Raw genomic sequence first — 72089 nt, forward strand, 5'->3', positions numbered from 1 at the left:
GATATGTTCAATATGGATGAGAACATATGTATACTCATCTAATAAATACCGTGCATGAACTACCATTGCCTGGCAAAATTTTCGACAATGCAGAATTGATTCTTTTGTTGGGCATAGCATCAAGATCCTTCTAACTCATAAATCACTTTGAATGTCCTTGAAATATCTTCCAGATTAATCTAGGAGAGACGCAATAAACGAGTCAAAAGGATCTTGATGCTACGCCAGCCAAAGAATTAATTGGATCAGTGATGACTATGAAGTCATAAAAGGACTATTTAGGTGGAAACACCACGAAGAACCTATCAGTTGCTCATCACTCAAATGAGGATACCAACTCTTCGGGTAACAGTGACTGAGACTATCATACTTACTAGAAAAGTTCAAGCTTTTTCTCCAAAACTTTAGAGGCAAAAAAGTTGTCACGGAACAACATCGGAAGCGATGGACACAAAAAGGACGTAACTTGCTTTGATTGTAAGAAAGTCGGACATATCTAGTTCAACCATCCTGCTAACAAGAGGAGGAGGACGAGGTCAAAAAAATATAAGGCAAAGAAATCGCGTTGGAGCAATCTCCATGATGGGTTTTTCTATGTGTAGATAGGCCTAAGTAGGCTTGTCCGCCCATGATGGGCCTAAGAACCTGGCCCGCAGGTTAAGGTCCCATGTATGAAAGGTTGAGATATGAAATGATACGTTGAGAGGTTGCGTCTTTTGGAAAAAACATTTTACATTGAGGCGTTACGTCTTTTCAGGGAAAAGTTTTAAAAGATAGAAAGAAAAAGAGAATGTACCTTTATGTAGGAACGTTTTCACTTTCTCCTCCTCTCAAAAAGAATGTACGTATTTTCAGAATTTTTCTCCCCCTAATAACAACAATACGCTCATCGGTAGAACGGGATTATGATTCTTCCTTAAACTTCAACATTTGTGTTTTAATCTGTGAAAAATAAGGTACGTTTATTTTCGTGACGTGCTTTTCGATCGGTGATACATGTATTTCTTGGGCACGTCTTCCGCGTTCGCTTTAAGGGAGAAAACACTTTCATTGTCTTGCTCAAATCACTAGTGGAGGTTGGTGCTCAGCGTCAACATAGCACAGGAGGGGCCCCACATAGTGAAGGAGAACGTATTGACAGCAAGGATAACTCAGCAAAAAATGAGTCCCTTTATTTTGCGAAACGTGTCCCACACGCCTCACAAGTCGGTCTCCTCCAAGACCCTATTGCTTGTCAACTTTCTTGAGCTGTCTAATTTGGACTTTTGCTAGATAAGTTGCACTTACCCTTGTTGTTTGACACATGTCAGTCATTCACATGGTCTTTTCCTCTCGTGATAAAACCGTCCAAAACTACATCGCCCCAATAGGCAGCCCCCAATAATTGACACATTAGTTGGCATCAGGAAATGATTACATGAATTTTTTTTTCTTTTTCAAAAACTTATGACTTGCGATAAATTACTAATTTCGTAATAGTCCAAAGATCATTATGCCAACAAAGCTAATTCATACATGGGGCTATGTTGACAATTGCTAGTCTTGGTGTAGCGTTTGCGAAAAGCCATCGAATTATTGGTGTCGCGCTCCTTCGACCACCCACCTGCACACGAGGATCGTGATTTGTATATTAGACTCTGGCCGCTATCAATGAAGCAGAGTGGCCAGGCCAAATCCGGACTTGTCCTCGATGCGCTCAGTGCCAAGCACCTAATCTGACTTTATTGTGCTTGATACAATATAAGAAATCGACAAACGACATAAGTTCATTATAAGTAAGTGCCATGCATAAGTACATACGTAAGTATCCTCGGATGAGACAAAATTGGCGATTCGAGTGAGCTGAGTGCACCTTCAAATGTAACCATTTTCTCTGCAGCTCCAAACAGCTCCGTCGAACATGTCCTCGAGGCCATGCTTGAACTCGAAGCCGATGTCCAAGAGCCTTTTCGACGAAAGGCACGGCATCAAATAACCTTTAATTTCCTTTAGAGCGCTGAAAAAGTAAGAAGCCCTTTTGGTTAGTGCCAAAGCAATGGTATCGTACAACCTCTTAAGTACTTAGAATTTTCGAAATATATAAACATCCTCAATTCATAGATCTGCATAAAAATTTCGACTCCGCGCACAAACAGATCAATTCGAAATAAAGAAAATGTATATTCGACAATTCTCGAAGAGGACGGTGACGACAGTGAAAGTTCCGGGAACCTCTGGGAGAGAAGCTCGGCCATCTCTTCGAGGGTGATCACGTCGGAAGAGCAGATGAACCTGCCTTTGGCCGAAGGGTGTTTGAAGAGGTAGATATGCGCCCTTGCCACGTCGTGCAGATGCACCACCGATGTCTTGGATAAACACACATTCTTATATGGGTTTGCGTCTCCTGCAATATATAAAGGTACATCAAAACCTTAATTTCTCGTCTTAACTCGTATGAATAATGGAAATTGGGTCGCGCTCGACACCAGGCCAAGGCTCCTTCACCGTCCGATTAATTTTTGCTTTGGTTGTAAGAAATTAGGACATGTCAAGTTCAAGTATCCTGTTTGCAAGAGAAGGAGGGAGGAAATCAAAGAAATACAATTACAGTATCTCTCGTGAAGAGGAGAGAAAGCAAAGGCGAACTTCTGTTTAATGGCCAGTGCCAATGCTATGGAATAGGTAAAATAGTTTTCTTGATTGGTGATTTTCGATGATGATTTTGATTTTGCATCGGAAGAAATGTATGTCAAGTGGAAAAGGGTTTCAACAAAGAACTTTGTGCTGAATAACTCTATAGGAAGAAAATACAGAAACAGAAACAAGAAAGGTTTGAAGAATGAAAGTGCGTTTTATGCAGTATTCCCAATAAGAAAGGCAGAGTTGCTTGATATAGCATGGATTGAAAAAGACAGTGGAGATGTTATGGATTTCTTACAGTACATGGCAACATATGTGGCGTATTAAGCTTCACAAACAGAAAATTTCAACAATATCCATTATCATGCCATAAGTGCTTCTGCTCGCAGTACTGCAATATCAAATACACAAGAACAGAAATATACAGTGCCAAAATATTGTATGCGGTTTGATATCTCGTACATGGCCCTTGGAGAAATCAGTTTTCACAAGCTGTGCTAGATGTACAGTACGCATTTTCTCGACATATTTCACTATTCTTTCTGCATTTTGTTTAGAGGACTATATTCAGCTCAGGTCAGAAAAGAAATAGGTCACACCATTATACGGTGTCATGCCAGCTTTTTAGTACTCCAAACATCACTACGTTTGGCCTGATTTACCGTATTCTGTTATATGCATGGAACGGCTTTGGCAGATCTAGAGATACCCCTTTTCTTTGCAGCATTGGATGGCTCCGTCAAACATGTCCTCAATCCCATACTTATACTCGAAACCTGCGTCCAGCAGCTTCCTTGACGATAGGCGGGTGAACCTGGGGCCTTTCACTTCCTTCAAGGATCTACAAAGATTTGAAAAGCTTTGCTCTCAGTTCAAGAACAGCAATATTCGATCTGTTAGATCTTGAAATGGCATATAACCGGACTTACTCTGGTGAGGGTATCTGAAATTCCGGGTATCTTTCGGAGAGAAACTTGGACATCTCCTCGATGGTCATTGTGGCCGAGGAACATATGTACCGCCCCTTGGCATCAGAGTGCTCGAAGAGGAAGATGTGTGCTCTCGCCAGGTCATCTACATGCACGAAAGATACTTCGAGAAGAATAGGGTATTCATTCTCGTCCCCTGTTCATTTCGAACCCCAGTCAATCTAAGATTTGAGATTCTTTGTATCATCGAAATGAAGATAAACATATGAATGGACAGATTTTAGTCTTGTCTTCCTTCGTCATATACTTGACATTAAATAGAGACCTTGTAAAATTTTGGAATTTATGTATCATTTTGGGGACCAAAACAATCAAATTGGTCATGAATTTGACTATAATACAGAATATGTAATCATGAAAAGTTATTGTAAAATCTATAGTCATGTAGATCAATATTATTTGAACCACAGCTTATATGAGATTTCTGGGGATATCACGTGATCAATGGTACAGGTAGACTTGACTTACATGATTTATGTTGATCATGTGATATATTTTCGTTTATCACATTACCTAATATCAAAGCCAGCGAAGTTCGGACGGATCCGGCAAACTTGGGGCATATGAAGGGCCCGTGGACAAATGTGGGAACCACGGTCACCACTTCCAGTCCATGCTGCTCGCCAAACTCGAGAACCGCCTTCTCAGTCAACGTCTTCGAGATCCCATACGAAGCTCCAAACTTCGTCATTTGTCGGATGGACTCGACATCGCTCCAGGTGTCCTCATCCAATATATCGGCCCCGGAGTTGTTGAGTTGAGCTGCAGCCGCACTCGACGTGTACACAACCCGCTTCACTGTCTTGGAGTTCAGGCAGGTCCTCAGGATGCCTAACGCTCCATCGATGGATCTTTTGGTGACCACTGGCTCTGGCTCTCTGTTCTCGAAGTCCACTGGGGTGGCGACGTGGAAGACTCCAACACAGCCATCAATGGCTGGGCTGAAACTCTCGGGGTCGCTGAGATCGGCAGTGAGGATTTGAAGCCTTTCTGATGCTCCTGGGAGATTTTTCAAGAAGCTGATGTCTCTTCTGCCATCTGATTGGACCGAATAGGTCATTCGCGTCGCAAATAAAAGCTCAAACATTTAATGGGAAATTGATGTGCAAGGTTAACCGGAGAAAGCAGTCCAGAATAAATTAACTACCGTGACTCATTCAGAAAACACTCTGAATTACAGCATTAAACTTAGCAACAAGAACTGCAAGAAAAGCTAATTCAAGAGAGAACAAGAGCAAGAGATTTTATATTAGCCACCTCGGCATATGGTACATGTGCATCTCAATCATATAAGAGAAACCAGATCATCATTAACCAATTCAGCTATCGCTAATCCAACCCATCTTTAGTTCATCTTATGCCTCCTTATGCTTGAAGAGGCAGCAATAAGGGGTGGCTTTCTTATAATTCTATGTCTAATGACAATTCCGATCAGAATGGATCCTCAAACGCCCAAATCGGACAAAATACATAGAAATTTCTCCATTTGTCGATACCTCAACTTTCTGCATAAACATTTCACATACACTTAATCTAACAATCAATCTTTGATCAAGAAAGCTAACCTTAGTATTGCCAATAAATTTGCAGGCATAGACAGATCAGATCATGTTGGACCGTCATGTCAACATGTATAGTACAAAACATCAATCTCAGACTATACACTTGATCAGAACTCATGGCAAGAATGAATTTCCATGTTCAAGCAGGAAGAAAGAAGAAGAGAGACTTACCCGGGTCAGGTCTGATGGTGGTCCGGACGGAGTAACCATGTTCAAGGAGCCTCATGATGAGCCATGAAGCTATGAAGCCAGTACCGCCTGTCACGCACACCGTGCCTTTGTTGTCCTCCATAGCTTGGAGAAGTGTGAAGCTTCAAGTTTCAGGAAGCATCTAACTTTTTTGGGTGACCCTGATGGTTTGGCCAGCAGAGCACGTGCGCTTCTCCACTTAAAGTGGATGCAACTAGGGTTGAGCACCTGGAATATGAGACCCAAGAATCGGATTGGTTAGAAATTATAGATTTCAACTTTCAAGGTATACAAGGTAGGTTATAGGTTCCAAAAAATGAGAAATTTGTCTTGATGGGTAGATTACAAGTTCTTAGTTGGAGGAACGGAATCGGGAACTTAGAACCTGTAATCTAAAACCTAGAATAAGTTTTATGTTTTTCTTTATTCATTTCTTCGTGTGATCTTGCGATATTCCACGCCATTCAATAATAAATGTATAACTTGAAAGTACTAATTTGAACTTTCATTTTATGAACAAAATTTTACTTTATCAATGTTCATATTTTTCATATGTTTTTATGACTAGTGAATTGTAAAAGTAAATGGCGGTCATAATTTTTCTTAATTCATTACAATTAATTAATTAATAATATAGATGAAATCTAGGTAAATCTCTAAACTAATCATGAAACTTATGACAAAAAGATTGGTACGATTTTATTATTATTCTAACCCCGTAAGAGGACGACCCTCGTCGTGCCTTTCGATGTGAGTGGAGGTTTCCACAATTCTCTGTCAAGGTCCTGCTCGAATGCTGGTGGTGAGCTTGGCGCTCGGTCTCAATCCACCGAAAGGGACCATTCATGGCGAAAAACCTTGCTTTTCGATTCCTTCCAACTTTTTATCCGGAGTAGCGCCTGACCGGTGTCAATCGTTTACACGATCTTTATCCTCACCCCAGCTGTGGTTGGACGAAACGGAAACTGTACTTGCCTCAGTGGGAAGCACGCCTAGTTAGGTTAATCACTGCATGTTGACTTTCTTTCCAGTGATGAAGCAAAGCTACTTTTCTTTTTGTGTCTCTCGTGCGTCCGTCCTCTCGTTTCCCCCACTTTTGCCATTTGATCCGCACGCTGGTCCGATTTCTCTGAAGATGTGGGTGATTCTACACTGACCCAGCAGCCGCATTAGGTCCGTATATGGTACTCATGTTGATGACAAAATTTTCTTTTAGATCACTTCAATGTCACTTTTTAAAAAAATAATCATTAAGTATCAATTCCGATTTAGATGGCGGGAAATTTGACTTGGCCTTATTTTATTAACATTTCCTACTAACGCGACTTGCCATAATGCTTCATTGGCATTTTATTCTTTAAACTGTGTCCTTTTCAACTTTTACCCCAAATTTGAAACCCTAATTTAATTTTTCCCCCAAAATCACTCTTCCTCTCCACAAAGCCACTGCAAATCGAGGTCAAACTTTTTTCTTTGCTTATGGTGGAATGCTCGTGAGACTGTGTTAGTGAGTGAAGAAGGCCAAATTTCATTGGTTAACTGATGATTACTTGATTGTGAGATGGCAATTTGTAGAGAGCGACTAAGCTACCTGAAATGGTGGGCACGTGAGCAAGAGGATGGGGCACAATAGAGAAACAATATTGAGGGGAATAAATATCCGTGCCCTACTTCAACTTTCCCCTAAGAGATAGCCTTAATATCATATCGGATGCAACCAAGATAGAATGCCAGAATTTCTAGGTATCCTTGGACCGATTGAAAGCGAAAACAGAAATAAAATTTGGATTGGAGAGTAGGCAAAAATCGTCGGTGTTCAAGGAGATACAGTTGAACCAGTGAAGGTGTTGAAAGGACGAAGACCCCTCATGAGTAAGATGTAGACGAAAGCTCAACAACTATACTCCTTTGCTCTTGGGATAAAATGTCTCGGCTTTGTACCCTATTGGAAGAGGGATCTTGGAGTTTGAGAACAAGGATGAAAATTATAGTCTAATCCATGCTTGGAGAATTCAAAAGGGGCCATGGAAGACCCCAGCAATAGTAGTGGGTACACCCACAGCAATAGAGGCGAAACCTAATCCCCGATAGAGAGTCGCTAGGGCAAGACGACCCATAGCAATGTGTTTGCCTTGTGAGAGTTAAAAAGCCAAACCCCTCAACTCTCGACCTACTTGAAGAGAAGAATGGCAAAAATCAAACTTGGACAGCCAGTAAAGCAGGAAAGCTACATGCTCTTCATTTTCGACATCACCCGTCCGGTGAGCATAGGTGGTTTAAAAATGGGTACAAGAAAGATCGGCATCTTGAAGAAAAAAGGAGCGAGCCACAAGATCAACGGCACTGGTGTCATCGCCATATGGACTCAAGCCAGTGATAGCATACAAATCCAGAGGGTTACCAACATGGGGCCAAATCTAAGAAAGAAACAATTGACCGATGGAGACTAGAAACTTGCTAGGCTCCCTAAAAGTTTATGGTTAAGCTTCCAGTCAAAGGTACAAAACTCTAAGGCTTTATCGATTCGAGCTTTACGCCATACCTCGTAGTTAGCATTTTTCAATCTAAAATACCATTCAAATAAGACATGATCGAAAGGATAAAATGTCCTAAGCTTTTGAGAAGAGGGACTCAAGACATGCTCCAAAAGGTGATCCCTTTGGGAGGCTGGGACACATGTAGTGTTAAAACTTGGCATGATGGGACATTTAAATACAAAAAGTTAAGAAAATGACACTTAAACACCAAAATCAGAGCAAAATGGATCGATTAAGTGCCAACGGCAATTGAAGATTTACTAAATATTGCACCTAGAAAGGAAAGGATCCTATTGATGAGAAGAAACTACCTTAAATAACAAAGACAGGGCTTCAACACCGACAGAAGAAGTCAATAGAGTACAACATGCGAAATGGGTGGCAAAGGAGATTTGGTATAAATTGGTGGTAACCCATGTGGAAACCAGCAAAATGAAGAAGAGCAAAATTATCTCTCTCACAACTAGTTAGGATATGTTCAATATGGATGAGAACATATGTATACTCATCTAACAAATACCGTGCATGAACTACCATTGCCTGGCAAAATTTTCGAAAATGCAGAATTGATTCTTTTGTTGGGCATAGCATCAAGATCCTTCTGACTCATAAATCACTTCAAAAGTCCTTGAAATATTTTCCAGATTAATCTAGGAGAGACGCAATATACGAGTCACAAGGATCTTGATGCTATGCCAGCCAAAGAATTAATTGGATCAGTGATGACTATGAAGTCGAAAAATGACTATTTAGGTGGAAACACCAAGAAGAACATATCAGTTGCTCATCACTCAAATGAGGATACCAACTCTTCAGGTAACGGTGATTGAGACTATCATACTTCCTAGAAAAGTTCAAGCGTTTTCTCCAAAACTTTAAAGGCAAAAAAGCTATCACGGAACAACAGCAGAAGCGATTGACACAAAAAGGACGTAACTTGCTTTGATTGTAAGAAAGTCGGACATATCGAGTTCGACAATCCTGCTAACAAGAGGAAGACGACGAGATCAAAGAAATACAAGGCAAAGAAATCGAGTTGAAGCAATCTCCGTATCTCTAGTGAAGAGGTAAACTCTTGATTGTGATGCTTTTTGATGATGATTTTGATTTTGCATTTGAAGAAATGTGTATTGAATGAGGGAAATTGTTCTTTAAAGGAACAAAATACTGTTTTGAAGAAAGAAAGTATGTTTTATGCAATGTTCCCCATAAGATCAGGGAGTTACTTGATATAGAATGGATAAAAAGAGGCTGGAGATATTATTATTATTATTATTATTATTATTATTATTATTATTATTATTATTATTATTTTGGTAAAGGACTGAAGATATTATTGTATGTGGTATTCTACAAAAGTGTAATATGAGAAGTTGAATGTCAAGTATTGAAAATGACCCATTTGTAGTTTAATCTTAGAGCACATGGCAACATCGATAGTGCATTAAGCATTAGAAACAAAGATTGCCGACACTATTGACAAAGAACAAAACATGCATATGCAGTGATCAATGCTATAAGTGCAACATACTCTCAGTACTACAACATCAAATACAAAAGAACGGAAGTATACAGTATCAAGATTATTCATGCGGTTTAATATCTCGTGTGTAGCCAACCGAGAGATCAGTTTTCACAAGCTGTGCTAGATACATGGTACACGTTTTCTCGACGTGTTCCTTTATTTTTTGTCTGCAATTTTTCTTAAGAGGACTACATGAAAATGAACCCAGACATTTGCCCTGGCCTGCATACCGAATTTTGTTGTATACATCGACTGCGATTGATCTAAAGAAATCCCTTTTCTTTGCAGCACCAGATGGCTCCGTCGAACATGTCCCTAATCCTGTACTTATACTCGAAACCGGCGTCCAACAGCTTCCTCGACAAAAGGCTGGCGAATATGAGGCCTTTCACTTCCTTCAAGGACCTGCAAGGATTTGAAATTTTTTACTTTGACTTCAAGAACATCAATAGCGGATCTGTTAAATCATGAAATGAGATATGAGAAGACTTACTCTAGCGAGGGTATATGAAACTCCGAGTATCTTTTCGAGAGAAACTTGACATCTCTTTAAGGAACAGATGTAAGAGTTTTTCTGATGTAAACTACATTAATTAAGATTGTAATTTATCGTTTTACGGGGTTGGTCTAATAAGATAAGGCATAAGGTTTCTTAATAGTCGAATATGGGTCTGACTTATGTGGGCTAAGTTAGGCCCAACCCGTGATGAGAGACCCATCTAAAACTTTATAAATAGGGCTAAGATCCCTCCTCTAACCCTCATTCTTCCACGAACACTCTCTCACCTCACATAAGGAAGTCGTGAGGGGCGGTCTCATCACACTAGGATCCGAGGACCATAGAGGAGAAGAACCTCAAATCGTCATCATTCCGCATAAAGAACGGTGGATTTTAAATTAGGTACACAAATCTTCGTCTACTTCTCCAACATGTTTGAGTTTCTACTTAAGTCAATCCTAGGATGCCGCTTCGACGGCCAACATTTGGTATGAGAGCCTCGTAGCCTAAAACTCCAACTATTGCATTTGGCCCGTATTCGGAAATTTTGTCCATTGAAACTTGATTTTGAAAACATATTTAGACTTATCTCATTGGGATGAGCATTTCGATGGATGGCACACCTCCGATGGAGGTCAAACGCACCGCCCATTAACATTTCGAATTTAACCTACCTTTGGACTGTTTTGATGGTTTTCATGATTTTTGGTCCAGTGAAAGTGGATTTGATCACTTATTTGGCTTTTATTCGTTAATATGAACATTTTGGTGGGTCGTACACCTCCAAACAAGGTTGGACGCACCGCCACATACCTACATGCGTTGCCGCGGCTCCAGTGTGTGATCACCTAAGGCAATGGGTGACGTCATCAATCACGTCACCTTGCTGACTCGCGCCACTGCCATACTGTGATGATGTCATGGCTAACGTCAAAGGGCGATGATGACCGGCGTTGACCAAGTTGACCTGACCTAAGTTGATTAGGTCCTGACCCAGTGGACAATTAACTAGTCTCGATGGACTATTGATTGGTCGGATCAGTCGAACCGTTGATCGGTTGGATCGATCGATACTAAGGTACTAGTCAATTTGGCATGCTCGCGTGTGCAGCTCACATGCCACGCATTCCGGCAGCGCGTGAGGCGTCCTTTGGGACATGGTTTGCATCGGCGTACTCATATAAAAGTACTCTACACTATGATGTGTTTATTTTATATGTTTGATGATTTTATGGATATGAACATGCATGTGAAACCCTAAAGTACATGATTTTTTGGGTATTTTTGAGTATTTTTCATGTATTTCTCTATGATTTTGGAAATACGTTATGAACTTGCATGTGTATCATCACATAAAGATTGTGTAGAGCATTGATTCATTAATAATATGTATAAGATTCAGCATTAATGAATAGAGTAATGTGATTAACATGACATGTGATTTTAGTGACAAATTGCCCCTGTCATCAAGTCTAAAATCACATGTATAAGATGAATGTGAGTCATAAAATTTATATTACTCGTATGAGAGAATTTTAATGATTCAATTGGGTTGTGATCGTCAAAGTGGCATGCTTGGTTGAATTTGAGAAATATCGATATCATATCCTGATGAGATGTCTCATGTTCTAATGCATGGTCATACTCTTAAATGAGGTGATTGTGTATTAATTTATAGAGAGATGCATGCACAACATATAGTTGAGGAGTGACTAACCTTAGCGAACATACACCCATAAGTGGTGAATTCACAAAAGGTTAGAATATATCCTCATAATCATTGTCATGTGGAGGGTATACAATTATATATAATGTATTCTGCCTAAAATTGTTTATAAGATGATGCATGTAGCTCTCGACAAGTGTACTTATAAGGTTTTCAAGTTACATAATACTCACATGATGTCAACTGCATATGCTACTTATTATTAAGTTACATTCTCTATAATGGCAACTCCGTTGTGATTGAGATTCTTAATGAGTCAAATTTTAAGTAGTAAAAAGAGGGTTTTTTATTTGGGACGAAGGTGGTAGACATTTATATTGCTCTTACTAAAAATAAATTAGCAATCTCACTATTAGCGACATGGAACTAGAAAGCACTTTTGGCTGCTTAGGAAAATGGCAATTAAATTTGTTCATTATCCATGAGGCATTCCATTTAGGAACACTTGAAAATGATTTACTAGCTGACTACACTGCTAAAAGGATGATGAAATTGAAATTATGTCTTGTCTAATGCTGAGATTGGGTTAAATGCAATGACTATTCAACATAAAGTGAGATGGTTTTGATGATGTTAAGGATTACGTCCTAAGAATGGTAGATTTGAAATCCAAAATCATACTCATAAAAGAACTCATGAAACCACTAGTCATTCTAACAATTTGATTGTAGGATAGCACCATTTAAGAGAAATTGTGGCATTTGCTACTTTAGTAGGAAAAAATGACACATAAGGAATATTGTAATAAATATAAAGCTTGGTTCTCCAAGCTTAAGTATCACAACCCCAACTCCATCTTGGAGGTCGAGCTGTAGGGTATTTTGCGACATCCCAAGCTTTGTCGCCATCCCAAATTCATTTGCTTCTTATTTATGCACATGCGAAAAGTGTAAACATACAATCCCTGACACAAATAACATGGGAACATGAAATACAAATATCACTAACATACTTCATGTATCATATAAGTAGTGATGATTACAAGCTTATTTTACATACGAAAGTGGCTTGGGGTATCCCTTTCTCTGTTGCAGTGGGTATTAATCAAAATTGGGAACCTTCTTCTTTTACATAGGGCCGGTATGCTTATCTTAGTCCAAATCCTCGAACGGTTCATCCATATCACTAAGATTTGGGTGCGGGTTGTCAAACCCGCGAAGAGGTCCTATCCATATGCCCTTGTATCTCCTATACCAGGCTTTGAAATGCAATGGGACAAGCTCACCCAAGCCATTTTCTATCCATACAACGGATGACACTTTACAATATGTAACATCAGTTTCTACATCTATCACGTCCGTCATAGTAGTATATATCTTTATAGGGCAACAAAAATACACAGTAGCCATGATTCTAAGTACCTATTAAAGAAACATGGATGAGTACTTGGAATACTCAGTAAGTATAGCCTCTAGCCTTCGAATAGAACATTGATTCATCATCAACACTAGTGAATTATTTCACGCAAATCATTGTGAAGGCAAATCAATTGCAAGATGCAACCAAGCTTCAAGCACAAATGAATGACAATTCTTGCAATCTTTCGTGCTTATGATGCATGCCCTAAGCTTATGCACTCTAGCCTTTCTTTCTTGCTCATGCATGGCATGCTTATTAAGCTTTTCTCTTATGCTCGAAACTCGAACCCAAGTCTTCTCGGAGCCGTCTTGGGACTCAAACCCAAATCAATTCGGGCTTTTAAACCAAGCTTCCTAGAGTTGTCTTGATACTCAAACCCAATTCAATTAGGGCTTTTTAACTGGGCTTATAGCTTTTTGCCGACTTCTAGGGCTCAAACCCAGTTAATATGCTCGAGACTCGAACCCAAGTCTTATGCCAACCTCTGGGACTCGAACACAATTCTTGCTAGGAATCCGGGGACTCAAACCTCATTCTTATCTTTTCTTATCTTTGCTCAAGCACAAATCCCTTCTTAAGGGTGTATTCAAGTCTTATGCACATGCCATGAACTATGCATTTCATGCTCAAACATGATGCACGTGCCATGAAATCATGAATTTCTTCATCAACAACATCATGAACGAGCCTAAGCCCAAAGCTCCGCTCGAGTAGCAAGCATAAAGGAACCCCGCACCAATCCAAGACGTGAACTCGGTACGCCTCAATACCGAATCACATATTATGGCTATGGGCGAACCTCGACTTATACCGAACAAAAGCTATGAACCATGACTTCATTCTAGTCATACAAGAAATTCAAGTACATGAACAAGTCATAGAATACATCAAACATCTAAGAATCAATCGACCTACCTTCGACTTGTTTGCAATAGGATTTCCTAGAGTTAAAGACGTCTCGAATGTTACTAAAAGAAAAGAGAAAATATACTTACTTGGATGAATCTCGAACTAAAGCTCAAACTATACAAGATGGGTGGCTTTCCTTGGAGGCTAAAAGAGAGAAAGTGAGCGTGAGAGGAGGGGCAACTAAGGAGGAGGAATGAGGAGGAAATGGGAGAAAGGTGGTGGAAATGAGAAGAGACTCCTCCTATTTATAACTCTTGGTGTCATCATTACTAAGCCAAGCAGTCTATTCCTATGATCCCAAGTGTCTCACCTAATTTCCTTGGGTCGCAAGTCTACTTTGCCTCATGATTACACCTAGAAGATGAGTTGGCCAAGCTAAAAGCCTTGCTTGGCAATCTAAGCTCTTAGGCGTCATTGATGATGGTCCTCTTTTTGCTCTTTCATTGGTCCACCTAGATGTCGCATTCAATGGACATTTAATGAAATTTGACAATAATTGTACTATAGTTGCCAACTTGGCAATTCTAGAATATTCGGTCATTAATGAAGGCTTGTGTATCACTATCTAATTAGTCCACATATGTGCCGCATTTTTCTAGAATCTTCAAAGATATTTTGGCCTCCATCATAACTTTTGACTATTTAAAGAACAACTCACCCCTTCATTTAATGAGGGGGTTCTAGGATTTTCCATATTTTGTCTTTTTCTTCATTAATAAGGTGATCTAGAGAATCCTATCATCCAAGTTGGTTCCGAAGCTGAAGAATGGATCATTAGGTACACCTCAAAAAATCAAATCACGTTTACCCAAGGTTCGGCCATCACGTCCCATATTTGCCCAAACCGTTCCTTTGGACGGTCGGTCGGCACGATCGGTTGTCCTTTAATCAATTTGAGACCAATCCTAAGGCTACTCGTGGCCTAGCACTAAGCTAAAGCACTCATGGACCTTGGAATTAGTGATGGAATAGCCGAGTCTATCCCTGAGCTCATTTCGATCGGTACCTGATCCATCGATAGGGTTCATGATCGGTACATTACCAATCCATGATCGGACATCACCAATTCGAGATTTTGTTCCAATCACTAAGAATTAATAGGAAATGATGTATTTTTGGTTGGAAGATGATCGCATTTGATCAATTCAGATCATCCGTGTATCGGTGCATAACTGGGTAGAATCACCCGCGACCAAAAACTTCGATCGATTAGATTGACCCATGACCATCCACCGATCCAAAATCTTCCCACAGCCAATTCTCATTATCAAAAAGTCATCTTATGAGCTGGTGATCATATCCCATTGGTATGGTCAGTAAAAAATTCGAGGCCAACATCTCAACCGATTCGTTACTGGCCGATCGGTTGGTTGGTCGGTCGGTCGGTCGGTCGATTGGATTATGATCAATCCATGATTCCTTACCGATCAAATTGATCGATCCATGGCCAATGGCCCATGATCAATCCTTTTAGGACCTTATGGCCGATTCTTACAAGGTTGGAATCAAGGATGTTACAGTAAGTCTAGAGTTGATGATTCCTTAGCATTCATTTATGGATCCAACTCCTATCAAAAGCCTCATTTGATTCTTGGTGGCTAGACAATGGTGTAGCAAATTATGTTATTTGCCATTAGGGGATTCATAAATCTAAATAAGCCAAATCAAGATAAATCATAACTCATCATGGGAAACATTATTTAATATTGAATTAGTGGGAGATATTATTTTGATTCTAAATTCTAGTTTTAACTATGTTTTCCATGTCAAATAAAGTTGGGTGCTACAATATGTCAAATGGATTATACTAATTATACTAACCTCCCAACGTTATGTACGTCGTTTATACAGTTTAAAATGTTGTTTACAATAGATATTTACCAAAGGAACAGTCTTATGCATTGTAGCATAGACGTCTTGATCATATATCTAGAGAAAGAGTGAAAAGACTGATAATGTTGATATTTTGTCTACTCTTAAAAGTTACCTAAATACTTGTGTAGACTATTGTTGAAATAAGATGATTAAGATAAAGAAGTAAATTGCAGTTTGAAGTCCTAACATGTTGAAGGTCATTTACACTAATATTGGTGGACTATATATGGTAACATTGTATATAAATTTTTCATTTCAACACAGTCATTAACGACTATTCTTTTTATATTTGATTAAAGAAAAGTTTGAATCTTTGGATAAATTCGAGTTCTTTTGGACCAAAGTCAGTTGTGATAAGATTTAAAGATTGTCATATATGATTGCAGTGGTGAATAATTTGACAAGTATAGCAATCTTTGGATAGCTTAAAAGATTTTTTGTCAAATACTTGGAAAAATTCTAAGATGGTAACTTTGTTTATTATGCCTGAAAAACTTGAACAAATTGGTATGGCCGAAAGGCGTAATTGCATTATAATGGACATGATAGTGAGTATGATTACAATGATAATTTATCAAGTTTTCTATAGGACAAAACAGTCCAATATGCATTGAAGCTTGTTGACACCTAAATTTTGATTAGGTTTTTAAATTAGGCCTTAGTCTCTTTTAATTTTTGTTTTTCCTTCGGATAATAATAAATAATAAAAAAAACAAAAAAATAGTAAAAACAAAAGAAAGCAAAAGCCCAGCCCCTCCCTCTTTTTCTCTCTCTTGCGCGGGCCGGGGCCCACCCTTGTTTTCTTGAGTTTTGGCCCACCCCCCTTCTCTTCTTCTTCCTCCCGTCTTCTTCCTCCTCGGTCACCTGCATCTCACGCACGGTGGCCGGCGATGTGCGCGAAGGATGGCCTACGGCCGAGGGGAGTAGGCCGACGTCAGCCGGAGAGGATAAGATTCAAGCGCCATCAATGCCGAGCACGCTTCGTTGGACAGGTGGCGGATGGGACGCCGGTTCGGCCACAAGGGTCCGGTCGGCAAGCCAAAGACCGGCGGCCGAGCCTCTCCGTCGACCGGACCTCCTCGCCTATAAATAGCGAAGCATTTCTGTCGTCGAGGGAGACACGAGCGAGCTCCGAGATCTTCCCACTGAGAGACTTCGGGGGAGGAATCAAAGAGCAAGCGAGAGAGAACTTGGGTCGCGAGCTCGGCTGACCTCCCACTGAGAGACTTCGGGGTAGGCCGCCGGCGAGCGAGTCCGAGGAGGTTAGATCTGGCCGGTGGAGGCTCGAATCTAGCTAGAGTGAGAGACAACCAAGGCTGAGGGGACTGCTGGAGAGAAGAGGAGTCGGAGAAAGCCGCTGTGAGCCGAGCACCAATTGCGAACCGCGAGATCTCGACGCTAGTTGCTGCTGCTGTCTCCCCCACGAGCCGCTTCTCCTCCGAAGCTCGAAGAACCAATGCGAAATCGAAGTTTCCCTGGTTGTGCTAGTCCGTCGTTGCAGCCGCAACAACCCCCGATGCCATCCAGGTTTAAGGGCCGCCGTCATCGCCACAAGCCGTGCCGCCGTGCCATGCCAAAGCCGAGAGCAGGTGACGATGGAGCCCGCCACGCCGTCCATCCAAAGCTCTAATGGTCGTCGCCTTTGCCATTCACTTTGCCGTCGCCGTAGCCACCGTAGCCGCCCGTAATGCTCTCGTTTCCCCCTTCGGCGCCGTGAATTCGCAAGCCCTAGGGTTTGCAATTTCCGGGTCACAAAGCGGATCCGGGTTTGGAAAACGGGTAGGGATTCCGTGATTTAAGGGGCGGCGGAAGCCGGGTCGGATCCGGGTAGGGTTTTCGCCAGGAAGCCGGGTCATCGGGTCGGGCGGGTGTCCTCGAACGCCCGACCACGACGCCGTTTCAACAAAACAAAAAAAGGAAAAAAACTGAGTCGTTTTGGGTCGTCAACCGGGTTGGGCACAACCCATGGATCGACTGGTCGGTTTTTATTTTAAATAATATTTTAAATAAACAAATAATAAATAAATAATTTATTTTCCAAAAAAACAAAAATATCCAAAATATATTTTATTTTCCAAAAATATTAAAAAATGTTTTGATTTCCAGAAATCGAAAAAAAAAAAAAAATGATAAAAATATTTTATTTTCCGAAAAATCAAAAAAATCAAAAATATTTCATATTTTCAAAAAAATGCCAAAAATCCAAAAAAAGCCAAAAATTCATGAAAAAAAGCCAAAAAAATTCAGAAAAAGCCAAAAAAGACTTGTATTTTTTTTTTTCCAAAATACCAAAAAATCCCCAAAAATCCCTTTTGTGTCCAAAAATTAGAAATAGACTCAAAAATATTTTTCCTCCCAAAAATGCATGGAAAATCCCTCAAAAATCCAAAAAGCCTTAGGGTTTAAACAAGATTAGGTACCGAAAGGGCATTAGTGATTAACTAGTGTAATCAAGTCCTCGATCCTAATTTCTCTGGTTACGCAGAGTGAGTATTTCTCCCGATACTTCACTTGGGTTTCTAATCAACCCACCCCAAATCGATTAGTGGCGACTCCATTTTAAAAATTGATTTACGGGTTAAAAACTCATACTATTAAAGTCGTGAATTGGTGGACTTAGGAGAGTCCGGGCATAACTAATTTCAGCCGAACAATTAGCCTCCTTAGGCGCTCGTACCCGATTGCGAGCGCCGAAAAAAAAGAGGTCGCGACAATTTGGCGACTACTGGGGGAAACTTCGAAGACTTAGGCCATTTTTGTCTTGTTTAAATTCTTTACTAACTTAGGTTTTTTTCTTTATGCGGGTCAAAAGCTTAGAAATTTATTTTAATTTTTGCTTAAAATAGATTATCTTGTGATTATAAACTGTTGTGCATGCTTTACTGTTTTAAACACTACACATGGCACACACAACCCGGCCGCCGGACCTGGGCCGCCATAGGATTTCTAGGATGGTGTTAAGAAAGATACGATCTTGAACGCGAGACTGCGATGTAGAGGTTGCCTTTCTTTTCCCCGAATTTCTTAGCCGAGGTTAAGAGGGTATGCTGCTAACGCGAGACTGCGACGGGCGGATACCTTTTTAATTTCATCAAGCTTTCTGAGTTAGAAATCGAGCCGCACGTCCCATGCGCATGTCCTTGTGCTTGCCATTTTATTTAAAAGCAAAGTGATTTCTTTACTTTTACTTAGTCTTTTTATTGGCCCATGGCAATTTAGGATAATCTTTTCAAAGTCCCAGTCTATATGTGATGGGGAAAGACGATATCCAGTTCATTCCTGCTCCCAAAGCGGAACTCTTCAGATGGTGGGGTCAATTGGATCAGTTTGCCCAAGAGCGCGTGAAAGCCAAAATCGGTCATCTCCTATCGTTGATTCAAATCACTGTTCGTCCCAAAGTCATACAAGCCATGGCACATTTCTGGTGCCCAAAGACGACTACTTTTATGTTTGGTGGGTTTGAGCTAACCCCAACTCTAGAAGAATACATCATCATCACTGGAATGCCTCTTAAGAAAAAGCTTGTTAGGCCATCGACAGGCGCCCTCCCGTGGCGCGGGTTAGCGCGACTTTTAGGAACTGAAATCCATGTCATAAGACAAATTCTTGAAAACAACAATAATACCTGCCCACTAGAATTCATGAATGCCTGTTTTCAAAATCAACCTATGACCCAAAAAAGCAAGATTTTTCTCCTGGCCTTTTTTGGGTTAATCATTTTCCCACATCAAAGAAATGTCATAAGTCCTAAGATGGCATGGATAGTTGATCAGATCTCAAGGGGGCAAAATTATGTCAACATGATTTTAACTGAAACATTTTTGTCCTTTAATCGTTTTAAAGAAAACACGGAAAAAATCATGCGGGTCTCTCCGGAAATTTTACAAGTCTGGTTCTTTTCTCACCTAAGTGAATTCCGAGACTTCATGCGATCGTCTGGAATGAATGATTTCGAAAATCCGTTACAAAAATTTATGGTTTTAGGACCATACATTCCCAATCAAAGCTGTTTAAATTGGATAAACTTCCTAAGAGACCCGGCTCCTAAGGCATTCCAATGGTGTGCTGGTTGGTTCTATGAAAAGAGAGCTCGCTTTGCTTTCAAGCGCCGCTATCCAATTCCGTTACTCGACCTCATCGGTGCCATTTCCTACTTCCCACATAGGGTGGAACGACAGTATTGAGCCCTTCAGGAGATCCCGCCATCTTTCAAGAAGAGGGTCCCTCCACTCCTTTTCACCCATCGAAGTTTTAAATACACGTTTGAGATTGACATTATTGAGGAAGCATGGACCAGGTGCCATCGCAAAAGGATCGTGGTACCTGAAGGGCTTAAGGGAGAAGAAAAACCCACCACGCCTCCATGTCCTACATCTACAACCATCGTATCCTAACAAAATGGAAGCCGTCAGTCCCTCACTCAATCAGCGAGAGCAGCCAACACGAGCAAGCAGAGCTCATGGAGAGGGATTTGGGAATGGACTGGATACACACCTCAGAGCCAGTTCAAGGAAGCAGGCGTCCTCGCAAGAACAAGGCTTCCCGTCGCATATAAATTGGCAATCCTGTGCCCCTTAGTGTAAATAGTGTGAAAGTTTTGTCCAATTGTTTAGGGACTTTTGTTTAATATCTAGTATTTCATTCTGTCATTTCAATTTCAAGTTTTAGATGTTAGAAGTATGCGGTCTATAAAATCCTCTTTTGATAAATAAAAAAAGCAGTTAAACCATTGCCATGGGTAAATCTTTGTTTACTTTTGTGCTCATTCATTGTTTTCGCAACAAGCAGGTAATTATGAATCGCCGGCTACCAATCGCCCGCGAATGGCCTCATGCAATAGGGCCTGATCAGAATGATGTATAAAATCGCCTTATTAACATTGAAGACGGCGTAGGACAGATGTCCATTGTCATTCGACAACTCTCGAGACAAATGAAATCTACTCAAAATGAGCCCAACACCGTCATGACACCCGCAAATTTGCTAGAAAATAGCCAGTACCATAGACAGTTTGAAAGGATCATGAAAAAGTTAAACCAACTGCGGGAGCAGAATCCCATAGACCTGTCCAATTACGCTAGCATTGAGATCCTTGAAAAACTCAAAGCACTTGAATGTGAAAGGTATGCTAATACCTCCCGCCCAGAGACCTACTTGCAGGCCTACCTGGTTCGAAGGATGATTCAATCGTACCAATCAAGCTTGACTGGCCCTGCCTTGCGATGGTACATTGTCAGGAAGATTAGTCCCCTTAAAAACTGGAGGGAACTAATTCATGTTTTCACCAAGAATATGATATTGACATCAGCCCGACATAGCCTTGCCCTACGAAGGCGATGATCGCGGAGCACGAGGAACCGTTAGTCGCTAAGATAGGAGAAGAGCATGTCAATGAAGCCTTGCATGATAAATGGGCAGCTGAACAACACCCATTCTTTGGAAAATTTCCCCTTTGGGAAAGGCAAGGAGCCTTTGTACGAGATCAAAGACACAAAGCCTGTTCAAGATCGGGGCACGACTGGACAACTCCCAAAGCTTACTCCAAGAGCTAGGGTCCAAAGAATACCAACCCCTATCAACCTGGAAAGTGAATCAGACAGTGAAACTTTAATGTCTCTCACTTCCCTTGACGAGAATCGAGTGGCAAAACGAATGGCCCTACTCAAAAGATGCGGACCGGGGGCCAAGAAAAGAAAGCCTAAGCGAGATCAATTCATTGTCTCGCCGACGAGCCACCGCACCAAAGCTTCGAGCATTCCCAAGAATACAACTTTGAAGGCTACCATCATCTAGAGTACAACCCTGAAGACTTCCCAGCCCTAGAATACAATCCCAAGGACTTCCAGCATTATTTCGATAATGAAACTAACGATTCATCGTATAACTGTTTCCTACTCTCACCCGGGGATGGAGGCCCGTCAGAAGAGGAAGCATACATCTTTATCCGCTACGATCCTAATGAAGTGCTAAGCTCGTCCTCTGACCATGAGGATAGCTTCAATACTTCATCTTCATTCGGAAATTTTGACCAAGAAGAAAGCAATGGGATAATCTCGGTAGAGTCCAACTTCCCTGAAACAGAAAAATTCACCACTACAACGAATATGCAGTGGGAAAATCAGTGGCCTAACCAAGACATACTAGGCTCGTCTTGCCCTCATAGGATCATGACCCCCATAGAAATGTGGATACCCAATCTCCGCAAGTATAATGGCACGACTTGCCCCGTGGCCCACTTACAGTACCTCCATGCTGAAATGAGTCGGTACTATGGCCCGAAGTCATTCACAACTCAGGCCTTCCAAGAAAGTCTTATGGGGTCTGCATTACAATGGTTCATCACAGCAGATATCTACCTCATGAGAGATTAGAATGAGCTGTCTTATGCATTCCTGCTTCAGTATCAAAGCCAGATTGGGACTGAAGTGCCTTGTCAGAACTTGGTCCACTTCAAAAGAAGACCAATGGAGGATTTATGAGCGTATGCAAGGAGGTGGGAGGCTTTTATGATGCAAACTTACCCTCAACTGGCCGAAGAAGAAATGATAAAGTTGTTCATAGGGACTTTGCCTCGCAAGCATCGTTGTTGGTTGCATGGGTTGCACTTCCATAGCTTCAATGAAGTGGTCCTCTCAGGTGAATACTTCGAGTTTGCTGGAGGCGAGGAACTCAAAGGCACTTGATTTCAGAACCAACACTATCAAAGCACTCCTTTACACAGGAGTTTTCATGGGCTTTACTTGTTTTTATAATTTCATGTTTCTTATCTTGTCTAGTGTGCTACTGTTGTATTTTCCATTCCAAGTACTCTATTGTACAATTCTAATATTTTGTTTTAAGAGCATGAGGCGGTACTCCAAACCTGCCCGGTGATGCTATCCAACCATGAAAAATTATCATCCAAGAAGAATACTAAGGGCTGGGCTTCCTCATGCTTTCTTCCCCCCAAAGATATATACTTTTGAAAACAAAAAATGTTTTATTGCCAAAAGCTTTTGTCAAAACAAGATTATTAAATCATGTTTGTCTTTCTAACTCACTCACTTTGTATCTCAAAATATCATCCCCATCCCCCTTGACTTAGTGTGACAGAGGGCATTTGAAGCTGGCGCATCATGTGAACTCACTGAATTCAATGACACTTTTCCAAGAAGACAGTGGGGCAAATAAAAGATCATCCCACTTCAAAGAAGGTAAGTTTTATTCTCTGAATATAATTGTGGAAATGATGTCCTCTCTCTTCTATTTATAGGAAACGAAAGATCAGGCGTAATAGGTACATGCATACGGTTAAAATCAAGCCGTCCCTAGGAGCTCTGTGCACTCCATCTCGCTCTTGCCCAGCTCCTTCTCAAGCCGGAGCAGTATCTTCTTCCCTCAACGTGCCCGAGCAACTAAAAGCTACAGTGAGATTTCCGCCTTCGACAAGCCAAGAAGCGCAAAAAATGAATTTCTTCTCTTCCTTTGAATTAACCACTGTCAACGGGGAGGAAATTTAGACAGTTGAGACAGTCTCTAGCCCCTTATTTCAAACGATGACTAAGGGCCTAGAAACCTCACTTCGTGCTCCAGACGCATGCTCTCCCAAGAAGTAATTGCCATCAGAGAATTAGAGGTTTTGATTGTCCACCTCAGATTCCGTAGAAGCTTGAAGTACATGACTTTGCTCAATGCTACTAATGGTAATATGGTCAAAGACAAAATTCCACAGAAGGAAGGCGTTGCAAATCATCAATCGTGTACACAGGGCCATAAATGAGGAGGGCCAATCGAAAGAAATGTTGAACTGTGTCAAAGACGAAGAGGCTGTCATCAGTACATCAGTATACAGAAATCCTTAGGAATCAACAAATACAAACTCTGGGGAAGGGTGACTTTGTATCGTTTCCAATACCCCCACCATCTGAACTCACTTTTGACATATTTTCTCCTATTGACAGGAAGCATAGGATTCAAGAAACAAGCTTAATGGTTAATTTGGGCAAATCAAGTAACCCATATCGATTTACCTAGCTCGGTATGAAAGGACGTGTCGTCCAGGAGCCGGTTCGGTTAAATGAAAAAAGAAGCGTCCTATGGACACCGTCGGCACCTCTAGCCAAGTGGTATCCGGGAAGAAGCAAAATGGTCCGAAGTCGGGGGTTCGAATCCCCGACGCGGCAGTTAGCCACTTGGTAAAAAATTAATAAAAAAAAAGTTTGCTTCTCTTGCGCTTGCAAATTACGAGAAAGCAGGTGACCTAACGAAGCAAGGGACATAGGACTTCGTGTCCCCATCTCACTTCAGGTTCACCCAATCGTCTGCAAACCAGTGAAGGGCAAAGTTGTATCGATTCCAGTTATTCGACTCTTGAAAAAGTTCATGACTAACACATTCCCTCTTGTTTGTTCAGGATCGCCTGACTGTCAAAAGCAAAGATAACAAATCAATGAGAGGCATGACAAACTCTCCCAAGCAAAATGGCGTCTCAAGTATTGCCAAAGCAAATGACAGAGATCCTTTAGGCCTCAACTCACATTCGATTTTGGCCAGACTAATTGATCTACTTGTACATCTTCTCTTCTGCAGGGGCAAAAGCAGAGATGCCCTATTAAATCCCCAACCCCGGCTGATCCTTCATGTGTCATATCCCTAACCAATAGGGACAACTATCGACACCCATTTGCGAATAACCCTTTTTGATGTTCAAAAGTTAACATATTTGGAAACACCATTATGTTAACTCTTAAAGTTGTCAATAGGGTCTTTTTCGAGTCAAAACCATTCACTTGTTTTGAAGAGTTCAAACTCCATCATATTCAAAATGTTGCATGTCATTTCCAGATGAATTATGCATGATGATTTTGTCTATTTAAGTCACTGATTCCACTAAGGATTATCATAATAGACAACTAAGTGAAGAATGCAAGATTAATTGAGCATCTGGATGAGGCATGTCGGAATGATGACGGGCAAGCCATATCCTACACACGAGTCCCCCATCTATACACTTGTGAGTTGAGTGCAGAAGATTCCATGGCTGCGGGGTAAAAGAGTTCTCTCGCGAATGGTACGATAACCAAAATAGTGAGAGGCATTCCATCGCTCACCCCATTGAGCCCCATACATTGGTGAAGCTTCTCTTATACCCCCGTCAAGAACAACCCCTGCACTAGGGCATATCAGAGGCGAAGCAGCATCACAAGGTGAGAAGAGAGATAGAAATTTTCTTGCTCGCACTTGCTTCAATCTTTGGGTGTCTTTATTGCATATGAACACTCGCATTAATTTAAGTGCCCTAGAGTCATGAAGAGCAATTCTTTCTTTACTCACCTGTATCTATTGTATAACTTAATTGAGTTTGTAATTTCACCATCACATGGAGGCAAAACAGAAGTTACTGTAATTTAAGTAGCATAGTCTAGAGTAGGGGTGTCAAAAAGGCCCAACCCGACCCGACCCGAACACGACCTGAACACGAAACATGCATAATACATGTTTCGTGAACACGAAACATGCATAATACATGTTTCGTGTTCGGGTTGTGTTTGGGTAACAAATATAAAACAAGCAAAACAAATGTGTTTCGGGTTGGGTCGAGTTCGAACATTGTTCGACCCGAAACAAGTTTTCTAAAGTCCAAACACGCCAAAACCCAAAAACACAAACGCTTTAGGCTTTAGGCTTTAGCCCCAAACACGAACAGTCGAACACACCTCAAGCATTGAAGGCTGAAAAACATACCTCGTCGGCTCCGCCTTCTTCTCCGACGAGTGCGCCTTCTCGTGGAGTCCGATGCCGCCCTCTAATCGACGCGCCTCCGCCTCGCCGTTGCCGTCGCCACCCCTCGCCTCCGCCTCACCAATGCCGAAACCCTTGCCACCGCGTGCGGCCGACCATCGTCGACAGCTTGGGGACTGGGTTCGCTCGGCGATCATGACGCTCGCGTCTCGCCTCGTTTCCAAGTCCCGGCAGGTGAGGAGCCCCCTCCGGATCCACGCGCCTTCCCCCCTCTCGTCGCTCGTCAAATGCCATCTCAAATTTTTGCTCGATGGCGCTCAACATTGGCCGTGGAGATCGGGAATTTTGCGTTTCGCAAAGTCGCCACTTTCCGCTCGGGCGATTGTTGATGATTGTCTATTGCTCTTCATTGCGTGGCGATTTAATTCGGCGATTGTGTTTCGTGCGCTTGAATTTTTAGATTCTTGTATTAAGGAAATTGCTTGTCGATGCATTTATTTGTCTATGAAATTCTTTGGGTTCGGGTTAAAAGTTAAGCTGAAGCTGACTAGCTGAGCAAAGTATGTGCTTTCGAACAACATCATGAACAGGAGGTAAAGTTCTTTAAAATTGATTCATGGGTCTTTCTTGTTCGAGCAAAACTGTTAAAATGAATGGTTGGTTGGAGTGTGAATGGGCGGTAGAAGAGGAAGAAGGCTGTAGGCAATGTCTTTCGCCTTTTATCAAGCTTCGTGTTTGTTATCTCATATTAGCCTCGATTCGGGGCCGGAGCAGTTTCTTTGTGAGATTCTCAATTATGGATTGACAAGTTCGGAGAATAGAGTAACGTATATTTGTTTTCCTGTGGATCTTTTGGTCTCTTCATATGTGTGGAAGCAGCTTTGCTTGATATGTGCACTCATTGTGGGAGGATGGTGGCTGCTGGAAAAATGTTCAAACGATGGCCTTTTGAGTGGGATAGCTCTATTATTTGTACTTCTATGATATGTGGGTATGCACGTAATGGGCTGCCGGATGAGGCAATATCACTATTTTGCCATTGTAAAGTAGAAGGGAGCATAATTCTTGCTGAAATTGCATCAATTTCAATACTTGGTGTTTGTGGAACTTTAGGGTGCGATAGGATGGGTGAGCAAATTCTTTGCCATGTTCTTAAATTTGGATTATTTTCAGATTTAGAGGTAGCAAATGCATTGATCGGTATGTACTCAAAGTGTTGGAATATGGATGCTGCTAAAAAAGTCTTTAACATTATTGGAAGCTTTGGACATAAAAGGTTATCTTTTCACTTGAAGATCCCATGTGGCCAAGAACGAGTCTTTGGTCTTTAGGGTGGATTTGGCCACTACAGTGAGGTTCAAGATCATGGTTTGGAAGACCAAGAGGTATAAGGTAATAGTGGTGGGTGCTAATGTGACTCTCAATGATCGGCTGCTAAGAACACCGGCAAGAAGGACAAGGATGTCAAACTAAAGTCTGGGGTGGGTAAGAATTTAGGGGGTTGTTGCTTTTGGCAGGTGGGAACTTTTGTTGTTGCTTTAGCTTTGATTTTGCTTGACTAAGGGCTGAGTTGGACTCTTCCTTGTGTGAGGAAGGTTGAGAATGAGATTAATTTTATGGTATTCCTGGATAGTGGGCAGTGCTGATTATTGTTTGCATTAGAAATGAGTCTTTGGTTAGCATTTGGATTAGAAATGATATATTTAATGGAAGAGGAAAAAATCATTGTTTTGGGATGGTTTCGTTGAATGAAGATTTGAATGAATCATGGTGTTTGGTTCTTATGATATGTAGTCCTTATCCTTCATTACATTGAGTTCTTCGGGGTTGTTGATTCTGGTCTTTGCAAACAGAGTGAATTTTGTTTGCCTTCTTAAAACTGGCATAGTCCTACTATGAAGCTCATCTTTTAGAAGAACAAGATGTGATCAAAGATATCATTCTCGTGTGTTCTACTTTTAGCGATAGTGGGAGCTGCTGCTCTGTAATTTGATCGAGAGTAGTAGGCAGTAGGCACCGCCACAAAGAGGAACCTCTATCTGTTGCTATATTAGCCAAAAGGAACATTTGCTACTGTCAATGATACAAAGTCATAAAATCTTCCTAGTTGAATAATAGCTTGTTGCCTATCAGGTTTTTAATCATCCTAGCAAATTCTGAAGAAAGGAGAAGATTGCATATTTTACTCTAGAAAGTAAAACCCTTTTCAGCATATTTACCGAGCTCACCATACCTTATGAATTCGTGGGCATTGGCAAGAAGTGCAGCTTTTCTTATTTCCGATTCTCTAGCATCTTCTTTTCCAATTGTATGAATGTATTTCTTAAACATTTACTTCTATCCAACCCCATTTTAACTTCTTTCTTTTCCCCACATGCATATGCTTGTGCTCATTTGTAGAAGATACATTCATTTGAGGCCCGCCAAAAAAAAAAGAGACAAAAATCAATCCAATGCTAAAAATAAAGAGCCAAGCCGAGGCTTGCAATGTTTCGTAATAACGTATAACAGTTGCGATAAGTCACGAACAACAATGAAGATGAATGCCCCCATTCGACTTTCACCCGAGAAAAAAAAAAAAAAGTGACAACCCGGAAACCCGACCCGACCAGACCCGAATTTCCTATGCCGTTTAATGTGTTTCGGGTCGGGTCGGGGGTCGCGTATGTGACCCGTATGTTTCGGGTCGGGTCGGGTAACATCAAGACCCGACCCAACCCGACCCGTTACACCCCTAGTCTAGAGCGCTAGCTGAAGATGAAGACTCAAGAGTCTAACAACAGTGTCATGATTGAACTTGCCTAGGCTAGTTTCTCTAACGACAAGAATGAAAAAACAGGGGCATAAAAAAGCAGTGTACCTGGTAAAAGCAAGGTCAATGCCCATAAATGAAGAACTAGAATAAAAATAGGGGCATGAAAAAGCAGTGTGCCTAGTAAAAGCAAGGTCAATGCCCCCCAGTCAAAAATACAGCCAAGAAAATGTTGTTGTTGTGGTCCACAGAACCTCCATTTGACAGTGAGAAGAAAGACTGGTGACAAATGCCAAGGCAATCACCAGCTTTCATCCTTTTACACATAAATCAAGCCTACGTTACAATCCCATTGTAAAAGTCTCTTCAGACTAGGGCACTTCAATTAATGTAGGATTTCATGTGTACGTAAGCATCGCTCGAAGAAATACGAGCAAGATTACTCTATCTCTTTTCGCAGGACTCTTGACTTGCAAACCCAGAGATGATCGTGCGGTACTTCGTTCATGAGCCTTGACCTTGACGGTCTCATTTGATGAGCTATTGACCAAGTCTTCATCACAATTTCAACAAAGACCTCTCACATTGGTAAAGTCGTACCACTTGCGAGAATACTCAGACCCCTGCTGACATGATAACAGTGAGAAGTGTGGTCCTTATAAATCCTGCATCAATGGTCAGGATAGCCTTTTCCATGAGAAAGAGTGGAAAGTCCTTTCAGATTGAAAGTCCCTCATCTTGCATGCTCAAGACATCTACATTTGGAATGAAGGTTGTCTTTCAAATTTTCCCCAGTGGAATTCGGATGATGCCAAAACTAACAAAATTGTCATGCATGAATCCCATTTAAACTCATGAATTTACTGCATATACAATCATGTGTGCATATTGTGCAAATAGCAGACATACACTCAGAGATAAGAGATATTGCCAGGTAAGCATATCCATGTCCCCATTTGTCTTAAAGTACCTATCACTGTCCAGGTACTCTCTTCTTGACACTCGACCTATTCGAGTCATCCCTTGAGTTTGGGTTCTTGCAATTGTCTTAGTATCCCATTGTCTTTGAGTACCCACCACTTGCCGGGTACTCCCTCTTAACGACACTCAACCTGTCCGAGTTGTCCTCAGAGTATTGATACTTGCGACTGTCCAGGTATCCCTTTATTTTTAGGTACCTCCCACTATCTAGGTACCCTCCTATCAACACTCGACCTGTTCAAGTCATCTTCGGAATTTAGATGCTTGAGACAAACCAAGTATCCCATCATCCATGAGTGTTCATCACTGTCTAGGTACCCTCTTATCGACACTTGACCTATTCGAGTTGTCCCTCAGAGTATTGATACTTGTGACTAACCAAGTATCCCTTTTATCATTGAATACCTACTGCTATTTAGGTATCCCTATTGTCTTTGAGTATCAGCCACCGTTCGGATACTCCCTTTTCCTGACACTCAACTTGTTCGAGTTGTCCCCAGAGTATTGATACTTGTGACTGACCAAGTATCCATTTATCTTTGAATACCTAATGCTGTCTAGGTATCTCCATATCATCAAGTACCCACCGCCGTTCAGGTACTCCCTTTTCATGACACTCAACTCTCTTGAGTTGTCCCCAAATAATAGTATCTGTTCAAGCATTCCACTGCTTTATGTGCCTGTGCCTGCCCAAGTATGTTTTCTTACACTTGGACCAGCCTGAGTGGTCCCAGATCGTATCATCAAATACTTGTGTTCATCCAAGTATTCCAGTACTTTGTACACCTGCGGCTACCCAGGTGTTCCAACCCTTTTGAGTGCCTACGGCCTGGATGTGTCATCCAGGAGCCAATTCAGAGAATAATTGACTTAACAAAGCAAGGGACATAGGACTTCGTGTCCCCATCTCACTTCAGGTTCACCCAATCATCTGCAAACCAGTGAAGGGTAAAGTTGTATTGCTTCCAGTTAATTGACTCTTGAAAGAGTTCATGACTAACACATTCCCTCTTGTTTGTTGCAGGATCACCTGACTGTCAAAAGCAAGGATAACAAATCAATGAGAGGCATGACAAACTCTCCCAAGAAAAATGGCGTCTCAAGTATTGCCAAAACAAATGACAGAGATCCTTCAGGCCTCAATTCACCTTTAATTTTGGCCCTGTTGATTGATCCATTTTCAACTTCTCCTCTGCAAAAGGCAAGAGTAGAAATTCCTGATCAGATCCCCAATCCCTGGCTGATCATTCATATGTCATGTCCCTAACCAATAGGAGCAATCTATCGACACTCATTTGTGAATAACCCTTTGTAAATAACTCTTTTGATATTCAAATTTCAACACATTTGTGAATACCATTTCACCAAGCAAACACCCTTAAAGCTGTTAATAAGTTTTTCTTGAGTAAAAACCATTCATTTATTTTGAAAGTACAAACTCTTTGGCATCATATGCTGCATGCCTTTTTCCAGGTGATTTTTGCATGATGATTTTGTCTGTCTAGATCATTGATTTTGCTGAGGATTATTAGAATAGACAGTTAAGTAGAGAATACAAGATTAATTGAGTATGCTGGATGAGGCGCGTCAGAATGATGACAGGCAAGCTATATCCTACACACAGTCCCCCCATCTATACACTTGTGAGATGAGTGCAGAAAATTCCATGACTGCAGGGTAAAGGGTTCTCTCGCGAATGGTGCGATAACCAAAATAGTGAGAGGCATTCTATCGCTCACCCCATTGAGCCCCATACACTGGTGAAATTTCTGTCCTACCCCTGTCAAGAACCACCCCACACTTTGGGGCGGATCACGAGACGAAGCAAAGCATCACAAGGTGAGAAGGGAGATAGAAATTTTCTTGCTTGCACTTGCATCAATCTTTAAGTGTCTTTATTGCATATGAACGCTCACGTTAATTTAAGTGCCCTGGAATGACGAAGAGCAATTATTTCTCTATGCACTTGTATTCATTGTACAACCCAAGTGAGTCTATAATTTTACCCTTACATCAAGACAAAGCAAAAGTTATTGCCATAGCCTGAGCGCTAGCTGAAGATGAAGACTCAAGAGTCTAACAACAGTGTCATGATTGAACTTCCCTAGGCTAGTTCCTCTAACGACAAGAATGAAAAACAGGGGTATAAAAAAAAAAAAGCAGTGTACCTGGTAAAAGCAAGGTCAATGCCCATAAATGAAAAACTGGAATAAAAATATTGGCATGAAAAAAAAAGTGTGCTTGGTAAAAGCAAGGCCAATGTCCCCCAGTCAAAAATACTGCTAAGAAAAAGTTGTTGTTGTGGTCCATAGAACCTCCATCTGACAAGAAAGACTAGTGACAAATGCCAAGACAGTCACCAACTCTCACCCTCTTACATGTGAGCCAAGTCTATGTTACATCCCCATTGTAAAAGTCTCTTCAGACTAGGGGCACTTCAATTAACGTAGGATTTCATATGTGTATAAGTATCGCTCGAAGAAGTACGAGCAAGATTACTCTATCTCTTTTCGCAGGGTTCTTGACTTGTAAACTCGGAGATGATCGTGCAACATTTTCGTCCATCGGCTTTGGCCTTGACGGTCCCATTTGATGAACCGATGACCAAGACTTCATCATAGTTTCAACAAAGATCTCTCACATTGGTAAAGTCGTACCGTTTGCGAGAATACTTGGACCCCTGCTGACATGATGACAGTGAGATAGTGTGGTCCTTATAAATCCTGCATCAATGGTTAGGATAGCATTTTCCATGAGAGCGAGTGAAAAGTCCTTTCAGACTGAAAGTCCCTCATCTGGCATGCTCAAGACATCTACATTCTAAATGAAGGTTGTCTTTCAAAATCTTCCCCAGTAGAATTCGGATGATGCAAAACTAACAAAATTATCATGCATGAATCTCATTTGAACTCATGAATTTATAACACATACAATCATGTGTGCATACCGTGCAAATAGCAGACATACTCTCAGAGATCAGAGATATTGCCAAGTAAGCATATCCCTATCCACATTTGTCTTAAGGTACCTACCACTGTCTAGGTACTCTCTTCTTGACACTCGACATATTCGAGTTGTCCCTTGAGGTACGATGCTTGCAACTGTCTTAGCATCCCATTGTCTTTGAGTACCGGCCACCGTCCGGATACTCCTTTTTCCTGACACTCGACCTATTCGAGTTGTCCCCAGAGTATTGATACTTGTGACTTACCAAGTATCCCCTTATCGTTGAATACCTACTGCTGTCTAGGTATCCCTATTGTCTTTGAGTACCGGTCACCGTTCGGATACTCCCTTTCCCTGACACTCGACCTGTTCGAGTTGTCCCCAGAGTATTGATACTTGTGACTGACCAAGTATCCATTTATCTTTGAATACCTAATGCTGTCTAGGTATCTCCATATCATCAAGTACCCACCGCCGTTCAAGTACTCCCTTTTCATGACACTCAACTTGCCCGAGTTGTCCCCAAATTATAGCAAATGTTCAAGCATTCCATTGCTTTGCTTGGCACCGCCGTCCAAGTATGCTTTCTAGCACTTGGACCAGCCTGAGTGGTCCCAGATCATATCATTAAATACTTGTGTACATCCAAGTATTCCAGTACCTTGTACACCTGCGGTTACCCATGTGTTCCAACCCTTTTGAGTGCCTGCGGCCATCTAGGTAAGCCTTGTGCTACACTCAAGTTTATGTTGCCAGGAGATGGGAGACCTTCACGAATATGCGAGGCACGCCCTCGATATTCCCAATTACCAGGAGGTGAGAGACCTTCATGAATATCCAAGGTACGTCCTCGATATTCCAACTACCAGCAGGTGAGAGACCTTCACGTATATGCAAGACCCATCCTCGATATTTCCACACGAATATCTCAAGTACGTCATCGATATTCCATGTACCAAGAGTTTGTACCTGTGATCGTCCAGGTACCCCTTCGATACTTGTGATCATCCAGGTATCCCCCAAGAGTTTGTACTTGTGATCATCCAAGTACCTCTTCGATACTTGTGATCATCCAGGTATCCCCCAAGAGTTTGTACCTGTGATCGTCCAGGTACCCCTTTGATACTTGTGATCGTCCAGGTATCCCCAAAGAGTTTGTACCTGTGATCGTCCAGGTACCCGTTCGATACTTGTGATCATCCAGGTATCCCCAAAGAGTTTGTACCTGTGATCGTCCAGGTACCCCTTCGATACTTGTGATCATCCAGGTATCCCCCAAGAGTTTGTACTTGTGATCATCCAAGTACCCCTTCGATACTTGTGATCATCCAGGTATCCCCCAAGAGTTTGTACCTGTGATCGTCCAGGTACCCCTTCGATACTTGTGATCGTCCAGGTATCCCCCAAGAGTTTGTACCTGTGATCGTCTAGGTACCCCTTCGATACTTGCAAACGTCCAAGTATCCTCTAAGAGTTCGCACTTGTGATCATCCAAGTACCCGTCCATTGCCTATGATTAGCCAAATGCCCCTTTTTGATGCCGGCAAAGGCCCAAATATCCTTCAGGTTAGTACTTGTGAATATCCAGGTACTCATTGATATGCCTGTGAATGTCCAGGTATCTTCCATAATCGATGCCTTGAGAAAGGTCGGCGCATCCTCCCGAGAAAGGTCGGGTTCCAACTGGTGTCTTCAACAGAAGTCAGACACTTAACAAATCGATGCCCTGAGAAAGGTTGGCCTATCCTCCCGAGAAAGGTCGGGTTCCAACTGGTGTCTTCGACAGAAGTCAGACACCCTACAAATCGATGCCCTGAGAAAGGTCGGCACATCTCCCGATAAAGGTCGGGTACCAACTGGTATCTTCGACAGAAGTCAAACACCCCACAAATCGATGCCCTGAGAAAGGTCGGCGCATCCTCCCGAGAAAGGTCGGGTTCCAACTAGTGTCTTCGACAGAAGTTAGACACCCCACAAATCGATGCCCTGAGAAAGGTTGGCGCATCTCCCGAGAAAGGTCGAGTACCAACTGGTGCCTTCGATAGAAGTCAGACCCCCAACAAATAGATGCCCTGAGAAAGGTCGACGCATTTCCCGTCAAGGCGATCGAAGAAAGGTTCGGGTCCTAGACAAACAACTTATTGCTCTAACAAGCGACCGAAGAAAGGTTCGGGTCCTAGACAAACCAACTTATTGCTCTAACAAGCGACCGAAGAAAAGTTCGGGTCTGGAAAAGCAATCTCCTCATGCACGCGAGTAAAATGACGCCTTGATACTTGCCAAAACTCGGGGTTCACACCCTATCTCACTCAGGTAAGTAACTACAGGTATCTTCTTATTTGTCTTAGTATGTGTAATGTTATATTGCTCATTTTCTGCAAAGGACACTAGGTCTTAAATAAGATATAATCTACTGCATATGAACAGACAAAATTTAGGTATAAGTTTGTCTTTGAATGCAACCTCTGCGAACTCACCTTCAAAGAGGGGCGCTATTGATACATAAATTTTGATTAGGTTTTAAATTAGGCCTTAGTCTCTTTTAATTTTTGTTTTTCCTTCGGATAATAATAAATAATAAAAACAACAAAAAAATAGTAAAAATAAAAGAAAGCAAAAGCCCACCCCTCCACTCTTTTTCTCTCTCTTGCGCGGGCCCGGGGCCCGGCCCCTTGTTTTCTTGAGTTTTGGCCCCCCTCTCTTCTTCTTCCTCCTGTCTTCTTCCTCCTCGGTCACCTGCGCATCTCACGCGCGGTGGCCAGCGACGTGCGCGAAGGACGGCCTACGCCGAGGGGAGTAGGCCGACGTCGCCGAGAGGATAAGATCTCAAGCGCCATCAATGCCGAGAACGCTTCGTTGGACAGGTGGCGGATGGGACACCGGTTCGGCCACGGGGGTCCGGTCGACAAGCAAAAAGACCGGCGGCCGAGCCTCTCCGTCGACGGGACCTCCTCGCCTATAAATAGCGGAGCATTTCCGTCGTCGAGGGAGACACGAGCGAGCTCCGAGATCTTCCCACTGAGAGACTTCAGGGGAGGAATCAAAGAGCAAGCGAGAGAGAACTCGGGTCGCAAGCTCGACTGACCTCCCACTGAGAGACTTCGGGGGAGGGCCGGCGAGCGAGTCCGAGGAGGTTAGATCCGGCCGGTGGAGGCTCGGATCCGGCCGGAGTGAGAGAGAACCAAGGCCGAGGGGGGGCTTTGGAGAGAAGAGGAGTCGGAGAAAGCCGTTGTGAGCCGAGCACCAGTTGCGAATCACGAGATCCTGACGCCAGTTGCTGTTGCTGTCTCCCCCACGAGCCGCTTCTCCTCCGAAGCTCGAAGAACCAGTGCAAAATCGAAGTTTCCCCGGTCGTGCTAGTCTGTCGTCGACGCCGCAACACCGCCCCGATGCCGTCCAGGTTTAAGGGCCGCCGCCATCGCCACAAGCCGTGCCGCCGTGCCGTGCCAAAGCCGAGAGCAGGTGACGATGGAGCCCTGCCTACGCCGTCCATCCAAAGCTCTAATGGCCGTCGCATTTGCCATTCACTGTCGTCGCCGTAGCCACCGTAGCCGCCGTCGCCGCCGTCGCCGTCGTAATACTCTCGTTTCCCCCCCTTCGGCGCCGCGGATTCGCAAACCCTAGGGTTTGCGATTTCCAGGTGACGAAGCGGATCCGGGTTTGGAAAACGGGTAGGGATTCCGTGATTTAAGCGGCGACGGAAGCCGGGTCGGGGTTCGGGTCGGATCCGGGTAGGGTTTTCGCCAGAAGCCGGGTCGTAAAGCCGGGTCGTCGGGCCGGGCCGGGTGTCCCGAACGCCGGCCACGACGCCATTTCAAATAAAAAAAAAAAAAAAAAAAAAAACTTAGTCGGGCTGCGTCGCGGGCCCGTCCGCGTTTTGGGTCGCCGACCCCTGGTCGGACACAACCCGTGGATCCGACCCGGTCGGTTTTTATTTTAAATAATATTTTAAATAAACAAATAATAAATAAATAATTTATTTTCCAAAAAACAAAAATATCCAAAAAATATTTTATTTTCCAAAAATATTAAAAATGTTTTAATTTCCAAAAAATTGAAAAATAGTAAAAAAAAAAAAGGATAAAAATATTTAATTTTCGAAAAATAAAAAAATCAAAATATTTCATATTTTCCAAAAAAAAAAAAAAAATGACAAAAATCCAAAAAAACCAAAAATTCATGAAAAAGCCAAAAAGACTTGTATTTTTCCAAAATACCAAAAAAATCCCAAAAAATCCCTTTTGTGTCCAAAAATTAGAAATAGACTCAAAAATGTTTTTCCTCCCAAAATGCATGGAAAATCCCTCAAAAATCCAAAAAGCCTTAGGGTTTAAACAAGATTAGGTACCGAAAGGGCATTAGTGATTAACTAGTGTAATCAAGTCCCCGATCCTAATTTCTCTGGTTACGCAGGAGTGAGTATTTCTCGCGATACTTCACTTGGGTTTCTAATCAACCCACCCCAAATCGATTAGTGGCGACTCCATTTTAAAAATTGATTTACAGGTTAAAAACTCAGACTATTAAAGTCATGAATTGGTGGACTTGGGAGAGTTTGGGCATAACTAATTTCAGCCGAACAATTAGCCTCCTTAGGCGCTCGTACCCGATTGCGGGCGCCGAAAAAAAAGAGGTCGCGACAACTGCATTTCTACCAAAGATTTTATATTGACTCGTTTGAGCTATGGACTGGACATGAACCTAACTTGAACCATCTTAAGGTTTGGAGTGTCATGCAAAAATTATGTTATAGAATCCAACATTGAGTAAGTTGAATTGTAGAAACACTCAAAGTTATTTCGTATCTTACCCAAGTCATTTGAAGGGATATCGGTTTTATAATCCCAATGGAGGTACAAAAATTATGGGATCACAAATAGCGAAGTTTCTAGAATTCAACGTAGCTGCAGATGATAGCTGCTTTTAGACTATTAAAGATAATAGTACGGTGGAGACCACTGTGTATTTGTCTTTACCTATACAAATAATTATGGAGTCTTCTACACAACAGACTAAGCTTGTGAGGTTCAGGATACTATTATTGATACAATTCCTAATGAAGTTTGTCAAGCCTCTCATGTGCAAAATGAAATTATTGCAATAGCTCCACTTAAAAGATCTATTAGTGAAAAGTGTTCAGTTATACCACTGGACTATATAATATTTATGTGAGAACATGACTATAATATACGTTGCATGGTTGATCTAGTGACTTACATATAAATGTTGTTTCTTATCCTCAATCAAATCTGTGATTAGATGCGATGAAAGACGAGATACAATCTATAAAACATGATAGTACTTGGTAGCCTATTGAATTGGTTGAAGGTCACAAGCCCATCTATTGTAAATGGGTTTTATGAGACTAAAAATAAATTTTAAAAGAAATATTGAGAAGCTTAAATTCAAGCTAGTAGAGAAAGGTTTCACTTAGAGAAAATGAGTAGATTATGAACGAATTTTTCTCAGCCTTTTCCAAAAACTATTTCAGAGTGAATATGGTATTAACATAAAGTTACATTAGATGAATGTTAAAACTCTATTTCTCAATAGATACATTGATAAAGAAGTCTATATTGTATAACTCAAAAGTTTTACAAAAGATGATTTAGGTAAGTTTGTGTGTAAACTGAAAAGCCTTATACATGGTATTATGTAAGTTTGTCGATAATGATACTTGAACTTTTATAGCATTGTCACTTCATTCAATTTTGTTGAAAATAAAGTAAATCGATGTATATACTATAAGGTTAGTGGGAGAAAATTTAGTTTTCTCACATTTTATATAAACAATATCTTGCTTGTGAGTAATGACATTGGATTACTACATAAGACCAAGCAGATGTTGTTAAGGAATTTTAACTTGAAAAACCTTAGTGAGCTTTCTTTTGTCCTTAGTATTGAGATTCACAAGAATTTTTCTTTCCGTGTGTTAGATTTATCTCATATTGCATATGTTGATCGTATTTTAGAAAGACTCAATATACAACATTATGAACTAGAAATTACTGGTAATAAAGTGAGTCATTGCAGTATCCTCATTCAGATTTTAGGAAAACCCAAATGAAGCATACATCTTATGCTAGTGCACTTAGAAGTATCATGTATGCTCAAGTTTACACTAGGCTAGATATTGTTTTTGCGACAAAACTTCTAGGCATATATCAATCAAGTCCATGACATTATCATTGAATTACTGCCAATAAGGTTTTGAGATACTGTTGACACCTAATATTTTAGAAAGTAATAAATAAAATAAAACATTTGGTTTTGAAAATCTTTTTGTTGAAAATATATCCTCATTTCAAAATTTAAAAAAAAAATAATTGTTGTGTGATTTTGGAGCCATTTTTTTTGTTAAGAGGTTGAGTGAATATCTTACTTGCAAAAACAACTTTGAGTTTTCCTCTATAAATAAAGGATGCAAGGCTTCAAAACTCGGGGGTGGGGTCGAGGAAGAGAAAATAGAAAAGGAGAAAAGGAGAGCTTCGTTTCTTTAGAGAGGAAAAGAGAAAAAAAAAAGTAAAAAAAAGATGCAGAAAGTGCAGAGAGAGACGAAGGAGGAGACATGAAAATGACGTGAGAGAGAGAGAGAGAGGTCGAGCAGAAAAAAATGATGAACAACTGTTCATCTTCCTCGTGAGTTCCCGTTCGGCATCCCTGCTGCCCACTTCATCCGCGCCGCCGAGCTGCCGCTGCCGCTCCTGCGCCCCACACCGTTGCCGTTCCACCGGTCATCCGAAGTTCTGCCTTGCTAGTGTTGATCCACGAAGACGTTGTTTCCTCTGCCCTGTCCGCGATCTACTAGTCACCACCGGTCCGAGATCTGCCATTCTGCCGTGCCTCTGCCTCGACGTGCCCTTGACGTTGTTGTCCACGCCCCACTGGTTGCCACCCATGCAACTGAGTCGTCGCTCCGCTCGCTCGATTGTCCGCGTGTTCACCGTTGCTATTGCTACCTCCGTCTTCGATGCCAATAGTCGCAACCCAGCCTCTTTCGCTTGCTGCTTTGTGTTCGCAGTGCTCCACCTGCAGCCTATTCGCCGTCGCAGCTCCCCTCTGTCGAACCACCACCATGCTTCCGGGAGCTCTCCCCTGGTGCTCTGCCTCAACCTGAATCAGTCCCAGTAGTCCGATGCCCCTACACCCGACATTGCTGCTCCTCTGCTCACTACCGCACGCCCGAACAGAGCCACTTGTTGCCTCCCCTGTTTTGCTGCAGGTCCGGTTACTGCCCAAACCTCACCGGAGCTCCGACGGACAGCCCCCTGTTCCGAACGACGACCCATCACCGAACCACCATTGCAGCTCGGCCACCATTGCTTCCTCGCCATTCCTCAAGTCAACCGTGAGTTAGACTAGGTAAATTTTTAGATATTCGGTTTCATAGTTTTATTTTATTTTTATTTTATTCTAACTTGATTTGTTTTAATTTATTCTAACTTGATTTGTTTTAATTTATTCTAACTTGATTTGTTTTAATTTATTCTAACTTGATTTGTTTTAATTTATTTTTATCATTATCCGATTAGGAAATTTTTCATATTAAGTCATAATAATAAAAAATATTGAGCCGCGAGACGTCGGGTTAGATTTTTGACTATTTTGACTTTTCATGACAAATTCATGAATTGCTTTGCATCATTGAGATAATGTCATTGATTTACATTGATAAATTTTCAATAGGACATATATTTTGATGTGTTATGTTATTTGCTCTCACATATCATGCATCATATGTCATATCTAGGATTTAGGTATTTAGGTCCATAAACATTTCATGTTTAAATCAACGCATTTTAATTTTTAAAATTCATATAAAATTAGGATAATTTTCCTTTAATAAAACCAAAACAAAAAAGAACAAAAAAAATGTTATTTAGGTTATATAGATTTCATAATGTGCACACCACATTTTGCGCTTTAATTAGTGGGTCATAGGTTAATGTTTTAATGTTCCCGTTGTATAGTTTTTAATATAAAAAAAAAAAAAAGCCAAAGATTAGTATTGCATCATTATGTTGTTTTTCTTAATAAGAATTATTAAGTCATTTAAAAAAAAGAAAACACAAAGGTTATTTATTTGGTTAGTTAATAGGTTAGTTCATAATTAATCCCATTCTATGTCATCATTGTTAGTGTAGGTTGCATATGTGTAATAAAAAATCATTAAAAAAATCATAAAAAGAACATGCATATAGAATTACCACGTCATACATCCCATATCATGTAGCACATGCATATTTAGGATTATGTAAATTAGATTTCACACATATTGTACTGATTCGGATCATGTCATATAAATTGCATCTCACATGTCATTAAAGTAAAACTCATGCATATCAAATTTAAATTAAGATTGCATGTAATTAACATTTTTTTAAAGAAAAATAAAAATAGGTGTCATTTCATTTAGAAATCATGTTTAGGGCATGCATTTTTATTAGCATTGCTGTAAGTTTTTTTTTTAGAGAGTGGACCTTAATGAAGTTGGAGTTTATAATTTCTTACAATATATCACTTCGGTTGATTGAATGTTATTTTATTGATTGTGCACCCGTATGACCACCATTTACATGTTAATAGCTTAGATTAAAATTAATTAAGACTACGTGCAAAATATTTTTGAAATTAAAATGAAAAGGTGCCGAAAGGGCGTTAGATTAATCTAGTGTAACCATGTCCCCAGACTTATTGAATCTCCAGTTCGCAAAAGTAAGGTATTCTCCCATACTTTACTTGGATTTCTAATCAACCCTAATTGGTTAGTGGCAGCTCCAAATTGAGTATAATTGCATGTTTAAGGGGTTAATTTCTTAGTATCAAGTCGCGATTGGTAAGACTTGGGAGAGTTCGTGCTTAGACTTAGTAATCCATTAGCCTTCTTTGAGTAATTCACCCTCGGGAAGGTCGCGACAGATACTGAAAATGACAAGAAAACTATATGCTAATAAACATGTTTAGGATCTAGAGCTAGTAAGATATTGCAATGTAGATTTTATGTAAGGATGACAAGAAGTCGACAACAAAAATATATCTTTATATCAGCAGAAGGTGTAGTATTATGACAAAGTAATAAATATGAATCTATGTTATCCTCTACCATATAAACGAAATATGTAGGATGCTTTGAGTAATTCACCCTCAGAAAGGTCGCGATAGATACTGAAAATGACAAGAAAACTATATGTTGATAAACATGTTTATGATCTAGAGCTAATAAGATATTGAAATGTAGATTTTATGTAAGGATGACAAAAAGTTGACAACAAAAATATATCTTTATATCAGCAAAAGGTGTAGTATTATGACAAAGCAATAAATAGAAATATATGTTATCCTCTACCAGATAAACGAAATTTGTAGGATGCTTTTTAGTTGTTACTCAGGATATTTAACTTCGGAACCTCATTAAGGAGTTGACCATTTTTGATTTTATGAATAGACTCATACGGTTATATCGAGACAATAACTCTTTGGTGTTGTTTATCAATAACAATAAAGGTCTTGAGGGGTCTAGATATGTGGTAATCATATTTTTTTACTATAAAGAAACGATACAGAATGATGACACTACAATTTAGCATATTTTCACATATGATGTGGTTATAGACCCACTAATTAAGGACTTTCGCCCTTGTGTACTTGAATGACACATTATGAACATGGGCTGAGAAGTCTCATTGGATGTTGCTATTTAGTGGGAGTTGTCTTGATTTCGCTCTAATAAAGCTTATATATATTACACATTCAATAAAGTGTTCATGAATGTGTGGTCACCATATTAAGTTGATTATATGTAATGGAAATCTAAAGGTATTATGTAAGCATTGAGTGAAGGCTTGGGGCATCTGGTTATCAGCCTTGAGCATATGTCTTGATTACACATAAATAAAGGTTAATCATAAAGATAAGATATATGTGAGTTCATTAAAACCATAAAGATATTCTTTAGTGGCACATCCGATTTTTTGTGACACTTAAGGTAAGAGAATAGTGACCGACAAAGGAGATGACACATAAGGTATTATTCTTTATGAGATGTTATTCGTTTGCCATACAACCATATTGAATCCATATCAATAAAGTTAAAAGCACTCGTGATCATAGAAAGCTCTGTGTGAATACATGCAATTACCACTATGATTCGGTGTATGAGACATTATGAGATAGGATTGACTATTAAGAATTATCACTAAAACAACATAAAAGTGCGCACATACAATACAATCTCAAGTAATATAGCCCAAGTGAGGGTATGTAAGAGCTTTCTTAATATGGGCTTCATTAGTTGAGATTATAATTTACCGTTTTACAAAGTTGGTCTAATAAGGTAAGGCATAAGGTTTCTTAATAGTCGAATATGGGTCTAGCTTGTGTGAGCCAAATTGAGCCCAGCCCATCATAAGAGGGTTTGTCCAAAACTCTATAAATAGCGGTAAGGTCCGTCTTCTAACTCTCATTTTTCCATGAACACTCTCTCACCTCACATAAGGAAGTCATGAGGGGCAGTCTCATCACACTAGAATTTGAAGGCCATAAAGGAGAAGGACCTAAGCATCGAATCGTCGCCAATCCGCATAAATAACGATGGATTCCAAATCAGGTACGCAAATCTTCATCTACTTCTCAACATGTTCAAGTTTCTACGTACGTCGATCCTAGGATGCTGCTTCGACAGCCAACAACATATGTACTGCCCCTTGGCATCGAGGTGCTCGAAGAGGAAGATGTGTGCTCTCACCACATCATCCACATGAACAGGAGATATTTTGAGGAGAAAAGGGTAGTCATTCTCATTCCCCGATAATTTCAAATGGGATTTATTGCAGCCAAATTAAGATTTTAGAAAGGGTGCGTCATCGAAATGAACATGAACATATGCATCGATGGATAATGATAGTCTTGTCTTCCTTTGGCTTATATTTGATATTTAACAAAGAAACGTTGTTAAATTATGGAATTTCCACATCCATTTGGTGACCAAATCAACCAAACTATAAAATATTAATATTCTAAGGATATTTGGTGTGGAAATCGGTTGATGCACCGATATTTGCAGCCTATAAATAGGGGCTAGTGCTCCATGTGCGTGTGAGTTGAGTGGTAGAGTGTAGTAGAGTGAGAGGAAGAGGGTGACGTGAGAATGTTCTGTGTGGGGTCCGTGTGTGGCGTGAGCAGAGAGACGAGAAGAAAGTAGAGAGGTCCAACAAGTCGAGTGAAGAAGAGATTAGAGAGAAAAGAGAATAGTCCGTCCGTGAGAGTGAGAAAAAATTGTGGGTCTTTGTACTCGAGTATTGTAGGAGCTAATTTGCACTGAGTATGGCACGTGATGTGAAAAAATATTGTAATAATAAAACTCATATTTTGTGAGTTATATTTATGACACGTTTCCGCAAAACTCAACGTGTACATCATGGGTCTTCCTTCTTTTATTGATTAAGCTTCTGGAGCATTGCATCCGTCACTCCTTGTCGGACTCATTGACAATGTGATGGCGTGCACATGCCGAAAAATCGTACATGGGCGGTGTTTTAAAACGTTGGGAAAAGGTTTCATAGTCAATTTGCATCCTCTCTTTTCAACAATGACTTCAAATTGCATCTGTCATCCAGTGCTATTTTTGTCCAATCTGTCTACCAAATTATCATTTCCTTTCCGGAATATAACAAAAGACGGGGAAGCTTGGACACATGTGAAAATCGAGCAGGAGACAAGCCCACAAAATGAACCTGATACATATGATTAATGTGATTCGGCCGGGTATGCCTACTCCACAATGAAAGATGGACAAGATGTTCAACTATGATCAACAATAGTAGATCAATTTCGTGGTCATGATTACATGAGTATAAAAAACTGTGAGGCAGATCAATTTTCACGGGTCGTGCTAGATACATGGTACACGTTTCCTCAACGTGTTTCTCTGTTTTTGTCTGCATCTTTCTTAGAGGATTATATGATACGAACCCAGGACAGATCAGTAACAGAAATAGGTCTCACTGGATGGCATGATGCCAGTTTATTACTTTGAACATTACTATGTTCGGCCTGAGGTACCGAATTCTATCATATGCATGGAACAGAGATTGATCTAGAGATAGCCCTTTTCCTTGCAGCACTGGATCGCTCCATCAAACATGTCCTCGATCCCGTACTTATACTCAAAACCGGCATTCAAAAGCTTCCTTGACGAAAGGCTGGCAAACCTAGGGCCTTTCACTTCCTTCAAGGCCCTGAAAGGATTTGAAAAACTCTGCTCTCAGTTCAAGAACAGCAATAGTAGATCTGTTAACATCATGAAATGGGATACAACAGGACTTACTCCGGTGAGGGTATCTGAAACTCCGGATATCTTTCCGACAGAAATTTGGACATCTCTTCGATGGTCATCGTGGCCGAGGAACAAATGTACCGGCCCTTGGCGTCAGGGTGCTCAAAGAGGAAGATGTGCGCTCTCACAACATCGTCCACATGCACGAGAGAGATTCTGAGGAAAATACTGTACTCGTTCTCGTTCCCTGATAATTTCAGATGGGATTTTCCGCAGTCAAACTAAGACTTAAAAGAAGTGTGTATCATTGAAATAAACATGAAGATATGGGTGGCACGGCTTATAGTCTTGTCTTCCTTTGTCATACATTTGACGTTGAACAGAGAAACGTTGTCAAAATTGTGGAAATTATGCATCTCTTTGGCGACCAAATCAATCAAACTGGTCATGAATTTTACTATAGTATGTAAGGTGTATACCGGCAAGTTATTGCAAAATCTATCTATCATATTGACCAATATTACTTATACCCCCAATTATGTGAGTCTCACATGATCAACGGTCTAGATATATTTCACATACCTAATACCAAAGCCAGCGAATTCCGGACAGATGAGGCGAACTTGGGACAAATGAACGGTCCGTGGACGAATGAGGGAACAACCGTCACCACTTCCAACCCGTGCCTCTCTCCAAACTCGAGAACTGCCTTCTCGGTCAATGTCTTTGAGATTGCATACGAAGATAGAAACGTCGTGATTCCTCTTATGGAGTCAACATCGCTCCAAGAGTCCTCGTCCATTATATCGGCGCCGGAGTTGTTAAGTTGAACAGCTGACGCACTCGAGGTGTACACAACACGCTTCACGGTCTTGGAGTTCAGGCAGGCCCTCAGGATGCCTAACGCTCCGTCAATGCATCTTTTGGTGACGACTGGCTCTGGCTCTCTGTCCTCAAAATCCACCGGGGTGGCGACGTGGAAGACTCCGACACAGCCATCAATGGCTGGGCCGAAACTCTCGGGGTCGCCCAGGTCGGCTGTGAGGATTTGGAGCCTTTCCGATGCTCCTGGCAGATTTTTCAAGAAGCTGATGTCTCTAGTGCCATCTGATCAGTACAAATTCGTCAATCGTGTCCCAATTAAAAGCTCAAATATTTAATAGGATATGGATATGTCCTGTTAATAAGAGAAGCCGATCTAGAGAAAATCAGCTGATACAACATGGCTCATTCAGGAAATAATCTGAATACACCATAAAACTTGTCAATATGGACTGCAAGGAAAGCTGATTCAAGAGAGCGTGAGAGAGTTCATACGTAGAACAAGAGCAAGCGATTTTGTCTTAGCCACCTAGGCATATGGAACATGTTCATATCTGATCATATAAGAGAAATCTAATCATTATAAACCAAGTCTATCGCCATTAATTTAACCAGTATTTAGTCAATCTTATGCTTTCTCATGCATGAAAAGCGGCATATGATCTATGTCCGACTGTAATTCCGATCAAAATTTTTCCTCGATGCCCGAACCGGACAGAGTATAAAAAATTTCTGCAATAACTAACGCCCAAACCCTTTCCTCCTTTATTTCTCCACAAACACAGACCATTTGAAACGCATACGTATTGTGCGTGCACAAACAGATCAGAACATGTATGGACTGCACAGAACATCGGTCAAAAGAACTTTACACTGGACCGGAACTCATGCCAATTTCCATGTTCAGGCAGGAAAAAAGAAGAAAGACTTACCCGGGTCGGGTCTGACAGTGGTCCGGACCGAGTAACCATGTTCGAGGAGCCTCATGACGAGCCATGAAGCTATGAAGCCAGTACCGCCCGTCACGCACACCGTGCCTCTGTTCCCCTCCATAGCTTGGAGAAGTGAAGAGCTTCAAGTTTCAGGAGGCACCAAACTTTTTCGAGTGACCTTGATGTTTTGGCCAGTAGAGTCTGCTTGCGTCTTCCTTACAAAGGACGCCACGTTGAAAAGGAGGGTGTAACCAATTCATTAAGCTTTCCCTTGAAGAGTTAACAAAGATGATAATGTCCGATTTGAATGATAACTGCCCGGTCTACTTTTTTACGATATGTCGCCCCCGTAGCCTAACACCGAAGTGTCGGATGAAAAGAAATCTTTCTACATGAGGTAAAAGAATGCCTAAGACACTAGCTATTCAGATATTCGCTCACGTAACTTGAACTTTTGACCATGTTAAAGACAAGGCGGCTTCTCTACCACTAGGCTACCAGACCTGGTGGTACAACACCACGCCTTATATGCGAATTTATCTATTCTACATTTTTTGGGTGGTCAACCTAATATAAGCCGCATTATATATATCATTTATAACCTAAATTTTCATTTAAATCAAATAAATAACCAAGTCCATCATATTGATTATTTTATCTAAATCTATTGTATAATGTCAATTCAATCCTAAATTTTTCAATTTGGTCAATTTAATTCTAAATCTTTTGACGATTTACCGATATAATTCTTTTAGCTAAATTTGGTTGGAAATAACTAATGTGGAGGCCAATTGTCCTACGTTGCACAGTTAGGATTGTCTTATATTGCATAGCCGACACTAAAGTTGATGATTTTTGCAATCTTTAAAAAATATATATTTTATTGCATTCATTTTAATTCTATTAGTACCTGGAAATATTTATAACATAAGTTGTATGCCCTAGCTCATCCTGAAGGAAGAACTTCTCATTCAAAAAAACTTTTAGCTCCTTTTGGGTCAAATGTTTGATCTTGTTATTTTTTGAACTTCCCGATCATCCTTTCCTTTTCTTTCTTTTCTTCTTTTTTCCTGTTTTTCTCCTACTGTTTAAGGCCTTTGCGATGGCTACGAAGGTCACTGAGGGCTCGTGGGACCTTGCTGACCACAATGAGGGTGTCACAGTCCTCGCCTAAGTCTAGATGAGGTGAGGGCAGGTGTGCCATACTATAGTTCCTTGCGGTCAACCTTTCCCCCGCTTGGATTGGCTTAAACCCTTACCCAACAACCTATGCTGGTCAATTGAGACCCTAGACCGACGAAGGAAAATAGGAAAAAAAGAATAAATGGAAAAAAAAGACAAAAATTCAGAAAAAAAAATTACAAGAAAAATTATAAAAATCATCTACTCACATAAAATATCTAAAATCCAAGTAAGTGATTTCAAGCTAAAATTAATCAGAAAAAAATATATTAATAGATTGTAAAATATTTAGGATAAAATTAATCATATTGAAATATTTAAAATTGAATTCATCATCGTATAATAATTTTAAGATAATTTAGACAATTTTTTTGAAATCGATATACATACTTGGCATTCTAGAAAAGGACGACCATCTTGCTTTTCAACGGGTAGGGAAGGATGTCTTCCATTGTCCTGCTCAAACTATTGGTGGGGGTTGGCGCTCCGTGTCAATCCAACACAAGAGGGGCCCCACATACTGAAGACCCTATTACGTGTCAACATTCTATCAAATTTGGACTTTTTGTTAAAGAAGTTGCACTTACTATTATTGCCCGACATGTGTCAGTCATTCACACGGTCTTTTCCTCTTACGATAAAACTTTTGAAAACTGTGTCGCCCTGACTGGCAGCCCCCAATAATTCACACGTAAAGAAATGATTACTGGCAATCTTTTTTCACAATAAGCTATTATTTTGATAATAATCCAAAGATTATAATCTCAGTAAAGTCCATTTATGCATGCGATCTTTGTCGACATTCGCTGGTGGCGTAGCGTTCACGAAAACCCATTGAAGCATTGGGGTCGCTATCCTCCGACCACCTACCCACGCACGAGGATCATGATTAGCGGATCCGACTCCAGCCACTATCAATAAAGCAGAGTGGCCAGGTCAAGATCCGGATCTATCCTCGACGGGCTCAGTGCCGGGGCCTGGGTAGAGCCGTTTAGCACACGGTTCCGAGAGAGGAGGAACTCTGCGAAGTACATAATCGACTTCATCGTGCTCGACTCATGTAAGACATCGATGATAGACCATGCAAGTTCATTATACAACGTGCATACCGTGCATAAGTACATACATAAGTATCCCTAGATCAGAAAAAAGCCGAGATCTGAACGAGTTGGGAGCACCTTCAAACGTAACCGTTTTCTCTGCAGCTCCGAATAGCTCCATCGAGCATGTCCTCCGGGCGATGCTTGAACTCGAAGCCAATGTCCAAGAGCTTCCTCGACGAAAGGCGCGGCATCGAATAACCTCTTATTTCCTTGAGAGCGCTGAAAATTTAAAATGCCCTCTTCGTTAGTGCCAAACCAATGGTATTGCACAACCTTTTTAAGTACTTAGAATTTTCGAAATATACAAACATTGGCAATTCATAGATTTGCATACAATTTCGACTTCGAAATAAAGAAAACGTATATTCGAGAATTCTTGAAGAGGAACATGAGAACTGAAAAACCTTACCTCGGCGATGGCACCGGAAGTTCCGGGAACCTCTGGGAGAGAAGCTCGGCCGTCTCTTCGAGGGTGATCACGTCGGAAGAGCAGATGAACCTGCCTTTGGCCGGAAGGTGTTCGAAGAGGTAGATATGCGCCCTCGCCACATCGTCTGGATGTACCACCGATGTCTTGGATAAACACACATTCTTATATGGGTTTGCGTCTCCTGCAATATATTAAGGTGCATTAGAACCCGAATTTCGCATTTTAACTCGAATGAATAATCAAAATTCGTGCTCGACACTAGGCCGAGGCTCTTTCACCATCCGACTAATTCCTATCAACGCGACGATTCCTCATCACCCGCACCGAGAAATGATCTAGGAGTGGCCCGAAGAGAATGCGCAAGTGTAATGCAATTCGATTGTCAGGTCCATACCCAAGACCATGGCCAGCGCTATGCCAATTGAGGCCGGAAGCTTGGGGCAAAGGAATGGGCCAATCATGAAGGAAGGAACCACCACCACCACATCCAGCCCCATCCTCGCCCCGGCATCGAGAACCGCCTTCTCCGCCAGCGTCTTGGAGACCATGTATGGCCCCTCAGCCGTCTTCAGTCTCCTGACCATTTCGACGTCAGTCCAGAAGCCCTCGTCCATGGTCTCTGCGCTGGTAGCGTTCCCGTGCACGGCGGCGGAGCTCGACGTGTACACCACCCGCCTCACCGTTCCAGCGCTCGAGCATGCCTTCAGGATGCCGACCGCCCCGCGGACAGCTCTCTCCGTGAGGACGGCCTCTGGCTCCCGGCCGTGGAAGTCGATGGTGGCGGCCATGTGGAAGACGCCGACGCAGCCCTCGATGGCCGGGGCGAAGCTCTCGGGGTCGCTGAGATCGGCGTGGAAGATCTGGAGGCTTTGCGGCCCTTTCGCGAGGTTTGTCAGGAAGCTGATGTCCCTCTTGCGATCTGCATGCCAGGGAAACACAGAATTCACTGAAAGAAGCAAGCAAACAATCTCGAACACATCCGTGTACCCAAGCCGGATCGAGTCACGATCCGCCGTGCTTACCCGGGTCAGGACGGACGGTGGCCCGGACCGAGTAACCCTTCTCGAGGAGCCTCATGATCGTCCATGTAGCCAAGTATCCAGTCCCGCCCGTTACACACACCATGCCTTTATCGCTCTCCATGAACGACTCTCTCTCTCTCTCTCTCTCTCTCTCTCTTTCCCAAGCTAGCTTGTGATGGAAATGGTGCTTTTTGATCTCTCTTTCCCAAGCTAGACTGTGATGGAAATGGTGCTTTTTGATGCTACTGGAGAGAGGCGGCCGACAGTAGCCAGGAAAGAATGTTAGATATTTCGTCGCATATGTAACAGGGTTTGTGGACATTCATTATGAGATCCTGAAGTAACTCGCTTAAGAGTGTTCGCTTTGGCCAATTCCGTGTCGAGCTTCGTGGTTGTGTCCTTTAACAAACGGGGAAGCAATTTCTCAGAGGAGGTTACCTATCCTGGAAGTGCCTTAATTTGGGCTGGCTTAACTTTGAAGTTTCAAAGCAAATCTTAACATTATATCAAAAAACGCCTCTGTAAGTTAGTTTTTACACGTCTCAAAATAGCTTTCTCCTTCATTCAATACATAATTTGATTCATTCATGCACCATTCACTATCCTAGAAGCCTATCATGAGCCATTCATTGTCTAGGCCTTCTAGCCCCAGCAACTACTCCCCACTCTTATCGGACCGAGTTGTTATGTTTATAATGTAGGATCCATTATCATTATTATTAGAAGATTTAAATTTACATATAGAGAAGATTGGCATTCGCTCTGACGGATGATGACCACTCCCGTTCCCCTTCCCCTTCCGCATACGCAACCATATGGAAAGCAAAGGACCCCCTTGAATAGTTTGCAAGCGATAGAATCGAAAAATCGGAGCCTTTACTTAGTCTAGAATCGCCGTGAAGACCGGAAATTTGAAGACCGAGCACTAGTACACCAGTCATTCCGGCACGGTCAAAATACTAATTCCTAGATGAACGGATTTCAACTTCATGCACGGTCGGATCATAACATAACAGTGTTGTGAATATGTTTCAAATTTGAGTCCGTAATGAAATCGGACTAATGAGCATACGTGAACTTGACCACGTGCAAGTCAGAGTAGCGCATGTGAATTGGCCGAAATTGTGAGAAGAAGATTGCATGCGGATCTATGAGCCGCAAGCGTGAAGAATGATGCCAAAAGAGAGCGTGCAGCCGCGAGAGGGAAAGTCCATTATTTTTTTATACCTCTTTAATTGCATGCACATGGACGTGCATGGATGGCAAGAAATGGACGTTGAAGACCAAGACCAAAAGTAAAAAGTTGTGGGCTTGTTTTGTCTTCTTTCATTAACTCCTTGTTTCTTTCCTTTGCTCTTTCATTCAGCTGAAGCGAACGAAAGGAAAGAAATGATAAAATATTAATTGAAGCAGTTGAACGTCGTGGAGATGGTCTTGAAAGACGGCGGCCATCCTTCTTTTATGCTTATCTTCAAAGATTATGGGCGCACGTTTTCTGCCTCATTAAATGCGTCATATGCAAAGTGTGCATGCGTGAATTTTGGTGGGCGTCAGTGCTGACTGTGAGCGCCGAATGAGTTCACAATTTCTATCTGGTTTCGCCTTTAAAAGAGAGGGATGTCCAACGGAGAAGAGTGCGCTGAGTTATTTTGGTGGCCAAGAGAGAGCTGAAGAGCTGGTGAGAGAAGTCGTGAGACTTCCCGGAGAAAAGCCAGAAGCTCGAGAAATTTTGTCGTTGAAATTATACCGGAATGTTTTAGTCAATTAAATTCTTGTGAGTAGATTTTGTTTAATTTATTGAGTGAAGTTTCACTGGGAATTGTGAGGGCTAAATACTGTGTGAGTTATTTGAATGTAATTTAAAGCTGGAAAACACTGAAAATGTGTTTGAGTACTCGAGTGATTGTCATCTCCGGTGTATCGCTTGTTTCTATAGTGAAATTTCGTACTGCTCTTTTCATGGACGTAGATTCCGATATTTGGACCGAATCACGTAAATCTGGTGTACGATTTCCTTTCCTTCATTCTGACTATTTTATCCGATTCACTTGTTCATATTCCCCGCGCGCAACAGACAGAGGGAACGATTAGTTTTTCTTGCCCTTTTAGATAAAAAGTCCGCAGAGTGGGCAACTATGCGTGGTAGTACCCACTTGAATGAAGGTCAACCTGTTGTTCAACCTCTGCCTCTTTCGCGGCTCTGATTTTGTTTATAGGAGATGCAGAAATGGAGATGTTCATCAAATCTATAGATCAGGAAGCATGGAAAGTCATTGAAAATGGACCATGCTCTGCATCAAACCAAGGAAGAGATGATATTCATGAGAAGGAACTAGCGCAAGCTACAAATCTGTGCATAGGCTCGATTGCACTCCAATGCGGGCTGAATATAATTAGATATCAATGTGGAAAACAGCGATGGAGATTCGGGATGGATCGGGGGTAACCAGTGAGGAAACCAAAAGTGAAGAAGAGTTAAATTATCTCAGCTGATGCGCTTAACTCGAAGGAGCATACCAACTCTCCAAGTAATGTTTATACTGACTAGAAAAATTTGAGCGTTTTCTTTAGGACTTTAGGGGCAAAAGAAATTGTCACGGGACAATGACGAAAGCAACGGGGACAAAACGGAGGTAATTTGCTTTGCTTGTAAGAAATTAGGACATGTCAAGTTCGAGTATCCTGCTTGCACGAGGAGGAGGGAGGAAATCAAAGAAATACAGGGCAATGGAATCAACTTGGAGTGATCTTGGTATCTCTAGTGAAAAGGAGAGAAAAGGCGAACTTGTGTTTAATGGCTAGTAGCCTAGTACCAATGCTATGGAATAGGTAAACGATTTCCTAGATTGGTGATGCTTTTTGATGACGATTTTGATTTTGCCTTGGAAGAAATGTAAGTTGAGTGGAAAAGGGTTTCGACAATGAACGTTGTATTGAATAAGGAAAATGGTTCTATGCAATACTTTCTTGAAGAATGAAAGGGTGCTTTCAGTAGTACTTCCAATAGGAAAGGCAGAGTTGCTTGATATAGCATGGATTAAAAAAGACAGTGGAGATGCTATCGATTTCTTACAGTACATGGCAACATAGATGGTGCATTAAGCTTCGGAAACAGAAATTCTCAACAATATTCACGAAGAACAAAACACACGTATATCATGATCTATGCTATAAGTGCTTCTGTTCTCAGTACTGCAATATCAAATGTACAAGAACAGAAACATACAGTACCAAGATTATTTATGCGGTTTGCTATCTCCTCTATGGCGCTCGGATAAATTAGTTTTCACAAGCTGTGCTAGGTACATGGTACGCATTTTCTCAACATGTTTCTCTATTCTTTCTGCATTTTGTTTAGAGGACTATTTTTAGCCAAGGTCAGAAAAGAAATACTTTATACCGTTATACGACATCATGTCCACTTTCTGGTACTCTGAACATTCCTACGTTCGGCCTGATGTACTAAATTCCGTAGGCTTCGGTTGATCTAGAGATACCCCTTTTCTTTGCAGCATTGGATGGCTCCATCGAACATGTCCTCGATCCCGTACTTATACTCAAAACCGGCATCCAACAGTTTCCTTGACGATAGGCGGAAGAACCTGGGGCTTTTCAATTCCTTCAAGGACCTACAAAGATTTGAAAAGCTTTGCTTTCAGTCCAAGAACAGCAATAATCTGTTACATCATGAAATGGAATATATCAGGACTTACTCTGGAGAGGGTATGCGAAACTCCGGGTATCTTTCCGAGAGAAACTTGGACATCTCCTCAATGGTCATCGTGGCCGAGGTACAAATGTACCGCCCCTTGGTGTCGGGGTGCTCGAAGAGGAAGATGTGTGCTCTCGCCAAGTCATCTACATGCACGAAAGCTACTTCGAGAAGAAGAGAGTACTCATTCTCGTTCCCTGTTAAGTTTGAATGCAGTCAATCTAAGATTTGAGATTCTTTGTATCATCGAAATGAAGATAAACATATGGATGGACAGATTATAGTCTTGTCTTCTTTGTCATATACTTGACATTGAGCAGAGAAACATTGTCAAATTATGGAATTCTGGTATCATTCTGGTGACCAAAACAATCAAATTGATCATGAATTTGACTGCAGGACCGAAAATGTATCACAAAAAGTTATTGTAAAATCAATAGATCAGTGGAGATCAATATTATATGAAACATAGTTTCTCTGTAGATTTCACATGATCAACGGTTCAGATAGACTTGACTGACCCTATTTATATTTGATCATATGATTTTTTCTCGTTTATCACATTACCTAATACCAAAGCCAGCGAAATTCGGACGGATCCAGCGAACTTAGGGCAAAGGAAGGGCCCGTGGACAAACGTGGGAGCCACCGTCACCACTTCCAGTCCGTGCTGCTCTCCGAACTCAAGAACCGCCTTCTCAGTCAATGTCTTTGAGATTGCGTAGGAAGCTCCAATCCCCGTCATTTCTCGGATGGACTCAACATCGCTCCAGGAGTCCTCATCCAATATATCGGCCCCAGAGTTGTTAAATGGAATTGCAGCCGCACTCGAAGTGTACACGACCCGCTTCACCGTCTTGGAGTTCAGGCAGGCCTTCAGGATGCCCAACGCTCCATCGATGCATCGTTTGGTGACGACTGGCTCTGGCTCTCTGTCCTCGAAGTCCATCGGGGTGGCAACGTGGAAGACTCCGACACAGCCCTTGACGGCTGGGCTGAAACTCTCGGGGTCACTGAGGTCAGCGGTTAGGATTTGGAGCCTTTCTGATGCTCCTGGTAGATTTTTCAAGAAGCTCATGTCCCTTTTGCCATCTGAGCGGAACAAATCGGTCAATCGCTTTGCGAATAAAAGCTCAAACATCTAATGGGAAACTGATGTGTGAGGTTAACTGGAGATAGCAGCCCAAAATAAATTAACCAACATGACTCATTCAGGAAACACTCCGAATTACAGCATTAAACTTAGCAACGAGAACTGCAAGAAAAGCCGATTCGAGAGAGAATGAGTGAATTCATATGTAGAACAAGAGCAAGAGATCATCATTATCCGATTCAGCTGCCCCTAATTCAAGACATCCTTACTTCATCTTATGCCTTCTCATGCTTGAAAGGGCGGCAAAAAAGGGTTGCTTTTCTTATGGTTCCATGCCCAATGACAATTCCGATCAGAATCGAACCTCAAACGCCCGAATCCCACAAAATACATAGAAATTTCTCCATCTGTCGACACCCCAACTTTCAGCATAAACATTTTACATGCACGGACCGTTCGAAACACATGAGTAGTCCCATACACTTAATCTATACGATCAATCTTCGATCAAGAAAGCTAACCTTAGTATTGCCGATAAATTTACAGGCATAGACAGATCAGATCACGTTGGACCGTCGTGTCGACATATACAGTACAAAACATCAATCTCAGACCATACACTTGATCAGAACTCATGGCAAGAACGAATCTCCATGTTCAAGCAGGAAGAAAGAAGAAGGGAGACTTACCCGGGTCGGGTCTGACGGTGGTCCGGACGGAGTAACCATGTTCAAGGAGCCTCATGATGAGCCATGAAGCTATGAAGCCAGTACCGCCTGTCACGCACACCGTGCCTCTGTTGCCCTCCATGGCTTGGAGAAGTGAGACGCTTCAATTTTCAGGAAGCGTCCAACTTTTTGAGTGACCTCGATGTTTTGGCCAGCAGAGCCGGTGCGCTTCTCCACTTAAAAGCGGATGCAACGCCGCTTACGTCACTTTGATTTTCATTTTCAAAAGGGGCCAAAAAAATAAATGAGTGGTAACGGATACATCTTCCCCCGAAAGTCATCTTTCGATTTGAATAATGAACTCAATCTATATTTCAATCATCCATCGTGGACTTAGTCCTACACCAATGTGTCCATAGACAAATGTCTCTCAACATTAAATGCCTAACTTCAAAAGGGGCCAAAAAGATAAATGAGTGGTAACGAATACATCTTCCTCCGAAAGTCATCTTTCAATTTGAATCATAAACACTCAATCTACATTTCAATCATCCATCGTGGACTTAGTCCGACATTGAATCATAAACACTCAATCTACATTTCAATCATCCATCGTGAACTTAGTCCTACACCAATGTGTGCATAGACAAGTGTCTCTCGACATTAAATGCCTAACACAAGTTGGCTTGAGATTTTTTTTTTTTTTTTGTGATCGAGAGACAGCCGAAGATTACTCTTTAAAAATTACAGGACTATTCACCGCAAGCCGCTATTTAGACGTAAACCCTCGAGGGCTAGCCCAGTAAACCACCCTTGGACCCCACTTAAGTTGCGAATATCCGGAGATTCGAACTCATTCCCTCAGTAATGTGATAGTAAAGCCCAACCATCACGGCTACCTGTGGGTGGGTCAAGTTGGCTTGAGATTCATACCCGATAAAACTCTAATTTATGACTTAATTAAAGACAAGATACCCATTTGCTACTAGACTACCACATACCCATTTGCTACTAGACTACCACATTCGGTGGTGCAACAACTTGACATATGTTGGATAATATATATATATTTCTTATTTTAACATCTTAAATTCTTTGGGAAAAAAAAAGACTTGTTTAACATGGTATTAGAGCACAAGTGACAAGGTTGAATGCTTGGACTCCCTCCCATGTTTTATATGTTTATCCGTCCTCAATTTTTCATTTGATGTGATTATGCACCTATCTCGTATTTCAAATGTAAGTCTTGATTCATACACAAGAGAGGGTGTTAAATAATATGGTGTATCTATAATGTTGGCAACCATCTAAACAACTTAAAAAATGATTTGTGTCACTATCTATAGATCTTTTGATTTCATAAAATTCAATGAATTCGTCATTTCATTCAAGTTTTTCACTCTATCATCAATCAATAGTTGGACGGAAGCCTTGCAACATGGCCAGCTATTATTTCTTTTTTCTATGGAGTGTCGGGATCATAACAAATACACAAAAAGATCTCAACAATTGTTTGTGAAAATCAATTTGCGATCGACGATAGACTGAATAATTACCCGACATATTAAAATGCTTTAATGATATAGAGTTGTGGGCATCAAGATGTCATGGCATTATACTATACTAGTAATGCCATTCATTTTGTGGAATATGTTCACCCAATTAAGCGATATAACTGTTCGCCTCAAATAAGAGAATATCCTCATGAACTTGTTGCCAAGGCAATATGAACTTCTCTCTATACATATTTTTATAACCTCAGAAATTCTCATTTGGATCAAAGAAACCATGAACACGCGCTGGCAAAATCATTCATGGCTTGACGAAGAGATTTGTACGATTCCATCATTATCGCGTCCCAAAAGAGGACGACCCTATTAGAAAAGACACATAGCATTTGTTTCCACTTCGAGTAATTGCACTCCCTTATCTGCACTAGGTTCCTTGATCATCACGCGATACGCTTCCAGTTCCTGGGTGCACCTATCGATCCTATGACGACACCATCAGTATTGAGCTTGTGCCAGCCTTCGTGGCGGTCACTTCCAATGATGAAGAGCTCTATTCCTATGCTCCTTTCGCCGCCCGCACCAACCCCACCCCCCTCAACCCAACCAATGTGTGTCCGACTTAGCGCCGATCCAGTCCTCAGACTAAGATCATAACTATGGTGAAGGGGAGAAGGAGCACCAATGTTAGCCCAACATTCATTAAGGACAGATAGTGCTGACATTCAAATCTCTTCTCGCCAGAGTGGATCTCGTGGCAATGCTGTGAGTGACATTAACCAAATGAAAAATCGAATGTGAGGAACAGCATCCGCTTTCCACGCGCAGCTCCCAGTCTTCTTCCGGCTTTCTCCAAGCATCCAAACCTTCAGCCAAATGATAAACATCGTTCAAAGTAAAGCGCCAGTTCCTAGAGAAACTCCAACCGAACTCAGGGTCTCCCTTGCCCCTCTTCCGATCTGGACTGCCTGTATCATATTCAGAATCTCGTTAGGAAGCGATAAGAGAGTCTGGAAAAGTCCCAAACTCCCGTAGAAATCGAACAAGTCCTTCACTTTCAACTCCAAATCACTGACACGTCGAGGCTCAATTACTAGATCCCCTAATGGACCAGACCCTGGTCAGATGTCAAGTACGCTTTCCAACTAGTGAGCCTAGTCCGAGCCTTCTCAATGATGAACCCAAAACGACAAGCACTAACACGATCTGTATGCAAAGTAAATCCCGACTAGCAACACCTAGACAACCCAAGCCATCTGTGGAGATCGTCATAAGCAGCAATAATACCAGAGAGTTAAATCACACTCATCATATCATATCTCCGGAAAAGAAGACCTCGGATTTACTGAAAATTTAACCTTTTTCCCAGAATCCTCACAGAAAGACTTGACAGTGTCTACGACCAATTGACAACCAACCTCAGTAGCCTCTCCAAACGGAAAACATTCCACTGGTAAAGAATAAATGCGAGAAAGCCAAGGCCCCTCTCGAGGCCTTCATCGGCTTCCAATTGCCATTGCGACATTCCTCGGTAAATAAATAGCCTAGTATTTCCATATAACGGATAAACAGGTAAAGGGTAAATAAGATCACCTTGCTTTAATCCCTACACGGCGAGAAAGGACATAGCATACCACCGTTCACAAATGGTAGCAGTAGAAGCAGTAGTAATACAAATTCACCTGTAATTCGAGATTGGTTTTACAGCAAAGGAACCGGTTCTTCGCTTCAGAATGTTGCATCATAGAACATCATCTTACGTTCACCTCCCGCCGGGGATGAGGCTAGCCTAGCAAGGACTAATGAGATCATCAAGAAAAAGGCCTCAAATGCCTGATAAATAAGCAAAGCCTTCCTAATTTTCCAGTTCTTCCCTTTTATGCGGCTATTGACACCTAAATTTTGGCGACCCATTTAGACATTTATCGTATTAAAAAATTAGGGGTTAATTTTATCCCTGAAAAAAAAAATCACATAGCATATAGTTTAAGAACATTTTTGTTTATTTTATTGGACCGACGGCGAGTACAAATTTTTCACATATTCCGTTAGGATTTTCATATATTTAGGCAATATACACCGAGTGATGTATTTTTGATGGAAAGGAAATTCTCGAATGAAATATTGGAAAAAAAAACACAAAAAATATTGCGCGGCGGGATGATATATTCAATAGTATTTTGCACGAGCAAAGTTGGCAATGAAATATACCACAAAGATACAATTTTTCAGTGTATAAAAGGAGTCGCGTACGGTGGGGAGCAAAGAAGGCCACACATTGATACACACGGCCGTATGTAGGGGAGGCTTCGCGCACACACTGAGAAAAAGAGAAAGACGAGAAGTCACGGCCAAGTCCCTTTCGCGATTGTGACCTTGTTATCTCGCAATCCTCACATAGCCTCACCACTACGCCTACCCTCACGTCGCTATTCCCCGATCCATCAAGAGTCCTGCCACCAGCGACGCACCTCAGGTCGAGGTCCCGGAGTGTCTAGCGGTCTTGGCAAGCTCCTCTCCAACACAACTCAGGATCGTCCGAGTCACTTTCATCATATTTTAGAGCCACCGAGACTCTGTGGAGTTCCATCTATGCCCGATGGATTCGCCGATGTCCAGCAAGGCCAATATCTCTCCACATACGTGAAAGTCACGCCAGATTTTGTGACCACCACTCGCGAGCCCGAAGTCCAAGCTGCATCTCTCGTTGCCCCGAAGTCCTTAGGCAAAACAAGTACCAAGATTTTGGTGAAATAAGCCTAAGTGGTGGATTTGTCTTCTTCTGGGTATTGTCCAGAGAAAATAAATAGTCAATGCTTCCCTGTCGAGAAGCCTTCACCACCGAGAATCCATGACGATTTGCTGTCCAGCCGAGGTGCAACCTTCGACGATGATCACACGCCAAGGAGCCTCCAATGACGAAGGTCGAAAGCTCACGACATTCAGATTTTGGCGGCTCTAACAAAGCTCCACTTGGCGATGCTTGGAGATCAACATGGAATGAGAGAAAATTTTCCAAGCGTCCTTGACATGCCCGAGACCTCCACCAATCCACTTATTTTGCTCTCGTTTGAATTTTTATTATTGCAGATCTTCCTTGACTGAATCCAGTCACCACCCCGGCAGCCAGCGAGTTTTACCACAAGCCAAGCGTCATCGTTCCTTGAACTCACAGTATTCGTGTTTGCAGGTGTCTCCGTGAGCATCGGTCGTCCCACGGCCGCCCCGACGTCCATCTAGAGGCAATTAATCGAGTCATCCATTAGCAAGTCTTGAACCCGCCGCGACTGCTTTGATGATTCTCTGAACAACTCAACTTACACCAGATTCTTCGATGGGCACATGAGGGCGTTTCCAATGCAAAAGAAGCGGTGAAATTTGTCCTGTTTTGCTAGAGTTTCTTTTTAAAGGCGAAGCTCGATAGCAAAGTGAAAAGAAGCTGAAGTTCTCGGATAGAATTCCAAAGTACTCGGTCTTGTGGAATGCGTCCGACGATTACCGAGCGACTGTGCATGCTACGGATCGTCGATCTTCTTCACCGTGAGCATCCCGCCGAGCATCCGTGAGACAACACCACCTCTTCATCGTGTCGAGTTTGTCCAATTTTGACGAGCAATTGTTTGAACAAGGTAATAATTTTATCTTACTCAAGATTCATATATTTCATTGCCTTGCTTGAATTATTGCATTCTTGATTGAACTCTCGAATGATGTTATCATAATCTCGAATAGTCGTCACAACGTGCATATGATTGACAGTCCGATTTCACGCTCGAAATACGACTCGCAATCGCACAGAAAAATCGTCAATCCGATCTCATGCTCGAGATTCGATTTGTGGTTTTATTTTAAATTAACCAACCCGATCTCATACACAAGATATGGTTCGCCAATTTTTATATATCAACATTATCTTGCTTGATTTGATGTCGTGGTGTTTGAGTCAGTTTTATTCTCGTAAAAGGAAAAGGAAATCCCAAAAAAATTGAATTAGGTTTAGGTCTATTTTTAATTATCTTTGCATGTTTAGAATAGGGTTTTATTTTCAATCATGAAAAAGGAAACAAAAAAAAAAGTGCATTCATTTAGGTTATTAGTTTTTATTTTATTTGAATTGCACGTTTAATTATGTGTTAGTTTTAATTTCGAATTTCATAAAGAAAACACAAAAGAAATCATTATGCATATTAGATTAGAATTGCATGTTTCATTTTAAATTTAGATCATCTTTTTAGATAAATTGCATTTTAGATTTAGATAATGTCTTAGTTTAAATTAGGATTTAATATGACTTAATCCCTAGTTTAAATTAGATAGAATCTTAATCTAGCTAGATCATTTTGTATTTTTTTCTTAAATTTCGAATTTCATAAAATTTGTCTTAGGATAAATTAGTTGCAATTTCTAGGATAGATTGCATTTTTTAGAATAGAAAAATCATGTGCACATCATATAGAATTAGGTCCATGAAATGCACGTCATTTTAGTGATTGTTATTAGGTTCATTTCTAATTAAATTGCTCGTCATTAGAATTAGGTCATTTTGGCTAATTTAGATTGCATATCTAATTGTTGCATGTTCATTAAGCAATCATTAGTTTTTTTACTCATTCATATAGTTTAAGACATATTGTCATGCCATATTATTTCATATTAGATTAGAAGCATTGCATTGCATATGGATTATATTCTCGTTAAAAAGTGAAAACAAAAAATTTGAGTGATGTCATGTTAATTAGAAATCATATCTAGGATTGCTGATATGAATTCTGATCTAACATTGCAGATGCTTTCGTTGCTATGAGGTAAGTCTTGCAATTTATTTATTGTTTATCTGGGTGTTAATTTGGTGGTTTGCGCACCTGCATGATCATCTCACATGTTAGGGAAATATATTTAAAATCAATTCAAGCTGCCTACAAAAACATTTTTGAAAATAAAAGAATGGTACTGAAAGGACATTAGAGAAATCCAGTGTAACCAAGTCCTTGTACCCATAGTCTCTGGTTCATAAGAGTAAAGTAAATCTCCCGTTACTTTACTTGGGTTTCTAATCGACCCACCAAAAAATATATTAGTGGCGACTCCTACTTGAAAATCATTTGCATGTTAAGAACTTGAACCTAAGTCGCGAATTGGTATGGGCTTGGGAGAGCCCGAATTAAATCTAGGCTTAACAATCCATTAGCCAAAACATAGGTGGTTCACCCCCCGAAAAAATTTGGTCGCGAAGCGGCAAAACATAAATTTTATGTTTTTGATCCTCTTTCTTCTTCTTTTTTTGTGTGTAGCATGGCCCAAAGGTAGCATGTAACAAATAAAATGAACGAAGTTTTCATGGATTAAAGTTCAGTGAGATCAAACAAAATAATTTTGCGAGTCATATTAGCTACTTAACTCTCGTTTAGCGTGACATAAGATTACAAACATCTTTTTTAAAATTTGTGCAATTTGTGTAGTCTGAAATAAACAAGGAGAAAAATTCTTCTCACCCCTTTTTTTTTGTCAATCCTCTACCCGAATATGGAAACTTACCCATTGCCCCATGCTTCCTCCACGACCCCCCGAGACCATCTCGACAGCCACCGTTTCCGATAGCTACCTTCGCCTCGATAAAATATTCGATGGGTCCATAGCGTTTACATCAACTGCTGGTCATGTTGCGAGTATTTTTACTCACGTCCGCTTATAAATTGACTCGTGTTTGTTGATGTGGATGGGAAAAGACAATTAAAATATGTTTTTGATTCCACCGACCATGTAACTCGAACGAGCCACCTCGCATTTGTTTTTTCTTTTTGCCTTTTGAGGTCATGGATGAGCAAGGCATGTGGTCATGATTGGCAGCGTCACCGGCCGGCCATGATAGCAGCAACATCAATATGGACGAGCAAGGCTAGAGAGAAATGTAATGGGAGAATGGTAATAGTTCGAACAATATCGAATCAACGCAGTGGAATAAAATAATCTCACATCTTATGTAAACCTAATAGGAATCGATATGGTAGAGTAAAATAAATACCAAGCACGCGAACACAGGACGATTTTTTTACGTGGAAAACCTCCTTGATGTGAGGAGATAAAAAACCACGGGATTGGAGTCCACCTGAAAATCTTCACTATCAATAAAATTGTTCTTCTCTAGCAAATACTAGAGGTACATAGCAGCAAACACCTCAAGAACATAATTCTTGGCAATACACATGAACTTCACAAGAGATCAAGGATAAATCTGACCAAAAACGTAGGTTTTGATCAATCCACAAAAAACCTGATGTATGGAGCTTCAAATGAAAATCAAACCGTTCAGATTCAATTAAATTGCGCCACAAACATGCTGACAAAATTTCAGCTCAATCGAACCACGAATCGACCTCCGACGCCAGCTTGATGTAAATCAGATATTGCCCAAAACCCCAGATTTTCTGCTTTCTCTTACTCTTTCCTTTTCTGCTACTACATCTTTATATAAATAGTGAGAAACCCTATTTCTTCATATAACTTATTATATGGACTCAAGTCCTTTTTGGGCTTGCAACTCATTGGGCTTCCTCCACATAGGAGTGAACCCAGCTAACAAATCTCCCCATCACGACAATGTGGAGGGATTCACTATCCCTACTATCAAACGGCAATGTTCAAGCTTCTTTCTTGGTACAGTCTTCGTCATCATATCAAAGCCATTATGATCTGTATGAATTTTCTCAAGTTCCAACAACTTTTCATCTAGAACATCCCTTATCCAATGATATCTAACATCAATATATTTTGATCTAGAATGAAAAGATGAATTCTTACCAAGATGAATTGCGCTTTGATTATCACAAAATAGCACATACCTCTTTTGCTTGAACCCAAGTTCTTCTAAGAACTTCTTCATCCATAACATCTCTTTACTAGCTTCAGTCGCTGCAATAAATTCAGCTTTGGTTGTAGAAAGTGCAACACACTTATGCAATCTTAACTTCCATGACACAGCTCCACCCGCAAAAGAAATCAAATAACCAGAAGTAGATTTACGAGTATCAATATCTCCTACCAAGTCGGAATCTGTGTATCCAACTAACTCAAGTTTCCCGGTCCCGAAACTGAGTTTCAAATTTGAAGTTCCCCGAAGATACCTCATAATCCACTTCAATGCATTCCAGTGCTCTCTGCCTGGATTTGATAAATAACGACTAACAACGCCAACTGTGTGCGCCAAGTCTGGGCGTGTACATACCATCGCATACATTAAGCTTCCTAAAGCATATGGAATACTTTCCATATCTTTCTTTTCTTTATCAGTCGTAGGACTTTGCATCATATTTAACTTAAAGTGGGTAGCAAGAGGAGTACTAACCACTTTAACCTTGTCCATGTAAAATTTCTGAAGGATCTTCTCGATATATTTCTCTTGTGACAAAAATAACTTCTTAGCATCTCTGTCTCGGGTAATTCTAATGCCAAGAATCTGCTTCGCCGAGCTCAAGTCTTTCATGGCAAAAGACTTGCTCAACTGTTTCTTCAATAACTCAATTCTTGAAGCATTATTGCCAACAATCAGTATATCATCAACATAAAGCAAGAGAATAATAAAGTCATCATCAGAAATTTTTTTGACAAACACACAGTTATCCGAGGAAGTCTTCTTATAGCCTTGTTCTGTCATAACTGACGCAAATTTCTTATACCACTGCCTCGATGCTTGTTTTAGGCCATAGAGACTTTTCTTCAATTTGCACACATAATCCTCTTTCCCTTTCACTTTGAAACTCTTAGGTTGTTTCATGTATATCTCTTCCTCCAAGTCACCATGTAGGAAGGCCGTTTTAACATCCATTTGCTCAATTTCTAAATCTAGGCTAGCTGCCAAGCCTAGTACCACACGAATAGAAAATATTTTCAATACCGGAGAAAATATATCATCAAAATCAATACCCTTTCTCTAACCGAATCCCTTAACAACCAATCTAGCTTTGAACCGTGGTTGTAAAGTATGTTCATCTTGCTTCAACCTATATACCCACTTGTTCTTCAAAGCTCTTTTACCTTTAGGTAACTTCACCAATTCAAAAGTATGATTATCATAAAGTGACTGCATCTCATCTCGCATAGCATCGAACCAATTACTTCTGTACTCATCTTCTATTGCTTCCGCATAGCACTCTAGTTCACCTGCATCAGTCAATAATACATACTTATCTTTAGAATACCTGATGGAAGGTCGTCGGTCTCTAACAAATATCTGGACTAGAACATCCAGTGGAATATCTAATTGAGTCTCTGGTTCAGGAATAGTATTATCTACTTCAACATGTTCAGAAACATGTGCGTTATTTGGAACATTGACTTCCTGCTGCTCTTCATCAACTTGTGTAGGAATATTTGTAAGAGGAACTGGATCTAAATCAACCAGATTATTACTAACCTGTGATGCTGAAATCATCTTTGATTTCTCAATATTTTCTATTGTTTGATCTTCTATAAACACAATGTCTCTGCTTCTTACAATTTTCTTTTCAAGTGGATCATAAAATTTGTAGCCAAGCATATCCTGTCCATAACCAATAAATATGCATTGTCGTGTTTTCACATCAAGTTTAGACCTCTCGTCTTTGGAAATATGCACAAATGCTTTGCACCCAAATACACGCAAATAATCATAAGAAACTTCTTTGCTTGTCCAAACTCTATTAGGAACATCAAACTCTAAAGGAACGCATGGAGTAAGATTTAACACATACACGACGGTCCTTAAAGCCTCACCCCAAAAGGATCCAGGTAGTTTTGATTGTGAAAGTAAGCATCTTACCCTTTCAACCAGTGTTCTGTTCATTCTCTCAGCTAAGCCATTTAACTGAGGTGTCTTGGGAGGTATCGTTTGATGTTGAATACCTTGTTGTCCGCAGTATTCATCAAAAGGTCCAATATACTCTCCCCTGTTATCAGTTCTGATGCATTTCAATTTCTTTCTAGTCTATTTTTCAACTGAAGCCTGAAATTGCTTAAAAGCATCTAACATTTGATTTTTAGTTTTCAAGGTATAAATCCAAATTTTCCTTGAAAAATCATCTATAAAAGTAACAAAATAAAGAGAGCCACCAAGTGATTTTGTTTTCATTGGACCGCAAACATCAGAATGCACTAAATCCAATATACCTGACTTTCTTGAATGAGGGGAGCTTTTAAATGCAACTCTATTCTATTTTCCTGCTAAACAATGAGCACACTTCTTTAGCGCTGAACTTTTCAATCCTGAAAGAAGCTTCTTCTTGGCCAATATTGATAAACCATTCTCACTTATGTGACTGAGCCTCTTATGCCATAACTCAGCTGCATCTTCGCTATCTACTGCATTAATTTTGTCTGTAGACAACTTTGCTTGCATAATGTATAATGAAGAATTCACCTCTAGCCACAACAAGAGAACCTTTGGTAAGTTTCCATTGACCATTACTAAAGGTGCTGCAATACCCCTCATCATCCAACTTGCCTGTAGAAATTAAATTCAAGCGGATATCAGGTATATGTTTAACATTATTCAATACTAACCTTGTGTCATTGTTGGTTTCTAGGCACACATCACCGATGCCTACAGCTTGAGCTAGTCCATTGTTTCCCATCTTCACAGATCTGAAGTCACCTGACTTGTATGATGTAAAGAAATCCCTACGAGATGTAGCATGAACAGATGCATCACTATCAATTACCCAATTGATCTCATGAGAAACAAAATTCACCACATCACCATCAAAAATAGTGAGAAAGTCTTCTTTAAGTGCAACGACACGATTGTCATCACTGTCATCATCACTTTTCTTCTCTTTACCTTTCTCCTTTTAATTCTCCCTTTTAACTCGGCGACAAAACCTCTGAATATGTCCCTTCTGATGACAATAATGGCACTCAATATTAGCAAATTTATTATACTTCACCATCTGCTCTTGTCTCGACTTTTATCTCTATTTCTCGGACCTCGAGACTCACTTCTCCCCATTTTCTCAACAACGAAGGCATCAAAATGTGAAGACGACGATCCCGTGTCTTCCTTCTCATCTCTTCATTCAAAATACTACTCTTGGCTAAATCCATGGTAATTGTACCATCGGGGCAGAATTAGACAAAGATGTTCGGAACGTCTCCCATGAGTCCGACAAAGTACCAAGCAACCATAGTGCTTGTATCTCATCATCAAACTTGATTCCCATCCAACTGATTTATAATTCCTTGAAAAGAATTTAAATGATCAGTCAAACAAGTACCATCATGATATCTCAAAGCCATAATCTGTTTTATAAAAAATAACTTATTATTCCCAGTCTTTCGAGCATATAACTGTTCGAGCTTATCCCATAAACTGCGTGCATGTGTTTCATCAATAATATGGTTCAAAACATTATCATCTACCCACTGCCTGATATAACCACACACTTGACGATGAAATATAGACCATTCAACATCAGTTTTATTCTCTGGTTTCTCCTCAGCAAATACAGGCAAATAAAAATCTTTCACATATAAAAGATCTTCCATCTTCCCTTTCCAGATATGATAATTTGAACCATTCAGTGTAACCATTCTACTAGTATTCATTTCCATTGTTTAACACAAGGCAGAAAAATCAAGTAATAACCTATTGCTCTGATACCACTCTGATGGGAGAACGGTAATAATTCGAACAATATCGAATCAACGCAACGGAATAAAATAATCTCCCATCTTGTGTAAACCTAATAGGAATCGATATAGTAGAGTAAAATAAATACCAAGTACGCGAACACAAGACGATTTTTTTACGTGGAAAATCTCCTCGATATGAGGAGATAAAAAACCACGAGACCGAAGTCCACCTAAAAATATTCACTATCAATAAAATTGTTCTTCTCTAGCAAATACTAGAGGTACATAGCAGCAAATACCTCAAGAACATAATTCTTGGCAATACACATGAATTTCACAATAGATCAAGGATAAATCTGACCAAAAACACAGGTTTTGATCAATCCACGAAAAACCTGATGTATGGAGCTTCAAACAAAAATCAAACCGTTCAGATTCGATTAAATTGCGCCACGAACATGCTGACAAAATTTCAGCTCAATCGAACCACGAATCGACCTCCGACGCCAGCTTGATGTAAATCAGATATTGCTCAAAACCCCAGATTTTCTGCTTTCTCTTACTCTTTCCTTTTCTGCTGCTACCTATTTATATAGATAGTGAAAAACCCTATTTCCTCATATAACTTATTATATGGGCTCAAGTCCTTTTTGGGCTTGCAACTCATTGGGCTTCCTCCACATAGGAGTGAACTTAGCTAACAAAATGTCCATGCCCGACCATTTTGTTTGGCCAGATCCGGTCGGCTCTGTCTCCCGTCGCCAAGGTCGCAGATCCGAACCACCAACGAGTTCCACCTTCTACCTTAGACGGGAAGACGGAACCAAGGGGCGAGTTCCTCCTTCTCCATGGCGATGGAGCTCTTAATGGGCCTTTGAGATCACTAGCCCTTCGAGTTGGATGGCACCATCCCGTCACACCATCTCCGCCCCTTAACGGGCGTCGCTCGTGATCAACCTAAGCCACTCGCCCCGCCGTGTTGCTTGTCCAGATATGGTTTCGCCCATGGCCACAAACCTTGCTCAGCATAGCTCGTGAGGCGGCTCATCCACAAACTGCAACTCGTCCATGGCTACGAACCCTATGATGATGAACTCGGAATTCGGCGCCTAATGATCGTAAACAAGCGCAAGCCTTGGATGGCCGGATAGCGCTCTATGGATGGAGGAAGAGACAAGTCAACGTCCACATGTCAACTTAAAATCAGACCCGTCAGCAGCTAATGTGGCGCTACGAAATCACTTCATAGTTTCTCCACCTTTGTCCAACATCCAATAACGAAATCACTTCATAGTTTCTCCACTCTCTCTCTCTCTCTCTATGCATGCGCAGGCCAGAGTGCACAGAGGCTTGATTACCATTGACGGGACTCTTTCAAATCTTTGCATCAGGCAAGCTTGGAGGGCGACCCAAAATTTACATAGACACCTCCACGGCAAGAGGGTTCTCATAGGGTAATCAGTTTCATGTATGTTCCAATTTCCTAAAAAGAAAACCGAACCAGGACCGGACTGAGAATCGGACCACACCTTCCAATCCGGTAAAATCAGTTACTTAATTTTTCCTATTACTTAGAACTGGATCAAGATAATATTTAGTTTACATTTTATTAATTTTTTAAGAAATAATATAATAAAAAGTATATTTAGTTAGTCATGTTTGGTTTGATCCAGTTTCCCCTTGGAACTAGGAACCCAATTAGGGTATTTTGCACACCTCTATCTCACACTATCGAGATCTAGATGAGAGCAATGTCCACATGTCTTGTTGGCAAAATCTAATGCCTCCATCCCTTGGATGAGTGACAATGCGCAGAGAGAGAGAGAGAGAGAGAGAGAGAGTTGCGTGGAGAGGGAGAGAAGGGCATCGACAGTTGCTCAAAGAAGAGGAGAGGGAGAAAGGCAAAGTCAGCTAAAGTTTGGCGAAACCAGCGGCAAAATAATACTGTTAATCCGTCAATTTTGACCAAGTTATTGCTTTTGATTTGTTTATTATGATTCTTCAATTATTTTTCATGTTCGATATAATTTCTTAAACTTTTGAATTTTTAATCTAATTTCTCAATTTCCTTATAAAGTCAAATCAATCATTTAGTGCGATTAATAGGTTTTCGTAAGCGAGTTTTTTTTAATATCTTTTCATTTCAATAGTTTTTCTCCCAAAAAAATTAATAATGTTATATTACTTTGTGCCTTTTTGGTTTTTATGAATATCACGATAACTCAATCAAAATCTTTATAATTGTAAAGTGTAGCTAATAATCTCTAAAATAGTAAAATTAGAATCCCATTTGAAGCTGTGTTACATTGGTATTCCTATTCTGTTATTTATATATGCTTTCATATTGACATCTATAAATGATATTGATTTATCTGTAGATATATGTATTTGTATTAATCTAAATCGTGTTATTTATTAAACAAATATGGAACAAGATATAAGACACTGAAATTTTTATTAATTTGAAAAATGAGGAACCTTGTTCTTGAAAGTGATTGACTACGAAGTAGCGATACCATCCGGGAACCTTTGTATCATGTGGACACTTTGACACATGTCTAACATTTGGTCAACAGGTATCAAAATCAATTTTCCCGATACTCTTTGACACGTGAGAGGGAATTCTAACATCTGTGTTCCAAATTATAATACGCAATTCTAACAAGCATGTGATCAATTTTTAAATTTTTTAATAAATGAGGGGTTAAAATATAAATATGTAAAAAAATTTAAAAAAAAAAAAAGAGGAAAAAGAAAAACATAATCTTCTCTTTTTTTCTTTTTTCTAAGTCTCACTTCCCGTGACACGCAATTCATCCTTAATGTTTATTTTTCTTTTCTCTTCGACACGCTCTAACACGCAAGTCCCAAACGTGAATTGCTATTTTTTTCCCTCCAATTTTATGCATTATTAGAATATAATTGAATTTGTCAAATTGAAATAATGAATGATATTAACAAAATATGGATTAACGTTATTGGTGTAAATTCATTCTACACACTTTTTTTATTATATATTTATTTTTGAATTTAATTAAAATAATCATAAAAATAATAATTTATCATGTATTTATAAACATATACATTTAATATATACCGCGTTTCAATGTGCCGGAATTCTTTATTTTTGAAGAATCAATGTGTCGGCATGTCAGGTCGCATGTGGTGTGTTAGTATCAATACTTTCTTGAAGAATGAAAGTGTGTTTTCAGTAGTACTCCCAGTAGGAAAGGCAGAGTTGCTTGATTGAGCATGGATTAAAAAAGACAGTGGAGATGTTATCGATTTCTTATAGCACATGGCAACATAGATGGTGCATTAAGCTTCGGAAACAGAAATCCTCAACAATATTCACGAAGAACAGAAGGCACATATATCATGATCTATGCTATAAGTGCTTCTGTTCTCAGTACTGCAATATCAAATGCATAAGAACAGAAACATACAGTACCAAGATTATTTACACGGTTTGCTATCTCCTATATGGCGCTCAGATAAATTAGTTTTCACAAGCTGTGCTAGATACAAGGTACGCATTTTCTCAACATGTTTCTCTATTCATTCTGCATTTTGTTTACAGGACTATTTTCAGCCAAGGTCAGAAAAGAAATAGGTCATACCATTAAACGGCATCATGTCCACTTTCTGGTACCCTGAACATTCCGACGTTCGGCCTGATGTACTGAATTCCGTAGGCTTCAGTTGATCTAGAGATACCCCTTTTCTTTGCAGCATTGGATGGCTCCGTTGAACATGTCCTCGATCCTGTACTTATACTCAAAACCGGCGTCCACCAGTTTCCTTGACGATAGGCGGGGGAACCTGGGGCCTTTCAATTCCTTCAAGGACCTACAAAGATTTGAAAAGCTTTGCTTTCAGTCCAAGAACAGGAATAATCTGTTACATCATGAAATAGGATATATCAGGACTTACTCTGGAGAGGGTATCCGAAACTCCGGGTATCTTTCTGAGAGAAACTTGGACATCTCCTCGATGGTCATCGTGGCCGAGGTACAAATGTACCGCCCCTTGGTGTCGGGGTGCTGGAAGAGGAAGATGTTTGCTCTCACCAAGTCATCTACATGCACGAAAGATACTTCAAGAAGAAGAGAGTACTCATTCTCGTTCCCTGTTAATTTCGAACGAAGTCAATCTAAGATTTGAGATTCTTTGTATCATTGAAATGAAGATAAACGTATGGATGGACAGATTATAGTCTTGTCTCCCTTTGTCATATACTTGACAATGAGCAGAGAAACGTTGTCAAATTATGGAATTCTGGTATTGTTCTGGTGACCAAAACAATCAAATTAATCATCAATTTGACTGCAGTACCAAAGGTGTATCACAAAAAGTTATTGTAAAATCAATAGATCATGGACATCAATATTATATGAACCAGAGTTTCTCTGTAAATTTCACATGATCAACAGTTCAGATAGATTTGACTGACCCTATTTATATTCATCATATGATATTTTCTCGCGTATCGCATTACCTAATACCAAAGCCAGCGAAACTCGGACGGATCCAGCGAACTTGGGGCAAATGAA

General features: G+C 40.8%; 5 protein-coding genes across 6 annotated transcripts in view; all 5 read right to left on the reverse strand.

Annotated features, from left to right (window-relative positions):
* Positions 1 to 2984: 2984 nt before the first annotated feature.
* On the reverse strand, positions 2985 to 5579 carry LOC104431418 (vestitone reductase-like). Of its 2 annotated transcripts, none has more exons than XM_039311867.1 (4): positions 5342 to 5579; positions 4077 to 4646; positions 3549 to 3744; positions 2985 to 3460 (listed from the first exon to the last, which is right to left on the reverse strand). In XM_039311867.1, exons 1-4 carry the CDS (start codon positions 5460 to 5462, stop codon positions 3319 to 3321), a joined length of 1029 nt encoding a protein of 342 aa, XP_039167801.1. In that variant the 5' UTR covers positions 5463 to 5579; the 3' UTR covers positions 2985 to 3318. The 2 variants fall into 2 exon arrangements, with proteins under 2 accessions (XP_039167801.1, XP_039167802.1); XM_039311868.1 differs by having other exon boundaries at positions 4122 to 4646; positions 5342 to 5572.
* A 38325-nt stretch (positions 5580 to 43904) lies between these two features.
* Positions 43905 to 46428, reverse strand: LOC104446290 (vestitone reductase). Its single transcript, XM_018873883.2, has 4 exons — positions 46217 to 46428; positions 45045 to 45569; positions 44514 to 44709; positions 43905 to 44424 (listed from the first exon to the last, which is right to left on the reverse strand). The coding sequence occupies exons 1-4, from the start codon at positions 46335 to 46337 to the stop codon at positions 44283 to 44285; spliced, it is 984 nt and encodes a 327-aa protein (XP_018729428.1). The 5' UTR covers positions 46338 to 46428; the 3' UTR covers positions 43905 to 44282.
* A 1999-nt stretch (positions 46429 to 48427) lies between these two features.
* Positions 48428 to 50322, reverse strand: LOC104444363 (vestitone reductase). The gene is made up of 4 exons (XM_010058019.3): positions 49954 to 50322; positions 49326 to 49850; positions 48911 to 49112; positions 48428 to 48720 (listed from the first exon to the last, which is right to left on the reverse strand). Exons 1-4 carry the CDS (start codon positions 50273 to 50275, stop codon positions 48579 to 48581), a joined length of 1191 nt encoding a protein of 396 aa, XP_010056321.2. The 5' UTR covers positions 50276 to 50322; the 3' UTR covers positions 48428 to 48578.
* A 2782-nt stretch (positions 50323 to 53104) lies between these two features.
* Positions 53105 to 55634, reverse strand: LOC104444357 (vestitone reductase). The gene is made up of 4 exons (XM_018873885.2): positions 55448 to 55634; positions 54233 to 54757; positions 53667 to 53862; positions 53105 to 53582 (listed from the first exon to the last, which is right to left on the reverse strand). The coding sequence occupies exons 1-4, from the start codon at positions 55566 to 55568 to the stop codon at positions 53441 to 53443; spliced, it is 984 nt and encodes a 327-aa protein (XP_018729430.2). The 5' UTR covers positions 55569 to 55634; the 3' UTR covers positions 53105 to 53440.
* A 15191-nt stretch (positions 55635 to 70825) lies between these two features.
* LOC104444358 (vestitone reductase) overlaps positions 70826 to 72089 on the reverse strand; it is a 13114-nt gene continuing 11850 nt past the window's right edge. The window contains 3 exon segments of the mRNA XM_010058016.3: positions 70826 to 71385; positions 71470 to 71665; positions 72035 to 72089. The exon segment at positions 72035 to 72089 is cut by the window's right edge and continues 379 nt beyond it. Of these exon segments, the coding sequence (XP_010056318.2) occupies positions 71244 to 71385; positions 71470 to 71665; positions 72035 to 72089 (393 nt within the window). The 3' untranslated portion in view covers positions 70826 to 71243.

The sequence above is a fragment of the Eucalyptus grandis genome, chromosome 5 (genome assembly GCF_016545825.1).
Source record: "Eucalyptus grandis isolate ANBG69807.140 chromosome 5, ASM1654582v1, whole genome shotgun sequence".
NCBI lineage: Eukaryota > Viridiplantae > Streptophyta > Magnoliopsida > Myrtales > Myrtaceae > Eucalyptus > Eucalyptus grandis.

Coding starts and splice junctions, on each gene's coding strand:
- LOC104431418 (XM_039311867.1), bottom strand. CDS start 5,462: ATGGAGGACAACAAAGGCACGGTGTGCGTGACAGGCGGTACTGGCTTC. Junction 4,647..5,341: donor CACCATCAGACCTGACCCGG/GTAAGTCTCTCT, acceptor CGGTCCAATCAG/ATGGCAGAAGAGACATCAGC. Junction 3,461..3,548: donor TTTCAGATACCCTCACCAGA/GTAAGTCCGGTT, acceptor AAATCTTTGTAG/ATCCTTGAAGGAAGTGAAAG.
- LOC104446290 (XM_018873883.2), bottom strand. CDS start 46,337: ATGGAGGGGAACAGAGGCACGGTGTGCGTGACGGGCGGTACTGGCTTC. Junction 44,710..45,044: donor TTCGCTGGCTTTGGTATTAG/GTATGTGAAATA, acceptor TGAAATTATCAG/GGAACGAGAACGAGTACAGT. Junction 44,425..44,513: donor TTTCAGATACCCTCACCGGA/GTAAGTCCTGTT, acceptor AAATCCTTTCAG/GGCCTTGAAGGAAGTGAAAG.
- LOC104444363 (XM_010058019.3), bottom strand. CDS start 50,275: ATGTCCACAAACCCTGTTACATATGCGACGAAATATCTAACATTCTTT. Junction 49,113..49,325: donor AGCGCTGGCCATGGTCTTGG/GTATGGACCTGA, acceptor AATATATTGCAG/GAGACGCAAACCCATATAAG. Junction 48,721..48,910: donor CTTCCGGTGCCATCGCCGAG/GTAAGGTTTTTC, acceptor TTAAATTTTCAG/CGCTCTCAAGGAAATAAGAG.
- LOC104444357 (XM_018873885.2), bottom strand. CDS start 55,568: ATGGAGGGCAACAGAGGCACGGTGTGCGTGACAGGCGGTACTGGCTTC. Junction 53,863..54,232: donor TTCGCTGGCTTTGGTATTAG/GTAATGTGATAA, acceptor CAAACTTAACAG/GGAACGAGAATGAGTACTCT. Junction 53,583..53,666: donor TTTCGCATACCCTCTCCAGA/GTAAGTCCTGAT, acceptor AAATCTTTGTAG/GTCCTTGAAGGAATTGAAAA.